Source organism: Tamandua tetradactyla, chromosome 18, assembly GCF_023851605.1.
Source record: "Tamandua tetradactyla isolate mTamTet1 chromosome 18, mTamTet1.pri, whole genome shotgun sequence".
Classification (NCBI taxonomy): domain Eukaryota; kingdom Metazoa; phylum Chordata; class Mammalia; order Pilosa; family Myrmecophagidae; genus Tamandua; species Tamandua tetradactyla.
The window spans coordinates 8,906,343-8,978,431 of record NC_135344.1 but is presented as its reverse complement, the minus strand read 5'-3'; the positions used below and the strand labels follow the sequence as shown (position 1 = coordinate 8,978,431).

General features: G+C 37.6%; 1 long non-coding RNA gene and 1 pseudogene across 1 annotated transcript; one reads left to right on the top strand and one right to left on the bottom strand.

Moving 5' to 3' along the window:
* The first annotated feature begins 21,086 nt into the window (after positions 1-21,086).
* LOC143662730 (neuropeptide Y receptor type 1 pseudogene) lies at positions 21,087-21,817 on the top strand (annotated as a pseudogene).
* A 13,850-nt stretch (positions 21,818-35,667) lies between these two features.
* Positions 35,668-61,207, bottom strand: LOC143662511 (uncharacterized). The gene is made up of 7 exons (XR_013165368.1): positions 61,047-61,207; positions 60,298-60,371; positions 59,154-59,219; positions 43,995-44,026; positions 38,441-38,887; positions 38,030-38,087; positions 35,668-35,988 (listed from the first exon to the last, which is right to left on the bottom strand). It is a non-coding gene; the product is annotated as an uncharacterized LOC143662511 (long non-coding RNA).
* Positions 61,208-72,089: the final 10,882 nt, after the last annotated feature.

Here is a 72,089-nt window from a genome sequence, read left to right as displayed (position 1 = left end):
TTGTTGATATTAAGTGCTTATTTGCAACCTTCCCAACTCCCCTCCCTGAAATTTGTTCCCTCCTTTTTCATTCTGCCCCCCCCCAGACACCCCCTCTCCTCTACACACTTGTAAACTGAGCTTTTGCCTTGGCAGTCTCTTTACCTCGTCGCTTGTGCACCTGTCCCCTCTGGTAGGTGTCTTTCTCTAACCAATCCCTAAAATCACTGAGTTGTCTCCGTTGTGTTCTGGACATCCTAGATTCCCTTTTTTATGTGTTTGATTTCTCAATCTACCTCTTAAATTCTGACTTAATGCTGAGTGTCAACCAGATCCTTCCATATGGACCTTAAACTCACCTGGTAACTGTGATGTGTCATTTTGAGAGAAACGTGAGCGTTATCCTTTTCCTCATTTTTCCAATAGCCTAATGGCCCTGCCTCCACTGGTTCATTGATGTTAATGAATTCAGTAGCAGAATTCATATACCATAACACAAAGAATTGGGCTCCTGAGTGAGTCCTTTTTAACTCCAGGGGAGCTCAGTGTAGATAGAACTCATGCCGAGAACACGAGCTGCTTTTGCACCTGTCAGGGTGCTGAGGTGGCGAGGGCACTTAGATAAGGGCAGAGACCCAGTGGGTGGCCCAGGGAATAGCCCTGGGGAATCCCTGCTCCACAGCGTGGCCTAGAGAAAGTTGGTGAAAAGTCCTGGCTCCTTGCACCAGAGAAAGGAAGGAAGCTCTGAGATGGGGCCAGCAGGATCAGACACCTGCAGCGGGAGGAAGGAGTGTGGGTGGGTCTGGCAGCTGGAGGCTCGGGCAGGATCCCCAGACATGGGCTGCAGACGCCTGTACCTGATGACAAGGCCAAATAAAACGAGGGACCTCAGTATGGGGTCACGGTGGCCCAACCACCCCATTTCTTCTGACACTGGGTGATAGGAAGCATCTCACTCACCCTGCCCCCAACCCTTAGACTGTGTCCTGGGAACATAAAGGGAGAGGAAAAAAAAAAAGCTGGGAAAAATCCTGAATTACCCAATTGTTGTGCTACAGAAGCTCAGTTTTCAGCAATAAATAGTTAATTTACACTGAATTAGCAACATTATGTTTTCCACTGACAAATAACTAAGATCCAAAGGCTAATTACTGCTTCTTTATGAAAAAATTAAGTTACATATTTGACACATTTAAGTTTATGATTCACAAAATCTGTATTTTCACACAGTAAACTGATCCCCTCATCTTCACCCCAAAGCCGACATCCCTTTTGGTTGTTGCTCATTCGCTCCACATTGTTCCTAACCCTTCAGTCTGTACCGGACACTGCAATGAAGTTCAAAGGCACAGAACAATCGACGTCCCACACAGAACTGGCATTCCACATAGAACCACCGGCACTCCACGGCAGGATGGTCGGATCTGTCTTACTGCCAGCAGACAGAGGAGGAGAGAAAGACTCTTCTAATTCTCACAGGAGAAGGTCTGGGGTTGCTCGGTGGGGGTTGCACCCTGAGGGGGAGTCAGTTTTCCAAGAAGCCACCCACCCCTCCTTGCTCTAAACCACAGTCCTTTCGGGTGTTGGCTGGAATCCATTTACGTGAAGCTGGTTGACCATCCTTCTAAGCACACTGAAAGTTCTTCCTGGGTTAAGTGAAGCTAGCCCCAGCCTTAATGCTTTGGGAGGTTTCCTGTTTACACATCTCCATCTACACAGAGGCCCATAACTCTTTGGGAAGAATTAGAAACTCTTTTAACCCAAGAATAACATTTCTTTTCTTAATTATAAGCTGGTCATTAAAATTGCTAAAACATTTTACCTCGGAACTATGAAGTGTTAAGAGGGTTTATCACCACATTAATAACACCTTCCTTTTCTCTATATATATTTTAAAATTTACAATTATTATTTTCATAAAATAAGAAGGTCACATTTCTGGAACTAGCAATGCTCAGCTCTTTTATTGCTTCCTCCCATTTGACATTTCCAAAGACTATTGCCAATATAGCAGCAAAGCAAAAAGCTGGAAGACTGGTGGAAAATCCTGGCTTTAGCAGCCAATTATCAAGGTTCTCCAAACTTCCTTCACTTCAGAGAGATGACTGGCGTGGGGGGTGCAGGGTAAGAGGACAGTGGAGAGGGAAGGGGTGAAGAAAGTGGACAGATGATTTTCCTGTCAACTCCTCTTCCATGTCTCCCAGAATCTTTACCATGTTCACGGATGCAACCACTGCATTTGACTTAGGGGCAAGAAGAATGGAAAGAAAAAGGAGAAGAGAAAGAGGCAAGAACAGAGAAGAATAAGGGGGATGAAATAAAATGAACAGTGAAGACTAACCTGAAGGAGGCTACGTGAGCTTAGACGTGGGGGAGGAATTTGTCCAACCGACACTGTTAGTGCTGGTTCTGGGCTCACGATGCAGGACCCCTGTTCTGTGCAGGGCAACTCACGGTGCCCAAATATCAAAGTCAGCAAAGGTGCACACTGGTACATTGGTGGGAAAGGGGGCCAGGTGCCAGGAGAGGATGAAGGAGGAGAGTGATTCTACCGCTCAAGAAAGGGGGGGTTTCTCTGATGACATAGTAGTTGAACAATGTTCTGAAAAAATACTGATAATAATCTCTAAACCCCCTTTATCAATCTATAATCAGTAGTTTGTACAGTATAATTTATACACATCCCCTAACAACATGATGGGGTAGATACTTTCACATTTATAATTAGGGGTTTTTCAATAGAAGAAAAGAGAAGTGGTGATTCCATGTGGAGGGAAGATAAGAAACAAAGATGTGATTTATTAGCCCATTTGGATTTTTCAGGAAGGAAGTTTACCAAGGAAGTGATGTTGGAACCAGATTGTGGTTATAACCATGTAGGCTCAAGGTGAGAGGCAGAATCATGCCACAGAAGATTCATAACAAGAGAAAACAAAGATGAGATACGTCACTGAGGAGGACAGCTGGCAGCGATGGGTAGCCATACGTGGAAACCCTTGGAGCAGGGGGACACTTCCAGCAGGCAGACAAGGGGTGGTGTCACATTTCCATGGGGAGGAGCTTCCTGGGGTCACTGTGCCTTATCTCTGTGACCTCATCAGTGTGTTTGGGGACAGTGTTTCCCATTGTTCGCTCACTGTCTGCAGTGTTACATGGCTGGCTTAGGGATCAGCTCTGTCCTGCGGGAGAGGATGTTCGGAGCTGCTGCCTATGGCTGATCGGGTCCTCATTGTGAATCAGGGGAAAAGACTATCAATTCACTTGGAATCAAACTAAAAGCCACATTTTCTGATCCGCCTTATTGGTAATAAAACAGACATTTTGATATACTGATGTATTTCAAATGTATAACTTCTGTCTTTATAACTCAATAGGTTCTGACTTTTGAAGACAAAGTTGGGGTTATTTACTGGCCCCTGATGTGGTTGTATACATCATAGAAGAAAACTATGTATGTGTGTGTCTGTGCCTGTGTCTGTGTGTGCCCAGAGTCAGAGAGAGATTATTTTTTAAATGCAGTATGAACACATGCTTCATATCGAAGATGACATGGAAGGCTCAAGTGTGACCTTTCTTCATTTAGCCTCATGAAATGTGAGTGTTTACTTATCCTGGATGTGAGTATAATGTTCAAAGACACAACATGCTTTTTTGACAACCTGCTTTCCCAACACGACAAATAGTTTGAGCTCAAGTTGAACAATAGTGATCTGTTAAAATGATTTGGGAAAAAATGCTCTGCCTTGGACTTATTGAGATGGTACTCTACTGTACTTTTATGACAAGTTAAGGGATTTTGAAAAGTAATGTTAATATTCTCTGATTTTACTTCTCAACATTTGGTTTAGAATGTAATCTTGATGTCAGCTGAAACTAAACTGTTTTTCAATAGTTTGGCAAAAAACACGCATTCAACACTGAGGACCTCGATGGAGGCTGGTGATCACAGAAACAAAGAGGCAGTGACACAATTATTTTAAAAAATTGAAGTAGTATGTACTACACGTGGATGCTGGGAGGACAGGCAGAGGGTGGAGTCAATGAGTGCTGTGTGGGTGATTCCATGAGTGGTGACCCATTAACAAAGATAGGGAATGATAAAAGAAGGGGTTCCAGAGACATGTGTTTAGTTTGCGACACCCAGGAAGCTTGAGGTACATCAGCGATATCCTATGGCAGATACCCAATAAACAGCTGTAAGTACAGGGTGTCTGTGACTTTGGGAGGGAATTAAGGCTTTAAAATAATTTGAGGTCAGCCTTATCATTCACACATTCTTCCTTTCCTTTTCTCCATTATGGAATTTCTTCTCCAAGTCAGGAATAAGAATTAAGTTGGAGATACATCTTTAAAAAATACATTTCCCCTAAAAATAATTGTTGATCTAAATATTTAATGATCTGTTCTTACCAAGAGAAATCTTCATCAAACAAACAGACAGGGCCAACAGTGGACTTTATTTTGCTGGTTCAAAAGAACTTCGATAAAAGGCACTTTGGTCTCCCAAACCTCTTAGTCACCAATCTGTCTGTGTTTGAAGTATTTCATAAGATATTCATTCTTTTTGAGGAAAGCAATTATCCCTTCTTTAAATGTAAATGTACCTGGAGGGAATAAAACGAGCATCTTATGATTCATTTCTACCCTAAGCCTTAGGTGAGGAAACAGAGTTTCTGAAAAAGGAAGGAAGGGAGGGAAGGAGGGAGCAAGGGAGGGAGGCCGGAAGGAAGATTATATTCAAAACTGGGTCTGTGTTTCTTATAAGACAAGGCTGCTGGGGGTGGAGGAATGGATCAAGGAAGACTTCAAAATCACAAATACATCATCAAAAATTTTCTGCATGAACTCCCAGCAAAGATGACACAGACAGTTTCCCTTGCTTGACCCCTTGAAATAAGACTAAATATATGGGAAATAATTCAACAGACAACCAAATAAGGATTCTTTTAAGGTGGGAAGAAGAAGACAGACCAGACAGGCATGTCAGGACTTGAGGAATGGACTAAGGGGAGCTCTTTGGTGTGCTGGTTTGAAACTGTTTTGTCCCCCAGAAAAGCCATGTTCTTTTTTTTAGTGCAATTTTATTGACATTTATTCACATCCTCTATAATTATAGAAAGTGTACCATCAATAGTTCACAATATTATCATATGGTTGTACATTAATCATCCAGGTCAATTTTGAACATTTTCATTACTAAAAAAAAAAAATGAAAATAAAAAATTAAAGTAAAAAAGAATACCCAAAACATCCCATGCCCCTTATTCCCTCCTAAGATCATTAATTTATTTTTGTCCTTAGTTTTACTCATCTATCCATACACTGGATAAAATTAGTGTCAGCCACAAGGTTTTCACAATCGCACGGTCACACTGTAGAAGCTACATAGTTATACAATCATCTTTAAACATCAAGGCTACTGAATTACAATTCAACAATTGTGGGTATGTTTGAATAGGGTGAATACCTGCCGAAATAGATGCCAATATGATGAAGAGTCCCTAACATACTATCCAAAATATCCAGAAAATAATAGAAATGCAATCATCATACCGAAAACCAGGAAAAGCACAACACAAATGAAAAAGGATAATCAACTCACAATGCCACCACCAAGAAAAAAAATATGTTGAAATTACCTGGCAAAGATTTTAAACTAGCCATCAAAAAATTGTTTCAATTCAAATAATTGCAAATTACCTTTAAATGAATGAAAAAAATAGAAAATCCAAGTAAGAGATGAAAGCTACAAAAAAGGACTGAAATAAAAATACAATAACAAAAATAAAATGTTTGCTGGATAGACTCAACAGTGGAGTGGAAATGACAGACATTGAACCAGTGAACCTGAGGACAGATTAATTGAGGTTACACAGTCTGACATACAGGGGAAAAGAGACTGAAAACAAAAAAGAACAGAACCTCAGAGACCTGTGAGACAATAAGAAAAGACGCCACATCATTAGCGTCCCAGAAGGAAAGGAAAAAGAATGTGGGGCTGAAAAGTACATTAAGAAATAATGCTGCAAACTTCCAAAATTTGGTAAGATACAATCATATATATTCAAGAAGGTGGGCAGAGTCCAATAGGATGAACTCAGAGAAATGTACACATGGTAGGCACATCGCAGAATGCTGAAACGTAAAGACAAAAAAAACCCTTAAAACTGGCGGAGAGAAATGATGTCTTACCTAGAATGGAACAGTGACAATAATTTCTCATCTGAAACTATGGAACCCAAAAGGAAGTGACAAGATACTTTTCAAGAGCTTAAAGGAAAGAGCTTCCATCCACAAATTCTATATTCAATGAAACTATCCTAAAGAAAATCGGGAATGAAGACACCCCCAAATAAAGAAAAGCACAGAGAATTTTAATGAGCAGAACTACCCTTCAAGAACAGCTAAGGAAAGCTCTCTAAATAGAAACAGAATGATGAAGAGGAAGGCTGGGGATTTCATAAAGGAAAGAAGTACAAGGTTATTGGTAAACATAGGGAAGAATAATAGGCTACACTTGATCTCAAGAATTTCATAAATTATACTTGATAACTGAAGCAAAACCTTCTGATGTGATTCTCAATGTAAGAAGAGGAATATTTTTAAATTGGGGAAGGCAAAAAACCTAAATGAAAATAAGGTTTCAAAACTTCACTCAAAGTAGTAAAACTTAAATAATAGTAAGTTATGATAACTCATACATTGATTTTGTAATATTTAGAGCAACCACTAAAAGTATATAAAGATATATACTCAGAAATATTATAAAAGTCAAAACGAAATTCTAAAAAATGTTTAAGTAACACACTGAAAGGCAAGAAAACAGAATGGAAGAAATGAGAACAAGAGGACATGAACAGAAACTAATAAGGAAAATGACAGACTTGAGCTCTAACATATCAACAACTGCTCAAACTGTAAATGATCTAAAGGACAATTAAAGGACAAAGATTGGTATTACAAGGGTAAAAAGAAAACAACATGAACAACCTGACACTGTCTGCAGGAAACTTGCCTTAAGCTTAAAGGCATTAAAAGTAAAGCTAAGGAAAGCATATATCATTCAGACATTAAATGAAGAAAGTCAGGAGTGGCTATATTAATATCAGGTAAAATATACTTCAGCAGAAAGATTACTGCAGACAAAGAGAGACATTACATAATGATAAAAGAACCAATCCCTCAAGAAGATATACCCATTCCTAAGTGTGTATGTATGCCCCCAAAAAGGAAGTTCAAAATGCATGGGGCAAAAACTGATAGAAATGAAAGGAGAAATAAAGAACCCCCCAACATACTTAGGTACTTCAATGTCCTACCCTAAGCTGTGTGTAGAACAAGCAAACAGAAAATCAGCAAATATATGATGACTCCAACATCATCAGCATATCAATTGCACCAAATTAACATTTCAGAAGTGAGTCCTCACAAATATGCCCAACTGATTTTTGACAAAGGTGCAAATTCAATGGAAGAAATAGAGCCTTTCAACAAATGGGCATCATAGGCATTAAAAAAAAAAACACACAAAATTAACTCAAATGGGTCATGGACTTTAGTCCATGTAAAACTGAAACTTTAAAGATTTTAGGGAAAAAACTGAAGGAAAAATAAAACAAGAGAAAAAACCTTGGATGAAATGTTTTGGACCCAGGATTAAGCAGATAGTCCTTAGACTTGATCATAAAATATGAGACATAAAATGAAAATTTGATATATTACCTCATCATGAAAGATCTTGTTAAGAAAATGAAATGATACATTAAAATGTAGGAGAAAATAGTTCCAAATCACATCAATGGAAGACTTGCATCTAGGTTATATAAAAAGCTCTCAAAACAGAACAATAAAAAAAGAAAAAGAATGCAAATAGAAAATGGGCAAAAGACATGAACAAACATTTCACCAAAGAGGATATGTTTAGGGCAAAAGGCCAACATCCTTAGCCATTATTGAAATGCAAATTAAAATAAAATGAGGTTTCACTGCACAACAATCAGAATGGCTAAAAAAAAAAAAAAAATGCTGACTACACCAAATGTTTCCAATATTGTGGAGAAAGTGAATCACCCATACAATGCTGGTGGGAATATAAAAATGGTACTGACACTCTGAAAAATATTCTGGCTTTGTTTTTCCAGAACAAAATATATATTTACCATATGACTCATCTATTGCATTATTGGGCATGTATCCCAGAGGAATGAAACTTATTAACATGCAGAAATTTGTATGTGGATGTTTGTAGCAGCTTTAGTCATAGCAGTAGCAAGCTGGAAACAACCCTGATGTCATTCAATGGATAATTGGTTAAATAAACTGTGGTACACCCATATGATGGACTGCTACTCCACAATAAAAAGAAATGAACTGGGCGGGCAATGGTGGCTCAGTGGCAGAGTTCTCACCTGCCATGCTGGAGACCTGGGTTCAGTTTCCAGTACCTGCCCACGTTAAAAAAAAAAAAAAAAAAAAAACAGAAAAAGAAAAAAGAAACGAGCTACTGTTCTCTACAAAAACTTGGATGAAACTCATAGCATCATTCTTTTGAGTTTGAATGAAGAAAAAGTCAATCTCAAAAAGTTACATATTGTATGATTCCATTTCTATAAGAGTCTTGCAATAAAACACATATGGAGTAGGAGAACAGATCAGTGGCTGGTAAATCAGGTGGCTGGCTATACGGCAGAGGGGCTACATTCACTATTACTATGATGTTCCTCATGGTTCAATCACCCCACATAAAGGTACTGTCAGATTTGCCTTTCTAGAGTAAATGGCCATGTGGTATCATCCAAGGGGATACAGATTTGGATCCATACATCTATGCTTGACCTGAGCAACCAGAAATGCCCATCCACCTCCCAGGGAGAATGTGCACACAGTGACGACACGGGGATTAGGTTCAATGTCTTTGAGTTCCATGTCATCTGTATCTTTCCATCTCATCCTCCTCCATGCTTGCTAAAATGATGGGCCCTTCCAAAGCATCACTATTAAATCAGTACTTGACTTAGGAAAGCAACCATGCAGCTGTCATGTTCCTTGAGCCAGTTATCCCAGACTCTGCTGTACCTGCTGCCTGCAGGTGGAAAAGAGCATGCAATAGCCAGTGAAATTTGTGGCCTGTGATCATTGCTGGCAAGCTCTGACTACCAATTCAAGGATCCCTTCACATGAAAGAAGTGATCAAACAGAGCTTTACCAGGCCATGTTATCTCTACTCAGGAAAGGGAAAGCTGTGCCCTCCTCTGAGAACATGTCTAATTCAGCATAGCTTACTGAGATCCTCTGTGTGGAGATAAAGGGCCTACACACACAGTGCCTACCTGTTCCAGTCTGTTCCCAATGTCCACTATATTGCCCCAACCCACCTGGAAACACACACCACGAGCTGCAAGCTGCGTGTGTATTCTATTCCTCATCTATCCACCATTGTACGCTGGCTATTCTTTTATGGTGTTTTGTGGTGGGTGCAAGCATGGATAAGGCAGGCTACTGTAGATGTGATGGCTACAGAAGCATCATCTCACACCAAACACTTCCCTCAAGTGGTTTCTTCTTGTGGGTATTTACGTAGGTGGCATAGAGTTGAATTTATAGCTAAATTGTTTTATCTGTTCTGCAGGGCACTGCTCCCTAGCAACCCAAAGACATGACCCAATAGCCTCTGGGTGCAAAGGTACATTCTAGTCAATTATAGGGATGATATGTCTATGCCAGAGAGGCCAAAGCCATGGCCATTCAGCACACCATCCCTGGGACAAAGGGTTGTAGGAGTCAATTGGATGTGCCTGTCTCAGGGGTCAGCCAGCTGTCATATCATGAACTAGGCTTGCTTGCCAAAGGCATGTCTTATAAGCAATAACCTCCACCCCACCCCCAACCCCCCAGATAAGAAGTTTGACCATCTCTGTCCTTCTCGCATGGGGTGAATTCTTTATGAAGGTAGGAAGGTGACTGAGACCTGGGGGAAAGGCAAGTGGGTATGTTGTTCACATTTCCACAATGGAAATTTCCTGCACTTTTCCTACTTTATGACCCATTGCAAGATGAATGCGTCAGGTGTGAGTCTTAATTTACCCCATGGTGAGACAAAGTGTTTCCACCTGGGCCGCTAACAGACAATAACTGTAGTCAAGAGGGATAAAACAGTGAGGAGTGGGAGCAGTCCAGAAATCCAAATCCCTAAGGGCTAGTGAAATACCAAAGAAGTGTCATTGCCAAAGATGCTAATCAGATTTCAGATTGATCACAGCCACTCACAACTCCACATGAAGCCTGAAGAAGTTGTTTTGAAGTTATCGGTGGCTTTATTTGGATAGCTATCCTTTGCAACACATTTTTCTAAGTCTTTAAATCCTGTGTTTAAAACACAAATGAGAAGATGCCTTCTTTATAACTTCAAAAGGAGATTTTAAATCTCAAAATTTAAATTCCCAAAGCCCTGCTATCTTAATAATTATATATTGTGCAACAATATATAATGATTTCTTAGTAAATATATAAATATTTTCTTAGTAATTTACGAACACAACTATGAGGCGATGATGAAATTATTCCTTGTTATTAAAGGTAGTCAATCAATGCATTTAATTTAAAATCAATTTTTCTTAAGAGCCCCAAATTGTTTTCATCACAGTGTTCTTATTTATTAAAGGTGAAATTATTTCAGTTAAAATAAGAGACAGCAGTAAGTATAAGCATCATATTGGCTTTTTTTAAAAATATATTTCCTTTTGATTGCCATCAGCGTGGCCTTTTTGTGGAGAAAATGCCCTTTTTGTTTTCAGCATTTCCCAGTTCAAACCAAGATAAAGACTTTGGAAAAAAAATAATCTCTTTGTTTTTAATTGTATCCCATTTTGTTTGATGCACAAGCAAAGCTAGGAAATGTGAAAGAGTCTAACAAAACTGAATCACAATTCCAAAATGTCCATTGATGAAAAGTTGTATTTTTCATTTTTTCATTAGAGGAATTGTAGGTTTACAGAAAATCATGCATAAAATATGCATTGCCCATATATTTCAAGGTGTTATATTGATAACACCTTGCTTTACCAAGGTACATTTGCTACAATTAATGAAAGAAGATTTTTATAATTGTACTATTAACTATAGTCCATGTTTTACTTAAGAGTGACTTAATTCAATGAACATGAGGTCTTCAAGGTTAATCCATGTTGTCTCATGTATCAGAACTTCATTTCTTTTTATGGCTGAATATTTTTCTATTAATGTATATAACAAATTTTTATGTCCATTCATCAGTTGATAGACACTAGGGTTTCTTCCATGTTTTGACAATTGAATAATGCTGCCGTGAACATTAGTATGCAAATATCCATTCAAGTCCCTTTTTCCAACATTTTTTGGTACATACCTAGAAGTAGGATTTCTGGATCATATGGTAATTTAATTTTTTACTTTCTCAGGAGCCACCAAATTGCATTCCACAGTGGTTGCCCCATGGTACATTCCCTCCAACAATGAATCAGGTAGTTCTTATTTCTCCATGCCCTCTCTTATACTTGTTATTTTCCATTTTTTTTAAGTAAAAACCATTCTATTAGTTATGAAGTGTTATCTTTTTGGTTTTGGCTTGCATTTCACTAATGGCTAATGTTGTCGAGTATCTTTTCTTGTGCTTTTTGGTCATTTGTTTATCTTCTTTGGAGAAATGTTTATTCAAAGATTTTGCCCATTTGTATAATTGCATGGCTTTTTGTTGTTGTAATATAAGATTTCTTTATATATTCTTGATATTAAACCTTTATCAGTTATGTGGATTCCAAATATTTTCTCCTATTGTAATGGTTATCTTTTTCATTTTCATGATAAAATCTTTTGAGGTACAAAAGTTTTAAATTTTGCTGACATCCCATTTACCTTCTTTTTCTTTGTTGCTTGTGCATTGGGTGTTGCCAAGAAACCAATGCCTAATGCAGTATCCTGAATATGCTTCCTCCAGTTTTCTTCTAGGAGCTTTATAGTTCTGGTTCTTATTTCTGTATATGATATGAGGTAGGGGCCCACTGTCATTCTTTTGCATCTAGACATCCAGTTTTCCCAGCACCAACTGGTGCAGAGCCTATTCTGTCCCAATTGAGTAGATTTGACACCTTGGTCAAAAATCATTTGGCCATAAGTATATAGATTGATTTTCCAACTCTCAATTCCATTCCATTGATCTGTATGTCTGTCCTGTGCCAGTACCATGTTTGTTTGGTTTTTTCTTTTATTGTTACTGAGACTTTGTAATAAGTTTTAAGATTGGGAAATGTGAGTCCTCTACCATCATTCATCTTTTTAAAATGACTCTGGAGAATGATCCACGTGCATTAAGGAAGAATGTGTATTCTGTTGCTTTTGCATGAAGTGCTCTATTTGTATTCTATTTATTTAAATTGGTTTGGTTTGCAGTATCATTCAAGTCTTGTATTTCCATAGTGATTAACTGCTAGATAGTCAATCCATTATTGAAAGTTGTGTATTGAAATCCCCTAATATTGATATAGAAGTGTCTATTTTTTCCCTTCAAATATGTCAATATTTGCTTCATGTATTTTAGGACTCTCACGTTAGGTTCATATATATTTATAATTGTTAAGTCTTCTTGTTCAATTTACCTTATGTAACAGTTTTTTACTTAAAGTCTATTTAATATAGCTACCCCAGCTCTCTTTTGGTTATTATTTGTATTATATATTTTTTCTATCCTTTAACTTTCAACCTGCTTTTGTTTTGTATTTGAATTTAAAAAGAATCTCTCATAAACAGCATATAAGTTGCCATGCTTTTTTTTTATTTATTCTTCTGGTCTCTATCTTTTGATGGGAGCATTTAATCCACTTACATTTATATAACTATTGATAATGCAGGACTTTTTTCTTTCACTTTTCTATTTAATTTTTGTAAGGCTTACACATTTTTTGACTTTCAATTCTTCCACTGATGCCTACTTTCATATTTATTTGATTTTTTTTGTATTGTAGCATATTGTGTCCCTTATCATTTCTTTCTGTATATGTTTTTCATATATTTTGTTTGTGGTTGACATAGATTAAAATTTAACATCTTAAATATATAATCCTCATTCTTATTTGATACTAGTTTAACTTCAATAGTATTCATATTTACTGTTCCTGTACATCACCTGTTTTGTATGATTTTTTTTACAAATTATATCTTTGCACGTTTTTGGTCCCAAACCATAAAGTTATTGCAGCTTTTTTTGCATTTTTATGCGTTTGCTTTTAGCATCTGTTAGAAGTAAGAAGTGGAGTTACATACCAAAAAATACAATGCAATGGTGCTGACATTTAAAATTACTGAATGGTTACCCCTTTACCAGGGGTCTTTCTTTATTTCTTTATTTTATTTCTTTATGCCACTTTGATCCACTGTCTAGTGTCTTTCCTTCTAGTCTGAAAAACTCCCTTTGCTCTTATTGTAGGGCAGGTCTAATGATAATGAACTGTCTCAGCTTTTATTCATCTGAGAGTGTCTTAATCTCTCCCTCACATTTAAAAGACAGTCTTGCAGGATCTAAAATTCTTAGCTGGCAAATGTTTTCACTCAGCACTTTAAGTATTTCAACCTACTGTGCTCTTGCTCCAAGGTTTCTGTTGAGAAATTGGCATTTGAACTAATTAGGACTCTCTGTGCACAACGTGTTGCTTTTTTCTTGCAGCCTTCAGAATTCTCTCCTTGTCCTTTGCATTTGACATTTTGACCACCAGGTGTCTGGGCATATTTCTCTTCAGGTTTATCCTGTTTTATGGTTTCTTGGCTTCTTGGAAATGCATATTCACATCTTACAATCAGGATTTACTATCTTCTTTCTCTAAAAATTTCCTCCTTTCATCCCATGTTGCTTTAAAACCACTTTTCCATTTCTCTACACTGTTAATAGCAGAGAATTTTCCTTTAATTCTGGCTTCACTTTCTAAAATTTTCTTCTCAAACCACTGCAATTAGACTTTGAGACCCCAATCCATGGAAAACACTCTTTTCAAGGTTGTCAATGGTTTCCTATTTGCTTAATCCAAGAGCTAGCATTCGGTTCTCATCTCCTTCGCCTGCAGCATTTGGCACAGCTGATCACTTCCTCCTGGAAACCCATTCACCTTTGGCTTCTGCAGCATTGTCCTCACCTGCATTTACGTCTCTGGCTACCTCTCAGTCTCTGCTTCTTATTCTATTTCCAACCTCCAAACACTGGTGTGCCCTGGAGTCCCAACTTTGTCCCACTTCCTGTCCCCAGTTTTACTCACCTTCAGGTGATTCATCTTATCACATGGCGTTACTTGTCCCCTAGGTGCTTATGTGCCTATGTTCAGTGTACCTATCCTAACCTCTATGGTGAGCCTCATATCCTACGACCCATGCAAACACTCTTCCAGAATATCTATGTAAACCCTAATCCAAATGAGGTCAAGACGCTCTCCTCCACTGTGCACCCCTTACACTTTCCCATCTCAAACACATTCCTCAGTTGCTCAGCCAAATCCACAGACTCAGGCTTGCTTTCTCCCTTTCTCTCACCCTGTCAGTATAATCAACCAGCGAGTGTCCACCTTTGGAATATATACTTTAGCGTCTTCACAGCTACCTCTTTAATCCAAGTCATCCTAAACTCTTCTGGGTCACCACACGTGATCTCTTTCCTTAACTCACCACCATCAGTTTGCTCTTTTACCCAAGTGTAAATGAGATGGTAGGTCTCTCTTAAAGCATAAGTGAGATGGTAGAGTATGCTATTCCTTGACTTAAAGACATCTAATGGCTTCCCTGCATATGTAATATAAAATCTAAACTTGAGTCTCTGACTGAATCTTCTTCACTCTGCCCTCCGCTTTCTTCCCCCAGCCAAGCTTGTTCTTCCTTAAAAACACCAAGTTAGCTCTTATCTGTTGGTCCTTCTGCATGAAATATTGTCCCCTCACTACTTTCAAGTTTCTTTGCAAATAAAACTCCCTAGAGTACTTTCCCATCAACAAATAAAAAACCAAAATATTTCCTGGATGCACACTTTATCAGTTCTTTTTTACAGGCTCTCTCAACCTGACATATATTTATTTATCTACTGTATTAAAGTACTTATCACTAGAATGCAACCTGTATTTAGAAAGGACTTTTGTCTTACTTGTTCACTGCCTTATTCCCAGGGCCTCAGACTGTAATATGTTCATAATACGACTCAGGACCTAATTACTGCATGCTGACTAATGATATCACATGCATACACAGAACAGGTACTCAATGAACGGATGCTGAAAGGAATTAACTTTCTAACAGCTAGAGACATCTCAAAGCCATCTAACCTAAGGGCACAACACCACAAAGGAATTGAGAACTCTTCCCCAGATGTTGGATCCATAGTGCTTATGGCTTATGGAATTACTCCTGCTGACACCAAGGCTAGCATTGAGTGGGTCAGTCCATAAGACTGACTTTAATTCCCGTTCTCATTGTCTGAAAGGTCATTTTAGACTTTGTATCTGACAAGCCACACAATGACGGGTAATGTTTTTATTTTGGTTGAGGCAGGAAATGTCTTCAAGTCACAGACCTGGTGAGTTTCCATCTGTCACACGGGATAAGCAATGCGAAGAGCAGGATAATTACAATAAATGAGATGGTCAGTATTTACCAAACAATGCCTAAATGAAAATAAAAAGACAAGTATCCAGCATACTCAGAAGTAACAGTCTTGAACAGTTAGCATTTTAATTTTGTTACCCTAAAACATGGAGAACTGACAGACACAGTATTGAAAATCAACCAACATTTATTCACTCAGTAAATGCTTCACAGAAAACTGTTTCTCATCGAGTTTTATTAAGCGTTAAAATGTATCATCATTAATATAAAATAAATTCCTTTTATTGAAAGTGTAGTTCTGAAATCTTCTACCAGCCATTTGTAAGACAAAACCATCTGCTTCATTCAGTTGAAGCCAGAATTTGGAGTGGTATCTGAAGTCAATTTGAGTTGCCAATGTTAAGTTTTTATTTTATTTCTAAAAATGTTCTTTCAGTGCAGACTACCTATGAAATAGCAAATTAGCACTGCTTTTCTTTGCTCAGGTATTTTATCTTGATGGAGGAAGGTCCTCTATTAGGGAAGTTACAATCCCTTATTGAGATGATTGCTCAAAGAAGCAATCAAACTGCAAACTTCAGGTGTACTTTGAGTGATCAGTAATAAAAAATGACACAAAAACTTATGCCAGAATTAAAGCATGGAAAATGTGTGAAATGAGAATTGCTGAAAGTCTTCTTTAGGCTTTTAATGAGATGTCCTAGAATGGCTCAACTCAAAAATTCAGGCAAGATTATTAGAAAAATCTCAATTACCGAGAACTGTGTTTGAACTTGGTTCCAAAAACCAAACTTCAAACTAAATCTTGAAAGAAGCAATGACGAAATTGCAAACACTACGGAATGGTGATAATGTGGATGAGGAGAGGGAAGGCCCATGTCCAGGCGCTTCTGAGCATCTGCGAGTGGCTCCACCACCACGTCACCTGACACTCATTAGGGTGGTCATGATGAGACGACTGGCACTCCTGGGAGAGGAGAGGTGCAGGGTCGTTTCCCCCTTGTATAGAACAAAACAGATGACTCTGACTCAGTGATTTTCCAGCATTGACAATGGTAATCATTTGCCAGAGAGAGGACTAGTGTTTTTCCCACTAGAAAATAGGACTAGTCTGTTGATTACCTCCGCAAACTTTCCAACCAATCAGTGTTATAAGGTGTAACACTGAATGCAAATAAGGGGCTCAAAACTGTGCTGTCACACAGGCTCACTTATGTGTGTTCATTCTAAATTGAGTGCCTGTGTGCCAGGCTTTTCACAAGAACCCAGTGATGTCAAGATAATGTTCTCGAGAGGTCTTTCATTGGGATTATATTCCACTAAGGCAACAAGAATAAAAAAGTAATTGCTTAATTATTCCAATATATGTTTAATCTATTTGTTATGTATACATATTATAAATAATTTATGTATAATTATCTCTCTTTATTTTACTATCGGTGCGACCTCGGGCTATTCTGAATACCTCTTTGTTCCTTGGGTTGCTCTCCTCCACAATGGAATTAATAATAGTAACCACAGTTGTTGCAAAAATTAAATGAAGAAATAAATATGTAGTGCCATCCATTATTTTAGTCACATGGCAATTTTCCACTCAATATCATTATCACTCAATAATAAAAATAATAACTAGAGTTATTATTTAATAACTAATGACTATAGTTATTAAATCAATAAAATGAATTATAAAATTATTAAAATAAAAATAAATAGCTAATATTAATGAGTAATAAGTGTTATTCTCATAGAAATAGATATATTTAAAGTGATATATGTATAATTGCTAAAATTGAAAATATGTATTTATTCAACTTCTCATAATTGAAATTTTAATATAAATTTATCATTTGAACATATTTAGTAAAATCCTGAAGTCTTTAAGAATCACTACCAAACCATTAGATTATATTTAGAGTAACTTCAGATATAAGAAATAAATCTATTTAATATGTATGCTGTTGTTTTCTCAAAGTGAAGCCTGCAGAAGAGTGGAAAGGGTTTGGATAACAACAAATTACACTAAGGGGCTGGAAGATTCTTATAACCATTTTTTACAGGTATAGATACCCTATAAATTTGCAATGCTAACAAACAAATGAAAATAGTGTGTACATACAATCTAGTTTCCTCTATTTGGACTACACTGACTTAAACTGTTTGGTGACCATAATCATTTGGTTAGCTTTTTAAAAATACAATGTATCAATTCCCACCCATCTGCTGAAGCACAGTCTTTAAGGACAACGGGAAAGGAGAAACAAAAGCAGATTGGGGAACTCTTCTTTTGGTTAATAGTTACAAAAGCATGTCAATTTTTCTTTGAAAAAATTTTGATCACTGATATGTATATCAATTATCATAATATATGACCAAAACAAATCTCCTCCATCACTTTAATATCAAAGCCCTGAACGAATTGTTCAATATTTACTAAGACAACAACAGATAGATTATTTTATATTACTGTTTAATATAAAATTCATTCATCTTTAGCAAGATAACAAACATTTTTAAAACACAGAACATAAACAGTAGTACCGTCTCTTGAGATACAATTTCCATCCTTGCTTTAGGTTAATATCTATCACTGGGCACATCTACATATAAGAATATACCTCTCACAGGTGTCTATTCTCATTGATTGGCTTACATGATAAAATTTTCTTTGAAATTTTATAATGCTAAAGTCTGAAAAATCATTCTCCCTTTCTCAAATTCTTTTCTCCTTGTACTTTTTAAATAGTTTTCTTTCTTCTCTCTTTCTTCCCTCTCTCTTTCCCTTCCTTCTCTCCACCTGACCCCTTTCATTTTTCTTCCGTGCTGGTTAATAGATAAATTCCTTAGAAACAAATAAGTCTTTCTGGCATAATACAAAAACTTTTCAACTGTGTATGTATGTATGTGCTCCTGCTCGGAACACAGGCAAATAAACACTCCCATTTTAAACTCAAAGTCTACTCTGTACTACCCAGCACTGATATGGCAACTAAATTTGTTTTTCAAATATTTGATTATGTTTTCACCTTGTAGGTTCAACGTGAAAAACCTGGAGCTGCTAGGTCAGGTTAGTTTCACAGAATTTCTGATTTATAATCAAACTAAGATATCTCTTCTAGTGATTACATTCTTTCTTTATACCAGCATTTGATAAGAGCATAGTCCCTAAAACTTGCTTCAAAATACAGTCTGGCTAATCTGGTCTCTGGGAGTCTCTTAAAGCAAAATCGGTTGTGTCCATGGGCTGAGTCCGAGGAGAGGAGAGACAGCTGATGATGACAAGGCATCACAGGAAGGCGCTCAGGCTGGTGTAAATGCCCCCAGAGCTGACAAGCACAAGCAGACCTCAAGATAACATTTCCAGTGTAGGGGTTCGCTCAGGGCTGATTTTCACATTCATTTTGGTCAGTGAGATCTGTCCTCTGGTGATGTGAAAGGATGCCTAGCTTTGAAACTCAGCTTGCATTTAAATGAGGCTGTAAAAACAGTTAAGCACTGGCCTCTTATTCTGCCACCAGGCTTCTCCTGCAGGGCTGAAGTATTGAAATCTCCAACCACGGAGCAATTGGAGATGAGCCACCCTGCTTGGACAGTCCGCGAACCCTGGGACCTGCCGACTATTATGTCCTCCGAATCTCAGCCCGGGAAGTCTGATTTCTCCTGGGGAGTGGCATTCTTTATTAGGACACAATAATCCACAAACTATAACTTGAAGAGTTGAGATTTGCTCTGTCACTCATGGTCGGGTCACAAAGGCTTCTGAATGATATGTGGGGCCTGTTATCCAAGGGCAAAACCCACGAATCGAAAGCAGGTTTTCAATAACAAAAATTGAACATGTTATTCTAATAGTGGCAGCAGGAAAGCAGCACTGGCAGCAGGAACTCAAAGCTGCTGAGAACTGCCTCCGTGCGAGGCCCAGCCATAAGAGCGTCACATTTTCCCCGCTTAATCATTACAGCAATTCACGTGATACATACTGTTATTATACCCATTTTTCATGAAACAAATGCAACACTAGATGTCTGAACAAAGAGCACTGAGAATGATGAATGCAGAAGAAAGAGTGACTACAAGGAAGGGTCATTTAACTCCCAGAGCATATTTGTAAAGCTTTACATGTATTGGGAATTTACCACTTACACAGTGTATCTGTGTATATCATCTTGAAATGATTCTTATGCAGATTATTAATCCGGTTTTACAGATTATAAAACTGAAGTGCATATAGGTTAGCGACGCTCAAAATCACATAAATCTCAGAGCCAGGATTCAAACCCTGGTTCCAGACGCCCCCTCTCCATTACCTCTGAAAATTCCCTGCCTGTTTCAACACACAAAGATAGCTCACTCACAAACTTTCCTCTGTTCAGGAGTGTAGTTTCCATGAATACAGAGAAAGGGTTTAATCTTCAATATCAGTGTCCATAGCATCAAATTGTAAGAATAAATCAAGTGAATACATAGTTTATAAAGGTTAGGCTTGAAACATAATTAAACACGGGAGGGAGAGAGGGTGGGATGGAGGAAGGGAGGAACAAATGAAGGAAGGAAGGGTTATTGGGCTGAACTGATTTACTTCAAAATAGGAAATGAGTTTTCGCTAGAAAGTCCTAAGGAAGAATTATCTTTAGGGAGGAAAATACTTTAAAATCTTTATAATTTTCTGAATGGAAATCTCATCCTTCAAATTCCAAATGAGATCAAAATATGTATGCTTTAAGTGAAGAGGCTATCATTTGACTTACTCTCTTTCTAAAGTATTTCACACTTCATAGGTGTGTTCGCAGAATTATTACGAGCAACAGGTTCCCAGTAAGATGCCTGGTTCCAGGAGCCTCATTTTCTGCCTTCTCTATTCATTAGCTCCTTGCTGCTGTAATTGAAAGTGCTTCTTCCAGCCATCTGTCAACATGTTCACACCCTAACCTCTCTGGCAAGCTTTAAACTACTTCTGCACAGGATTTGTATGTAGTCCAGATGCTCTCAGAGTTTCAGATGTAAACCAGCATCCGAATAATTACAGGAGCTTCAGCCACAGCCATTACATAAAATAAAGAATGTAGAGAGTATATTTGCAAAGAGCTCATAAAGAATGTAGAGAGTACATTTGCAAAGAGCTCATTCATCATGTAAAATCACCCCTAGAGCGGATTCTGCAGAACTAGCATTGAGAATAGGAAGTAAGAGGTGAGTCTTGATAACCGCAAGACTAATAAAATTTGCTAGCTATCAAAATTTTGTTAAAAGACAAGTGGTAATCTTTAGGATTTAAGCAGGAGAAGTGCCAGCTAATCTCTTCTCCCCGCCCCTCTCTTCCCATTACCACTTTTCCCTTTTTGATAAACTGGGGTGAAAAAGACGAATCCAAGAGAGGATTGTCCAGTTAAAATGAATTAGGAATTCAGAATAACTCTGGTAAATGGATTCCAATATGGGGAGTAAGAATATGCTGAACACTTGACCTGCTTTGAAGGTCCGTTTGTCTAAAGTAATTTATAACAACCAAACCAATCAAAATGAACTCAACATTACTTTCTCAGGTTGGAAATCATTCGGTCCACTATAATTTTTCAGAGAATAATTCCCAGTTTTTGGCTTTTGAAAATGATGTTTGCCATCTGCCCTGGGCCATGAGATTTACATTAGCTTTTGCTTATGAAGCTGTGATAATTCTTGGGGTCTCTGGAAACCTGACCTTGCTCATAATCATCTTGAAACAAAAGGAAATGAGAAATGTTACCCACATCCTGATGGTGAACTTTTCCTTCTCAGACTTGCTTTTTTGCGATCATGTTTCTCCCCTTCACTTTTATCTACACATTAATGGGCCATTGAATTTCTGGTGAGGCGATGCGCAGGTCGAATCCTTTTGTGCAATGTATTTCAATCACTTGTCCATTTTCTCTCTGGTTCTCATTGCGGTGTAATGAAATCAGTTGATAATCAACCCCAGAGGATAGAGACTAAATAATAGGCATGCTTACGTAGGTATTGCTGTCATTTGGGTCCTTGTTGTGGCTACTTCTCTGCCCTTCCTGATCTGTCAAGTATTGATCGATGAGCCATTCCAAAATGTAACACTTGACGCATTCAAGAACAAGTATGTATGCTTTGATAAATTTCTATCAGACTCTCATAAGCTGTCTTAACCACACTCCTCTTGGTGCTGCAGTATTTTGGCCCACTCTTTTTTCTATTTATTTGCTACTTCAAAATATATATATATATATAGGTAGATAGATAGATAGATAGATAGATGAGCTGACCTCATGCTCTCTGTACACTAATGTCTGGGTGTCTGGGTAGGCCTCCTTCCCTGATTTTCGGAAGACACTACTCCAGGCACCACCCCGTCCTTGAAATCTAGTGCTCAGGTTCCAGGCTCCCTTTTCTCCCGTGTAAAAGGTATAAGTTGTCACAATAAAAATTTTATTTAATTTATTCATAGTTCTAGAAGAATGAGAAGAGGCAAAAATCAATCAATTCCCTAGCAAGTTCTAATCACGGGGCTACAAATGGCTATTTGTATCAACAAAATGACTTTAAAGTAGCACATCCTAAATATGAGATACACTGTCTACACACTAATGTCCCAAGAGAGGAAAAATAATCCTACTTACTTTACCTGAAAATATCATCTGCCTGTGGTTCTGACATTTGTAATTTCATTCATTCATTCAACCATTATTCAGCTGGCACTCCCAGGAACTGTGATAGTTACGGCAGCAAAAATTATGTTGCACCAACCATCAAGAGGCAATATACTATTTTTTGGAGAAGCAGCATGCCCCAAGTTTTTGTACCATGTTTAAAACTAAATGCCAATGCACTCAATGATCTCCATGAAACCTTCTTTTGAAACAGCATCATCTGCCATATATTGCCACACAGCACAAGAAGGGTACATGGGAACAAGAGAGCTTAATTGTCTCTCTCCTGGAAACCTTTGTGGGTATCTCTACATAATTTTGGGCAGGGAAACATCTCATCACAGCTTGGAAGACAGTGACAGCAAATGGTTTCATTTTCATTTTGTGAAACTCTATCCTTTCCATGAAGTTAGAGGCACTTTCCTCCTGGCCCTCTCTTTTATCACCTTATCCCTAAAAACTGTATAATGACTGCTTTATTCAGTAAATTTGGTTAGTCCCTGTATTAGTTTGTTAAGCTGCCAGAATGCAATATACCATAAATGGGATTTCTTTTTAAAAAGATAATTTATTAAGTTACAAGTTTACAGTTAGAAAGTTGGGAAAATGTCCCAACTAAGGCACCAACAACAGTTTACCTTCACTAAAGAAAAGCTGATGATCCAGGGGAGAAAGTCTCCCTGTAGACATGGGAGATGACTCCCAGGGATGAATCTGGACCTGGGATCAACAATTTCATCCTGACCAAAGGAGGGAAAAGAAGTGTAACTAATAAAGTACATGTGACAGACAGGATTCCAATAGAGTCGAGGGGCTACTCTGGAGGTCACTCTATAGCAAGTTCAGTTAGACATTGATACCTATAATAACTTGCCAAACCCCAACGAGGACCATTCCAGCCAATCCTAAAGAACACCTAGGGCAATATATAAGATTCCACAAGGGTTCCAGGCACTAGAGTAACTTTCCAGAAACGCACAACCTCCAGAGGGGTCCCTGTGTCCAGATAAGTCATGAAACCTAGAGGGCCCAGCCTCTCCAGAACATCAGATAGTTCCATCTCCCTACCCCATATTAGTGACAAACCCTTCCAATATGAAAAATTTAGAATGGCCACAGCCCAAACACCCCTCAAGAGAGGGATGGAAAGATCAAAGGTGATGGTAGAGTTATACAGAGAAGATAGGATTTCACAAGTGAATATGAATGCTGAATCATTAGATTGATACCTTTTTTAGTGTTCAGTAACTTAGAGCAGCTAGAAGTAAAAACCCAAAATTGTGGAATTATATAACCCATGTCAAACTCCAAAATAAGTTCTACAACTAATTGTGGCGCTGTGCTGTGAAATTTATTGCTTTTTTGCATATATGTTATTTTTCACCAAAAAAAGAAAAAAAGTTGATTGTGACGATTAAAAAAAAAATATTTAAGCCCTCTAGCCTCCTATATTCTGGAGCAGCTAGAAGGAAAAATCTGAGAGGATTGTATGGTAACCCATGACAAACTCTGGGATCTGTCCTGTAACTGCTTGTTAAAGAGTTCTTTGAAAACTATTGCTCTTTTCTTTCGTTGCTTTGTATATATGTTATACTATACAATAAAAAAGTTAAAAAAAGAAAAAAGAAAAAATAGAAAGGCTGCTGCTGTCCGGAACACCTCTGTCAGTTCGAAAGGCCCACGGCGCCATCTACTAGGTCTCTCTCCTGACTTCTCCAGTGGGTTTTCCTTCTGCCTCTCCAGAAGCCTCTGGCTGTGAGGGCTCTGTCAGTTCTGTTCTTCAAGCATGTGCATCAGCTCTGCTCTCTTGGCTGTCTCCAAATTGTTTCCTCTATTAAATGACTGGGTAGAGTTACATCTCCATCTAATCAAAAGGTCACATCCACAGTTGGGTGTGTCACATCTCCATGGAGATGGTCTAATCAAAAGTTTCCACCCTGCAATACTGAATCAGGAGTAAAAGAAGTGGCTGCTCCCCCAAGATTGGATCAGGATTCAAATATGGCTTTTCTGGGATGCATGATACATTCAAACTGGCAAGTCCCTCTCCTTTCTTACCCAGTTTACCTGTGATTCTTCTCCATTCTCTTTTCTCAAACTGAATTTTAAACCCTGAACCTTGAAAGCAGGATTGAAAAAAGCATTGGTAAAATCATCAAATCCAAATTTCCTCTAAGTGCTAATGGCAATCCTACATTTAAAATGCAGGCGGTTATACACTGGTTGGAATTTCTCGAGTGGGAAACTCACCACATAAAAATAAAATGTAGTCATCGATCAAAACTACCAATACACGAGAAAACCCTTCCTTATGCTGAAGTGCCTCCTATATTTAATTTTCATCTTTCCCAGGCATGCACTTTTGAAGCTGTACCACAGAACTTGAATTTGTCCTCTTAGAGCATTTTAAAAATTTAGACAAAGAAATTATGTTTCTCCCGTATCTAATTCTCTTGGAGTAAAATGTTCCCAATTATTTCCATGATCTTCTGAAATGCATCGTTATCATTCTCCACAGCCCACTGCAGTGTCCGCGCCTGAGCCTCAGGGTGAGGGAAAAGGCTCACTCCTTCTTACCTCAGACAGTGGAGAGGCGCTATAAAGATGGGTCCGGAAATGGGGAAGGGAGACACCTCCAACCAAACAGCCACACATTAGGGCCATGGAGAAAACAATGGGGGACAGAACATGAGGAGGCAAGAACCCCAGCACACTAAGACCTACCGGCCACACTGCTTCACAATCTGGGGGTGGAACGACTAGTCTACACTGATTCTTTTTTAGCCTCTTTTTTCTTTTCTCTTTAGTGCTGCCTTCCACCCTTCAGGGCTTCTGTCGTTCACCAACAGCCCTCAGATTCTGCTCTTGCAACGCAACCCTTCCAACTTCAAACGGCCTCAGAGAGAATGTCAATCAATAAAATGTGCCACTTTGGACACATATTGATAGTAACTCGTTAAACTTTTCAATTTCTCCAAAATAAAGGGGAGACAAGTGCGTAGTTCCAGATATTTTCTCTTCTTGACAGTTATGGCCTGGAGGGGGGAGGGGGGCACACCTTTCACATGGTGATTTCCCAGAAGAGGCCTGAACACCCCACACCACATCTAAAGAAACCAGAAAGATTTATAGCAGATCTAACACCATCTGTCAACAGAAGAAAATAACAGCAAACAAGGCCAAGAGACAATAAGAGAAATGATCCTCAGCATGTTGTTTTTTCCTGTTCTCTTTTCTTACTCAAGTGGCCCCTTTGAGAAGAGGCTTCACTCCCTCTGTGGACTGTCACCCAGTTCACTCTAACTCTCATTTAGGAAAACACGAGCACCCATCAGAACCAGAGACATATGCTATATCCCAGAGAACTAACGGACACATGATAATTGCATTTTTGTCCTTTTCTGAAACTCCTCACTACCTCATATTGTGCCCATAACATCTTTGACAACATGGCCTTGCTCTGAGGGAAGAATTCACAAACATTCCTTTCTTCAACCAATGCCTACAAAATGGTACGTTAATTTGGCTCCAGGGTGACACCTCAACAGTCACGATTTTCACCCATTTTGTTAAGAACAATGTATTACTTATGAAAATGTTGATAATGATTCCAAATGCACCTCACTTTTTAGAAATGTAGCAACAGCAAGAGTTTTATACCATTTTCTTCTCAAGAAGTTGATGTGATAAGATGTACTTAATGTACTGTATTTCCAAAGTTTTGACATCTATTCCTTCAAGTCAATGAAATGATTTTTAAGAATAACATCTTCAGGTAGACCTCAAGCTCATGTATCCCCGAAACAAGAAAAGCCAACTCTACCCAAAGAAAGTAGAAAAAGATTTAGAGCAAAAGATTTACAGAAAATTCACTATAAAATTATTTTAAGTAGAAAGTTCTCAGTGTAATTAACATGAGATTAATTTGCAAACCTTTCAAGGCCATTCCCTTAGACTTAGTGACTAACACCTAAGCCATACTTTAGCATCTTGAACTGTTTTAAAATTCCTTACTATGTATTCTATTAAATATGTGAGTGAGAGGAGGCCCCCTCATGCTTACCTCTTTCTACTGGTAACATGGTAACTGGAGTCCTTGACTCAGAATCACAAAATTCAGACCAGATCCAAATGAAGACCATTTTCCCCTTATTTCTGTAGGCCAGACATGGGCACTCAGGAAGTCTGTCTGTGTGTTGGCATTTCCAAGATCTGCCTCCAGCCCAGGGCATGCTACTCTGGCATCCTAAAGGAGCAAAGTTCCATTCCATTCCAGTAATTTATATTTGTTGGGCAGGAGGGAACAAGACATCTTTCATAGAACTACTTGACATAACTTAAATATCCAAATTATTTCCTGACCCATAGGAAGATCTGTTTCAGAAAAATCACTCCATTTGCTCCTCTCCCCTACTTTTTCAACCATAGGGAAATACCTGAATTGAACACCCTAATTCCTTGGGCAGTGGTTTTCCACTGGGGATGATATTGCCCTCCAAAGGACATATGGCAATGTCTGGAGACATTTTTGGTTGTTATAACTGTGGGGTGCTACTGGCACCTAGTAAGTAAAGTCCACAGATATGCTAAACATCCTAAACCACACAGGATGGCCCCCAAAACACAAAATTTACCTAGCCCAGAATATTAATAGAGCTGAAGTTGAGAAACTGAAACTGTGATGTAAAGTGATCAACTAAGCCTGGTTTTCCTAAGACTTTCCTGGTTTTAGCTCTGAAAACCCTATATCCTGGGGACCCCTCAGTCCTAGAAAAACCAGGACAAAGAGTCACCCTAAAACACATCTGAGTCCTTTTCAGACTAAACTCTGGTAGCCCAAAGAGGGCTAATATTGATAACATTCTTTAGTAATATTTCCACTCCATCAAGGGCTACCATCACTGAAAAGTCAGTACCAACTCATTGCTTTTTTGTGACATTAGGAGGAAAGCCAAAGAAAACATCAAAGGGAAAGGCCACAAGGTGAAGGAAAGAACAGTGCTCTCTAATGAACCGATGTTGTCCCTGATGATTGTCTGTCTTCTTGCAGATCCCCGTATATCTGAGGTTCATGGTGTCTGGTTATTATATGCTCTATCCTTCCTCATATCTGTAATGTATGGGTCCCTCATTTGTTGAAATCAGAATTTCTAGTTTATGCCTTTATCTCCTTCCCACCAATTCTTCCCTTTACCTTAATAATTTTAATTGTGTAACACCCTGCTTCTCATCTCCAAAGACTTAAATAATCTACTGTAGTCATTTGGCTTTATTTCCAGTCTAGACTTTGTTGAGATAAGAAATTCTGAAACCATTGTTTAGATATCCCAATATTGACCAAAACTGTCGTATCTTTTCTGGTTGTTTGGTAGACCAATGTCTCCCAAATATCCCCTATGATAAGTATCATCTCAGTTACTCATGAATAATAAAAATATGCAATTATCATTCCAGTCCTGCTCAATCAAAGTTTCTAATGAAGAGACCTGAGAAGTTATACATTAAACAATCGTCTCAAGTGAACTTTATCATTCGGCAAGTTCGGTATATTCATTCTACATCTGTTATGTTTTCTTCATCTGGACCTCTTTCTTAGCATGCTGATTCTCAATCTTAACTATACATTAGAATCACCTAGTCCATCCCATATAAATTGAATTAAAATTTCTTCTGCTGGTGGGTCTCAAACATTGGAAGGTTTTTAGAACCACAGCTGATTATAATGTGCAGCCAAGTCAGAGAGACAAGATTAAACTACTCATCTCTTTTCTTTCCCCCTATCTATCAGCTCCATCTCCTCTCTCTTACTTATTTAGCTTAGATTCCATGGACCATCATTTCAATAAGTTTCTTGGCAATATTTTGAAACCATTATCCCTTTGTGTTTTTATCTACTAATGTGCCCAAACTTTGAACCTGGACTATAGAACAGTGATTTAGGAATTTTAGAAAACCAATTCATCAACCACCCTAAGCCTGAATTTCCCTAAACAAGAGATTTTTTAAAATGTGATCTCCAGACCAGAAGTATAAGCATTGCCATTATACGTATGTATAAGCAATACATAGTTGTATAAGCAAATTATTGTATAATATTGCATAAGCAAATACAATAGTTGTATAAGCAAACTATTAACCTGAGTTCTTATTAGCCACTACAACATGTCTGGCTTTCTGGAAAAACCTAAAAGACATACCGAAAGGCAAGAAAAAAAGAAAGCAGTCTAAAGGAACAAAGAAAATAAGAACCAGTTTAGATATGAAAGAAATGTTTGACAAAAAAATTTAAACAACTATGATTAATAGGTAAGGGATCTAGTGGAATAAGCAAACAATATGCCAAGATCTGATGGGCAGTGTTATAGAGATGAGAACTGTAACAGAAATGATGACTATCTTTCATGGGCTTCTCAGTAGACCGAACATGGCCAAGGAAAGAATCAGTGAGTTAAACACAGACCAATAGAAACTTCCAAAACTGAAAGGCAAAAATAGAAGATAATTTAAGGAAAAAAAAACAGAAGAGAACATCTAAAGCGATGGGGCAACTTCAAAAGGCTTTACATGTGCCTAATTGGAATACCAGAAAGAAAAGAGAGACGTGAGAAGAAAACTATTTGAATATCAGCTGAAAAATTTCCAAAATTCATGCAGACCCCAAACCACAGATCCAGGAATCACAGAGAACACCAAGCAAGAAAAAGAAGAAAATCTATGCCTAGGCAAAGCATATTCAAACTGCAGAAAACCAAAAACAATAAGGAAGTCTTGAAAGAACCCAAGGGAAAAAACACATTATCCAGAGAGGAACAAAGATAAGAATCTCATCAAACTGCCCTTCAGCAACCATGCAAACAAGAAAAGAATGGAGAGTGATATGAAAAATTTTGAAAAAAAAAAAAAAAAATCCAGTCCAGCAACCTAGAACTCTCCATCCAGTGAAATTACTCTTTGAAGGTTAAAGAAACAGGAAGTCTTTCTCAGACATGGAAACAATGAAGGAACTCACTGTCAGCCTACCTGCCCTGCAATAAATGTTCAAGTAAGTTTTTCAAGAAAGAAAAGAATTAATAATGCAAGTTAAGGACTCAAATCTACATAAGGAAGGGAAGAGCCTCAGAGAAGGAATGCATAAGGGCAAAATGAAGTCTCTTCACGTTCTTAAACCTAATTGATTTAAGAGATAAGCATCTGTTTACATTGTTAGCAGGAGTGATGGAGCAGGTGATTAGAGCACATGGAGAAATCACATCAACAACACTTTGTCATGAGGCACAAGAGGGAGAACTGGGAAACACCCTGCCATAAACAGTAAACAGCTGTGCTGCACCTGAAGTTGTCCAGTGTTATATGAAGGTGGACATAGATGAGCTAAACCTCAATAACACCGACTAAAAATGTGAGAACTTTAAGTCACTGAAAGAAAAAAGAGATGGAGTCATACAATGCAGGAGCTTTCCCTAGCTCCCGCCTGGGGTCTTCCTCACAGCGAGAGGGGGAACTCGGTAGCCGACTGGTCCCGGGGGCTCGAAGGTCCGGAGGGCGCATGAGACGAAGAAGGACACACGGGAACTGATGGGGCTGGCAAGGCGTCACGCACCAGAACGTTTATTAGCGGAAGTACAGAGCTTTATATAGTGGCGAGGTGGAAATAGGGAGGGGCCAGGGGAGGCGCGCTGCGTGATTGGTGAGGAGGCTAAGGGGTGGCAGCGAGGGCTTGGGTCAGCTGAGAGCAGAAAGATCCAATGGGATAGCTTGAATATGTTGCTAGGCAGAGAGCTAGAGGAACGGGCCGAAATTACATCCGGCAATACAATGTTCAATAGGAAACAGAAAATATAGAAAAAGAGGGGGTGGGAAGATACAAAAAAACATGTAAAAAAATAAAAAACAGTTACAGATATATGAATATCATCCAACTCTATCAATAATAGCTTTAATTGTGAAAGATCTGAATATACCAATTAAAAGTCAGAGATTGTCTCAGCGGATGAGTACAACAACCACATGTCGACTATAAGAATCCTACCTTAACTATAAAGACCCAGATAGGCTAAAATAAAGTGACATGGAGACACATCCCATGATAAAACTAATTTTAAAAAAGCAGGAACACCTAAGTAATTTTGACAAAAGCAGGCTTCAAAACAAAAACAATGTTCAGGGATAAAGAAGACCATTACACAATGATAAAGGAAGGGGATGTTACTGGAGAAGACGTAACAATCCTAAATGTGTATGCACCCAACAACAAAATGTCAAGACACATAAGGCAGAAACTGACAGAATGCAAAGGATAAAGAGACAAATACACTGTTGTTGGAGCTGTCAGTACCCCCGTTACGTGATTGACAGGGCACACAGGCAGAAAATCAGTAAGCATATAGCTAACCTGAAGAGCGCTGTAAATCAACTCGATCTAGTTGATATTTATAGAATATTCCATTTAAACATGACCAACTAGACATTCATTTCAAGCTCACATTAAACATTCACCAATATAGGCCACATTATGGGATAATAAAACACTCCTTAAGAATATAGATTGTAAAAAGTGTTTTCTCAGACCACATAAGAATTGAACTAGAAATCAATAACAAAAAGATAGCTGAAAAATCTTCAAATATTAGGAAACTGAACAATACACTTCTAAGTAACATACATATGGGTCAAAAAAAAGTCTCAAGAGAAGTTAAAAATATTTTTAACTAAATTTAAATAAATGTCCAAAATATTAAAAGTTGTGGGATGAGAAAAATCAGAGCTTTGAGGAAAAATTATTGCAATAAAGCCATAAATTAGAAAAGAAGAAATATCTAAAATCAATAACCTAAACCTTAAGAATCTAGATAAAAATATCAATTTAATCCTAAAACATGCATAAATAAAATAAAATTAAAAATACAGCATGCTTCAAATACACTGAAAACTGTCAAACCATGGAGAAAAATCAATAAAACTAAAATCTTGTTCTGTGAAAAGTAAAATGAAATTTATAAATCTCTAGGCAGACTAACCAAGAAATAAAATGAAAAGATGCAAATTACCAATACCAGAAATAAAAGAAAGTTCACCACAACTAAGCCTATGAACATCAGAAGATAATAAAGGAATATAATAAAGAACTATGTCCAAATTTTCATAACAGATGAAATGGACCAATTCTTTGAATGATCAAAATTATCAAAACTCATACCTGGAAAAATAGATTATTTGAGTAGTAGGTCTATATCTATTAAAGAAATTGAATCAATAATAACTTTTTAAAAAGAGAAAGCATGAAGTCAGGATGTTTCCACTGATAAAATCCATCGAACACTGAAATTATCTACAATCTACTCCAGAAAATAGAATTGAGGGATAACTTCCTATTTTCTGAGGCAAGAATTATCCTAATATCACAGCTAGTCAAAGACTTCACAAGAAAGGGAAAAATACAGACCTATGTTTCTTGTGAATAAAGATGCAAAATCTTCAAGAAAATAATAGCAAATTGAATCCAACAATGTTTAAAAAAATTAAACACCATGACCAAATTGTGATTTATTCCAGCTGTGCAAGTTTGGCTCAACATCCAAAATCGATCAGTGTAATATATCGTATCAAAGTTGAAAGAAGAAAAATCATATAATCATAATAAATGATGCAGTAAAAGCATTTGACAAAATCCAACAAGTATTCATGTTTTAAAAAAAACTCAACAAATTAAAAACAGAAAGTTGCCCAAATCAGAATTATACTGGAATTTCTAGTTAGTGCAATAAGACAAGAAAAGGAAATAAAACATATAGATTGGGGACTGTGAAATAAGTTTGTCTTTATTTACAGGTGATATGGCTGGCTTTATAGAACAATAATAGGATCTATCAAGAAAAAAATCCTTCTAGAACCAATAAGGGGATACAGTAACATTGCAGAACATAAGGTTAACATTAAAAAATCAATTTGCTTTCTTATATGCTAGAAATTTACAATTAGAATTTGATATTAAAATTACTATCAGCATAGCATGACTAAAAGGAAATACTGTAGTATAAATCTAATAAAATATGTACAAGATCTATATATGGAAAACTATATAACTCCTATAAAGAAATCAAAGATGGCATAGATAAAAGGAGTGATATTCTGTTTTTATGAATTGGAAAACTCAAAATGTTAAAATGTTAATTTTTCCCACATGCGTTTATATATTAGAAATCTATAAGCAAAAGAGCCTTCAAAATTCTATGTTTGGGACATTGTAAACTGCAATCCTTAAGTAATTTTGCTCCATTACTGTGTAGCAATTTGCAACTAATTGCACTAACTGAACACAAGAATAAAGCATAAGAAACGGTAGGTTCTTGTTCACTCTACAGAGAGAAACTCAAAAGTCAGCATCTTTCTACAATCCAGAAAATGTTCTTATGCTGACAAGTTTAACAGTGCAGGACGCTTTTCTCATAAATAATATCTTTATCTTCTTGGCAATGTCTCCCTTTTCCAGATGAATATCACCAGAGTATTTGAACAAATCTGGGAGGGCATATGATTCTTGCCCCTTAGAATAGTAAAATCAATTCAACTGTATGTGGAGTAAGACCCACTTAATTCACTAGGTTATTATGAGTTAAACAAACCATAGTTGAAAATACATTATAAGTTCCATGGTAACAAATGAGTGTACAGTATAATGTCAGTTTCTTGAGTTTATCTCTTACTTCTGGAGTTGATAAATGAAATTATTCACGCCAAAGGAAAGATTTAAAACATATTCTTTAGTTTTGTTTTATATGGATTTTCAATATAAATTAGACTTTTAGGGATATTAGCCAATTGTTGAAAGTTTCCCATAGCATATCCATTTGCCCTTAACTTCAATATAAATTCAGGGAAAAAACATTACAAGATTTATGAAAAACAGGTATGATCAAATGCCCTTTTTATTAAATATTCAATCAAGTGTGTTAAAACTGTCAAAAGTAATGGATGGCAAACATACCAATTCACCACAGGCTATAAAAGGAATTTGACAGCATTGTAGCTATAGCAAGTTGAAAATATAAAATGCTGAAAGAAAACAAGCACATTACTGTTAACAGTCTTTGTGCAGAAACTTATATTTTGCTCTATGCTTCACAAATCCCATTTTTTTCTTCTTGCTGAAAGACTGAGAGAAGATCTAGCTTCAATTTAGGAAGTTCAATGACAGAAAAATATAACATTCCAAGGTACTTAAAGCAGTCACCTCATTGCTATCTAACATTTGCAACTAATCTCATATGGCCAGCACGAGTGCAGATGTAAAGATAAGGAACGGAGAATTTACATCTTATGACCCTGTAATCTTGTGAACCCTAGCTAGGGCTGCAAGGTTTTAAAAACAAAGATCTATAACAACGAGTAAATCTGAATTTCAGATAAACAAGCAGTTTTACATAAATATGTCCCAAGTGTTGCAAGTATGCCCCATGCAATTTTGAGACATGGTTACACTAAAAAAGGCATCATTTTTCTGAAATTCAAATTTAACAGGGTCTTCTGTATTTTTTTTTAAACTCAACATAGCCCACGTATTAATGGAGCAGCTCCAAGAATAAATATATTGTTCACCAAATGAGGAGAATTGGGAACATCTGATGATAAGGCAATCGAGGCAGAGCGTCACAGAAATCTGCCCGCACTCACGCATAAAGCACAGGAGATGCTCTGCTGCGGGGAGGACACCTGGCAGTTCAACCTTTAAGGCTTGAATTCTGTGGCCACCACTCTCCGTTTCTGAGCTTTGGCTGGTTCTGTCATCTTCCTTAGCCTCCGTTTATCATCTTTAAAGTGGGAATGACAACAACAACAGTAATAAATGCTTTGCTATTACCATGAAATTGCGCAAGGAAAATGCTATGATAAAAATATTTGTGCTGCTTCTTTTCTTTGCCATTCACGTTGGGAAGGGCTGGAAGGTGCCAGAGAGTCCAAAATGTATTCCCTTCTTAGTAAAATGTGTTTAAATGTTTGTCATTAGAACATTTCTTGGCTACAAAAGTTTTAATCCTTTTGAAAATGTAAATAATATCTTAGAGCAGCTAAAAGTAAAAACCTAGGATTGTGGAATTATAACCCATACCAAACTCTGAAGATCTGTTCTACAACTAATTGCTGTGCTGCACTTTGAAATGTATTGCTTTTTTGTATATGTTATTTTTCACAAAAAAAGAAAAAAAAGTTGATTGTGATGATAAGAAAAAAATATTTATTCCTTCTAGACTCCTACGTTCTGGAGCAGTTAGAAGGAAAAATCTGAGAGGATCGAATGGTAGCCCATGGCAAACTCTGGGATCTGTTCTCTAACTACTTGTTGAAGACTGCTTTGAAAACTATTGCTTTTTTCTCTCTTTTTGCTTTGTATATAACTTATATTATACAATAAAAAATATTTTTAAAAATGTGAATAGTACCCAAACTGATAACTCTTGATATAATCTTTGTGGAGGGAGGAGCCCAGATGATATTTGGGTCTGTACTGGGAGAAGTCATGATTTTATCGAAAACTGAAGCAAAAGGAGGAACTCAGGATGGAGAGGTGAGATGCTGGAAGAGAGACAAGCTTTGATTATCTTTTAATTTCCTCCTGCTCCTGTCCTTCTGCAACTATCAGAAGTGTGTTCAGAGGGTTTCATGGCTATTTTCATGCAGTTTTATTCTGTGAAAGATCTCAAAGAACCCAGGGGGAGCAGAGATCTGCCAACAGATCCATTCCTTCCTGGCCAGGGCTGCAGTCATGAGTTTCAAAACCATTTTAGAGGAGTGGCTCACTGCCTCTAGGTCAATTCAAGGTTAGTCTAGGATTCCATTCAATTACATCAGGACTTTATGCTGACCCTGGGGCTGTGTCTGGCAAAATTTTCAGGGTTTGGGATACATGAGCCAGCTGAGCACAGCAAGAGAAGTGAAGAGACATGGCCGAATTGTCAGAACTGAAACTAAGCTGCTGGAATTCCTTTTCTACCACTTCTGGTCTCTGGAGTGTGTGAATGTGTGTGCGTGTGTGAGTTCATGAGTGCATGTTTGTGCATCTGTGTACAGAATGTGTGTGTGTGTGCAGGGGTTGTATGCTAGTGAGATTCTTAAAGATTTGGGGCCACTGGTCCCCAAGAATATATAACAGTTCCATCAGCAGAGGTTCATTCCTGCAACATCAAACGCTTTTCCTCAGGCAGCATAAAGTGGCCAGAACTAGAGAAGAAAATAAAAGCCAGAAAATTTCAGTTCTAGGTTTTCATAAAACCTGAGGAACCTAGCACACGAACCTAAAGTATTCTGTAGTTAAGAAAATGACATAGATGTTATTTCTTAATCTTTAATACGGGTGAGTTTTAAAAGTTGTTTTCTAACCAATATTTCTATATGAAGGCAGTGAAAATATACTGAAATATCTCTTTTATACCTGGTTTTTATTGGTTTGAGTGTTTGAATGAGTAGGGCCTTAGTGTTAAAGAATATAGAAATTAATTGTTATAAATTGCATTGAAGGTAGAAAAAAGCTTCAGCAGGGGAATGTGTTTGTCACAAAGATGTCCTTAGTCTCTTGCTGTGTGGCTGCCAGGCCAAACATCTTCTGAAGGATATGAAGTCCAAACTGTTGGAGCCATTTTTGAAGTGCAAATAAATCCTCTAGGACTCTGATGAAAAGTAAACGTAGGGCGATGCGATGGTGGCTCAGTGGCAGAGCTCTCACCTGCCCTGCCGGAGACCCAGGTTCAATTTCTGGTGCCTGTCCATGCAAAAAAAAAAAAAAAAAAGAAAGTAAATGTACTGAATGCATTTGATGTAATATGAATTCAACTAAATTCAATAACAAAATGTTTGTGTGACTGTAGTTTATCAGATGTGTACTACTTAGGTGTGAAACCAGATCAGACTTTATTACTTCAAATATAAAATAAAGAGAAAAATACACTTGTCGTCATCTGGTCTACTTTAATTAGGTGGTACTCACTCAGGACAAGGCATGAGTACTCCTGTGCTTACAGTGAATAATTTATATAGAAGTTATTATTGGATACTTGTTTCTTTCCTTTTTAATGTAGTTTTATTGAAATATGTGCACACACCATACAAACCATCCAAAGAGCACAATTGCTGGCTCACAGTATCATCACATAAAGTTCTGCATACAACCCTGTGATCAATTTTAGAACATTTTTATTACTCCAGTCTTTCATTCTCTGAAGTAACTAATTGGGTGAATTTTTTAGTAATGCATGGCTTTTCACTTTATGAGTAAGCAATTAGGGATGCCAACTTGGAATACCCCTTTAAAATAAATTGTGTCTGCAAGAGAGCTTGAATGCGTATTGCGTGAGTTAGAAAATGTTTAGCAAAGTGTTTACTGGAAAATGCCTGAGGCATACATCCAGTTAGTTATCCTTTTACCAAAAAAATACTTTATATTAAAAAACAGCTAATTGGAGTTGAATATTTCTTTACTGCAAAATGCATAAATAAATAAAAGCGCTTATAGTATGTCTAGTGGGGGAGTCAGCATAACAAGTTGCAGCATTTCGTTCCTTTGCATAGGAAATAGGACACCTAGTAAATTTCCTCTAGAAATCACACCTCTTATTCAGAGCACCAAATTCAGAGATATTCGAGCTTTCTGCAAATGGAAATCTACAGTAAAGTTGAAAAGTACCTTTTGATTAGAGATAATTTATGCTGAATTATTAGTTTCTTCTTGTCTTGAAGGTACAGTGGTATTGCCTTGTTTCCCCTTTTCCAGTCTGTTCTGACCAATTTATTACTAGATCTTTTTGAAAAATTAAGTTTTCTTTTTGTTTTTTTTTTCTCTCAGATGATTATAACATTGGTCAATAGATTAAATACAAACTGCATTTTTAATTTTTCTTTCCTTGAAAACGGCCTCTGCTTTAACAGATTATATGGCAACTGAAAACTCATGTCATTGGGAAGGATTTAATTATATCATACTTGTATTTTTGGTAAACTTTACTGAAAAAAATGCATTTCCAAGTATAGTACAGTAATCCTATAACTGCTTATTTCTTGGACTTTTCTTCTAAGAATTTTTCCTTTTGATTTGGGGGAGCTATATATGTCTATATTATTTTAAAAGTCATCCGATGATAGAGATGGTTTTGGAAATCTTATTAAAATACCCCAACTATATTCTGTGCTTGGTAGAAAAGTTTTAATGATATTTTAAGACACATTTTAATAGTCCTTTAGAGTACTTGCTCAAAGCTAATATCCCAAATTGAAAATCAAACATCATTATTACATCTCCAACCCTGCATTACATGTCCTGTTTTTAAGACCTCTCAAATATCGTATGCAAGCTTTCAGTGGACTCAACCCTCAGTTTTCCATTTATTTTAGATGTCTCTTTGTCCAGTTTCACTCCCTTCATAGCATCGCTCCTCCTTACAGAATGGGGTGTAATAAAGAGAGCCAACCTTATACCCAATGGTAGTGTTGGCTGAGATATAATCCAGAAGCAGAGTCTCATCCAATGATGCACCAAAACTCAGAGGCATGTGTTCAATTAAGATGCCAGCTACTCGATCTGAAGGAGCAGTCATATTAAGGCCAAATAGGCACCAAATTAAAGAGAGTTTCAAGCAGCCAATTTCAATGAAAAAACCAGGCCAGGAGAAGGTCAGGAATAATTCTCAAGCTGGTGAATGACCACCTCTCATTAAGTCTTGCTCTTGAGAAGAGGTGTTCCCAGGCCAGTTAAAGAAATGTACTCAAATGCTGGAGACCTTCCATTTCTCCCTTCAGATTATACTCACCTCCTCCATCTGCTCTAAGCCAGAGGGAGCCAATTCCTTCAAAGAGCTCTCTTGCCCTCTGGTTCTCAGGGGGTCAGCCAATCAGAATACCAGCAGAGGTACAAAAGAAATGGAAGGAATGACAAAACACATGCACCAATTTAAAACAATATATTCATTAAATATTTATTGAATACTTATTAAGAAATAACTATACAAATGCCCAAATGATATGTGTGTCTAATAATACAGATAATGTAGTATATATATATCATTTTAATTTTCAGGTTGGTCAGTGTGTTGGTTTATAAGCTCCTGCAATGAGATATACCAAAACTGGAATGGCTTTTAAAAAGGGAAATTTAATAAGTTACAAATTTAGAGTTCTAAGGAAGTGAAAGTTTTCAAATTAAAGCACCAACAAGAGGTTACCTTCATTCAAGAAAGGCCTACTGGTCAGGAACCCCTCTGTCAGCTGGGCAGTCACATGGCTGACATCTGTTTTTCCCTTGCTCCTGGGCTCTGTTGCTTACAGCCTCTGTTCCTGTAGGGGTTCCTCACTTTGCTTCTCTGGGGCTGGCCTTCATCGCTTGGCTTCCCTTGGCTCTCTCCAGGTTCTGACTTATTCAACATCTCATGAAAGACATATGACAACATCTATTGGGCTCTAAGCATCTTCAAACATCTGTGTCTCTGTTGTCTCTGTTGGTTCCGCCATTTCTGACTCTCCAAAATGTTTCCTTTTAAAGGATTCCGTAAACTAACCATCCAATGGATGATGTCACATCTGTGACATGGATGCAATGGATGGAGTCACATCTCCATGTAATCAGAAGGTCACACCCACAATTGGGCATGTAACATCTCTGTGGAGAAAACCTAATCAAAAGTTACTGCCCTGTAGTACTGAATTAGGATTAAAAGAACAGCTGCCTCCACAAGATTGAGTCAGGATTAAAACATAGCTTTTCTGGGGTACATAATATTTTCAAACTAGCACATCAGTTTTCTCTCATTTGCATAAGATTTAATTCAAGGAGTAGCTTGAGCTTTTTCAGCAGAATCTCAGAAAATAACTTTAACAGATTCTGTTACTGTTTTTAAATAACAAGGGGACTCTACAGCTGAAAAAAATATATTGAACATTTTATAGCCATCATTAAATACTATATCTGTACAGCACGGATATTTGCATTCATGTAGGTCATGTATTCAGATACAAAATGATTAATTAATATAATTTGCAACTTCTACTCCTTCTTCTTAAAGATGTCTTAAGCAGTAAGTAAATCATTGCATGTGTTCCTCTTTCCTCTATAGAGGGCATTTTTACAGGTATACAATGTCTTACCGTTAGATTTCAGTCTTGGTTTCATTATTTTAGACTAGTGCCAGACAATCAAATACATATAAGAAAATTAGCAGAACATAAAATCAATTCATTTGAGTGAGTGTTTGAAGGCTTTCATTATTTCCTTCCCTAGTTTAACAGAAAACTGCCTTGTTTACTTCAGTTTAATTGCCATACAGAAAGCAAACGTTTGACATTCAAGCATAACATTAATTGTGAAGGCATAGGCTCCAGAATCACGCTAGTGGTTTTAACAACATCTGCTCAAAAAAGAGATTGACCCCTTTTCTCTCCAACCAATCTTAGTTTGCCAGAGCTGCCATAACTAATGCCAAAACTGGTTGGCTTAAACAACAGGAAATTATCATCTCATGATCTGTGAGGCTAGAATTCCAACACTGACGTGGTGATAGGGCTTGCTTCCTCCTGGAACTTATAGCATTCTGGAATCCCCTGTCACATGGCCACTGCTCTCTCTTGGTGTGTCTGCTCCACTGGTTTCTGCTGACTTCTGGCTTCTACTGCCATGCTCAATTTTCTTTGCTTGTAGGACTCCAGACACATATCTATCCTGATTCAATTTGGCCTCATCTAAATAGTCTATTCAAAGATCCTGTCCACAAATGAGCCCAGACCTTAGTAGCAAATACATCTCTGAAGGTCCTGTTCACATATGGCTTCACAGCTCCAGGGGTCAGCACTTGAACACATCTTTTGTGGGGGACATGACTGAATCTCCAACACAGCCCTTGAGCAACAGCGTTTAGATTATTGGGCTATTATGAGAGTAAAATGAACTCTCAAAATTCCAGGGTACTTGTGGAATGAACAATTCCAAGAACATTCTATAGAATATATTCATATGCTAAAAATATCATGTGTTCCCTTAAATGCTGGATTTACTTAGTACAAATAACTTTCAGTGACATAAGTTATTTGTCCATAAGAAAAAAAAAGTAAAATGGACTCTTTTCCCTTGATAGTTCAAACCCTACCTTCTGGAAACTTAGGGTGTACTAAATTTTTTTGGATCACCAGAGTACAATCTAATGCAATGAATAACACCCAAAGTATGGTTAGACTCTGATGGAGTCCAGATTGTCATCTTTGCTTTTACTAGTGGTTGCCTTGATGGTTTAATCATCATTGTTTAGAAAATTAGAAAATGGAGATTCTTTACCAATCACCACTTATTTATAATTGTCTCATACAGATAATTATATTATATCAAAAGACCATTGATAACAGGCACGCAAAGAAAATACAATTGAACAAATGATGAGAATACATTCTGATGGCTGTCCTCTATTGAAAGTAGTTGTTATATGGTGTAACATAAATTAGTATCAAATGACAACATGGTATCAATTTGAATTTTAAAATGGACCCCCCCTCCAGCCATTTCACAGAAAATCAATAACCTACCAAGGTAATTTTCTTTCAAAATATCACCCTGTAGACTAAACCTACTTAAACTTAGGCCTAAAAGTTACCCCCAGAGAATCTCTTTTGTTGCTCAGACATGGTCTCTCTCTCTAAGCCAACTCTGCAGGTGAACTCACTGCTCTCCCCCCACATGTGTCATGACTCCCACGGGTGTAAATCTCCCTGGCAACATGCGACAGAAATCCCAGGATAAGCCGGGACCCAGTATCAAAGGATTGAGAAAGCCTCTTGACCAAAATGGGGAAGAAAAAAATGAGACAAAATAAATTTTCAATGGCTGAGAGATTTCAAAAAAAGTTGAGAGGTCATCCTAGAGGTTATTCTTATGCATTATATAGATATCCCTTTTTAGTTTATAGAATACTGAAGTGGCTGGAAGGAAGTACCTGAAACTGTAGAGCTGTGTTCCAGTAGCCTTGATTCTTGAAGATGATTGTATAACAATATGACGTTTACAATGTGACTGTTATTGTGAAAACCTTGTGTCTGATGTTCCACCCCTGGAGCTGTGGGTGTGAACCCATGTGTAAATAAGACCTTCAGAGATGTTCTTATTAGTTAAGGTCCGGGCTCATTTGTGAACAGGATCTTTAAAATGTTCCTTTTATCCAGGGTATTGACAGATGAGTAAAAAAATATGGCTAAACAATAAATAAATAATAAGGGGAATAAGTGATAAAAAAAAACTTGGGTAGTGGTCAGTGAGAAGGAAGGGTAAGGGGTATGGTATATATGAGTTTTTTTTTCTTTTTACTTTTTCTTGTTTCTTTTTCTTGAGTGACACAAATGTTCTAAAGCATGATCATGGTGATGAACACACAACTATGTGATGATATTGTGAGCCATTGATTATACACCATGTATGGAATGTGTGTGTATGAAGTTTTGTCAATAAAAATATTTAAAAAGAAATATCATCCTGGGCTACTGGAAGAGTAAGCCTCCATATATTTGAAACAAGAATAAAATAGTGCAGTTGCCTGCACTAAATACTTCATTCCACATGGGGAGTCTAAGCGTAGGTGTCCTACCAGAAGGATAAATAACAGGGTGAGTGATGCAGGTTATCTTTGGTTTTTACCCAGTGGGATTGCGATGAAGTTAAGTTAGAATGAGCCAAGAAAGCAGAGATCATCCACAGATTATAAATGAGAGAAGACAAGAATGAATAGAGAACCACAATTAACTGCAAGGAGAAGTTAAAGCTCCTGTGGAATGAATGTATCTGTTAAAAGAGGTTTAAATGGCCATGGTTTGATTTTGGAAAATGGCTCAATATTGAATGAATGAATTGTTAGTTACAAAATGATAGTTTTAGTTTTCTCATTTTATTCCCTGCTATTGGTTGATTCCTGAAAACCAAATCTGATAGTCTTCCTTTTGTAATTACTTAAAAGTGCCTTCTAAGTTCCTCTAGCTAGACTTGATTTATAACAGTTTGACAGTATTCCAAAGAAAATGTAAATATTTCAAGAAAGGTAGCAAATGGTATCTCTGTTAGAAGCAAAAGACAATACGTTATTGTTAATTTCCAATGATTATGGTTTACCTGAGATGAGGGTTGCAGATTTATCAGGATGCCCAGTTAAATAATTTTTAGGATTTTTGAGACATATGTATATTGAAAACTATTTATTTACCTGAAATTCAAATTTTACTGAATATTTTGCATTTTATTTGGTAGCCAATCAGGGATATTTATTAGCCCTTGATAGTGGCACTTTAATTCTCAAATAAAATATCTTGTGTTTATGACAGTCAACTCACAAATGAGTTTTAAAACATGATATTGAAGAATAAGATGCACACAGAATAATTTGCCTACGTGCACAACTCAATGCATTTTAACCAAGTGAGACACCCAGGTAGTCAGCGTACCAATCAGGCCAGCCCCTAAGCCCATGATGCTGTTCCAAAGGTAATCCTGTCCCAACAATTTCATTTTATGCCAGGAATGTTAAATGAAGTTTATCAAGAATTAATCAGGCTTTTTTCAGCACCTAAATATACCTGTTCCACAATACATAGTATCTATAAGTGAACGAATGAGTCAATGAATAATTTAATAAAAATAAAATATTAGTGCTTGCAAATATTTTGCATGAAAAATTCAGGGTATCATATTGTCCATCAACTCCTTGAATGAATTTGGATTGAATTCTGACTTTCTCTAGATTCTGTGCTGGGTGTGAGATAAGTCGCTGACCCTGGCACTAAGGAGTTTATAACATCGTGGGTAAAATATATTGGTCAGAAACATATGTTGCCTGGGAGCTGTGGTTCATTGATTCACTTGTTTGCTCACTGCTTCCAGTGTAGCCTTTATTTAGTGGAGACTGATGCCAGTGTTGATATAAATGAGATTATATAATTTTAAAATGAGTGACTCACTTGCCGCATTTTTCTTGTATTTTCTATTCGAGATCTTGCAAATTGATCACTACTAATATAAAAATTATAGAATGTATTTGACTCAATTATAATGAAATTAGAGGTCTTGGGTGAGAACAGTCATTCTTTCTTGCAATAGGCCCTCTAACTAGTTTCATGGAGGGGCAAAAGAAATAATGGCTTAGCCACTAGGTTACTGAGAGCTGAAAAATTACGGTATGTGTCTTGCATTCTCCGTACAAGTTCTTCATTAGTGCCAGATAGCATCATAATTTACGTAGACTTTCTGTTATCCCCTAAAATATACTTTAGTGTACATTTATTATAAGATTAAGATGGAGTCATTATCATTTTCTAATAAAATTGAGTTTAAACATGAAGAGGATTGTTTTGTAAAATATGAAATATATTTATAATTTCACTTGATAAAAATTAGAATTAGTAGCTATGCTTATTTATGTAACTACTTAGGTTAAGTGTTTTAATAATTGATAATTATGCCATGATTATGCCTCAGTAGTTTTATTCACAATAAAGTCATCTTAAATCAGAACCTCACATCTCCTAATGTATAGTTTAATGAAGCATAAAATGCATTTTTAAACTTTTGGACAGTTCTGGAATGGAAGAAATGGCTATATAAAAACAGATAAAGTTATTTAGCAGGTCAAAGATAAGAAGAACTCAAATTTAATAGAGCTTATCTATCTGCCTCAGCCAACTAGGTCTAAATTTATTTCCACTCTGAGATACAAATCTTATGAGTAAACATGCAAAAGTTTTACTTGGATTACTTACTGTTACATTGTTCAGTTCTTTCTTAGGTGAGTCTGTGTGAGTAAAGTGAAACAGAGAGCAAAAGATTAGTTAATGTATTCAGTTAAGAGTTTTGGTCATATGGATAATCAAAGTTTTAAAAGTGCGCTTTATTTTCAAGAAGTATTTAGTCTCTATTTACACTGCTATTTACCTTCCTGTTTTCATTTATTCTATCTACAGAACACAAACTATTCATTCAAACGCTTGTGCACTCAAGTGTGGAGGGTGATAGGGCTCAACAATTTTTAACTGGGTGTTGACTCCTGAAAAGACAGAGCCCTGTGCCTCCGCTTCCCTCAAAGATGTGCAAAGATAGAAACAGCATCGCCCTTCCCCTCTCAGGGAGAGATCAGAACTCTTCTCAGTCCCGTCAGACAGCCGAGGGTACAGAGCAGCCACGTGACTCAAAACTCATGGGAAGGCCGGCCCTGGGAAGAGGCCAGGTGCATGCCCAGGACCCTTTGTGGTGGTGCCTGAGAGGAAGAGGGGCCAACGCACAAGCCTGAAAGAAGAACTCTCCTAACATTTGAATCGATTGCTGTAGATAGAAAATCCTTGGGTGCCCCAGTCAAAGAAGGGGGTTCTCTCTGACCCTCAGGCTCTTCCACAGACCCCCATCGAGCCCTCAGGAGAGTGAGTATGGGTGGAGTGGGAAGCTGGAAAAGCCTCCTACATGGTGCAGGAATGGAGGGGGTGCCCGCTATGGGAAAGGCCAATGGCCCACCCTCTTCCTTCCCCCTTCTCTCTTAGGGAGCAACGTCCTCGGGGCTCTGGAGGGCAGCGGCAGCAAGCCCTGTCACTCCTAGCATGCACGGGATGAGCAGTGCAGGGAGTGCTGGAGGGCACAAAGCCCTGCCGACTTCGCTGGGCTTCTCCATCAAGGAGGGCGGCAGCCAGGAGAGCTGGGGCAGTATTGATAGGTCTGTGTTGGTTCCTCACCTTGGCCAGGCTATGGTGCCACATCTGGCCTAGAAGTTGCTGTGGAGGTGGGTTGTAGATGGGATGAGCACCCACACTCGGTTGACTTTAAGTAAAATAGAATAACCTAGATAGTGGGGGTGGGGTGGGGGGGCCTCCTCCAGCCAGTTCCAGAAGGCAGAACATTTCTGCCTCCAGAGTTCAACATCAATTCTTTCTGGAATTTTCCACCTGCCAGCTTTCTCTAAGAAATCTGGACTCAATATTTCAACATCACTTTTACCAGAATTGGTAGCCTGGGCCTGTCCTATGAATTCAGACTTTCCAGCCCCACAATCATGTGAGCCAATTCTTATAACAAATGAATAACCATCTTTACACACACACACTATATATCCTGTTGGCTTTGTTTCTCTGGAGATCACTGACTCATACAAGGTCTTACATGTATGTAAGTTTAACACTGAAAATGAGAAAAGAGAGAGAATGGGAAAAAAATATTGTAATTTTCAAATATAGTGAAAAATAGTAAACCACAGATCCAAAATAGCTCAGAAGCCCACCCAAGAAGGATGAACATCAAATAAATAATAGAAAGAATAAAAGCCAAAGATAAAAACAAATATAAAAATCTTAAGGCAGTGCGAGAAAAAAAAAAGAAACATAAAATCAGAGGAACAAAGATAAAACCTGTAGTAGGACAGTTTCCAGGAGCACACGACAGGGTGACAGGGCAGTCCCATACATATGGTCACTCAGGTGTCCTGGTGCTCATAGCAGACTTGGGAACATGCCAGTTGGGTGGCAGAGGGACCTTGCAGATGGGCTCAGGTTGAGATGGGCGCATGGCCTGGATTTCCAGTTGGGCCCAATAAAAGCCCATGTTCTTTCTTACAAAGGGGGAAGAAGAGGAGTGGGGAGTGAGCAACGTGGGGAGGCCTTGACCGCCATTGCTAAGGTGGAAGACAGTGGGTCGCAACGCAAGGAACAAAGGTCTCCTCTAGAAGCTGCAAGAGGCAAGGAGAGGGACACTGCCCAGAACTGACAGAAAGGAAACAGCCCTACTGACACCTTCGTTTTAGCCCAGGGAGACCTGTGCCAGACCGTAAGATGAGACATTTGTGTTGTTTAAGCCACTAGTCTGGTAACTTGTTATGGCAACAGTAGACAAATAATATACCTGGGAGGCCTCTTTGTCCCTGGTTACCAGAGATTCCCCTTCCCTTCCCAGAAGGCCAGGGCAGCTGGGGGCACTGCCCAAAGGGACCCCAACACAATAGCTGGCCCAACCCAGGAAGCCCCTTTGTCCCAGCAGGCCTGAGCCCAGATTCCCATCCCAGAGACGGAAGGTGGCTGGTAAGACCCAGTAGAGGAGATCCCAACACATTCCTGGGAAATGCTCTCCATCCCTCAAAGGCTGGGGGATCTCATCACAAGCTGCTGTCCAGGGAAGTCTGAGGCACCCCCTCTATGGGAGGCAGCCGGGGCCCACCCCGGGCAGCACCTACTGCCCACTCAGGCAGTGCCAGGAGGGACCAGTGGGAGGTAAAGTGGCACCAAATGAACCAAGCAGACCAAAACAATAACACAAAAGTCTCTGAAAATGAAACTACCACTGAAATTACAGCCACAAAAGTAGGGTAAGACCAGGTGACTGCCTGCTAAGGGATTCAGAGTCTGTTACAACGATAGACAAAATGTCCACGGTACAACTGAAATCACCTCTCATACCAAAACCCAAGAAATTACCACGTGATGAGAAAAGAAGTAGTGGAATTACATGACAAAGATTTTAAGACAACCATCACTGAAATATTTCAACGATCAATTATAAATTTTCTTGAAACAACTGAAAATATACAAAATCTCAGCAAATAAATAGAAATTATAAAAATGCAAATGGAAATTATAGAATTGGTTAAAACAATAAGAGAAATAAAAATCTCTCTTGATAGGCTCAATAGTAGAGGGGAAAAGACAGATGATAGAATCGTAAACTTAGAGCAGGTCAATAACAGTAAGAGAATGGAAAGAGATGCTCCATGCAAATACCAAAAAAAAAAAAAAAAGAGTGGCTAGATTAATATCCAATAAGACAGTCTTCTGAGCAAAGAAACTTACTAGAGGACAAGAAGATGCAGCACAATGATACATGGATCAATCCACCAAAAAGACATAATGAGCCTGAAGTACGCACACCAAACAGAAAAGCCTTGATGAAATTGAAGCACAAAGTGACAGAGCTGAAAGGAGAAATAGACAAATACAGAATTAGTTCAACAGCCCTGTCTCAGCAACTTAAACTAGGAGACAGAAAATACACAAGGCTGTGGAATAGCTGAACACCACAATGGGATCTGATTAACATACACACACTAATCAAGAGCAGAAAGCAATTTTTTGAGTCTCATAGAATATTCACCAAGTTAGACCATATTCTAGGCCATAAAAGAAATTTCAACACATATAAAAATTAAATCACACAGAGAATGCTATATGACCATAATGGAATCAAATTAGAAATCAATAGTAGTCACAAAGAGACTATAATGAGAGTAGTGATGGCATTGGTACAGGAATAGATGAATGTGCCAAATTAGATATTTGGCAAGAGACCCATATATGGAATTCAACAGATGGATACTGAAAAATTTCAATTTAGTGGCAAAGATATTTTATTAAATAATAAATAGTTAATAAATATGTATTAAATATTAAATATGGAGGGGGAAAAAAGAAGCGCACGCTATCCCTGTGCTATACCTCCATAAACCATATTCCAGGTGGGTCAAGGATCTAAACAAAAAGTTTTAACTTTAAAATCATTATAAAACACTTTAGAAAATTAATATAACTTTATGGTGGGGGAGATAGCACCTAACTAGTAAGCAAATCCAGAGTACAAAAAGGAATATATAGACATATTTGACTTTCTAACCTCTTAAGAATTTAGCAAGAGAAATGATATAGTACAATGCAAAAGGCAAATAAATGATAGGCCAGTTAGTATTTTTTTTTTGAGGGGGATGCATGGTCTGGGAATCAAACCCAGGTCTCCCGCATGGAAGGCAGGCATTCTAACCATGCTAGTTAATATTTTTAACACCATAAGATAAAGGTTACTATCCTATATATAAAAAATCCCCACATACAAATGATTCAATAGAAATGTGAACACAGGAGATGACAAGAAATTCACAAAAGAGGAAATCTAAGGACAAGTAATCTTAGTAAAACAGACAACCTTCCTTTCAGTCAAGGGAAATGCAAACTAAAGCAAGAATGACATACCTTGTTTCACCAACCACTTTGGTAGAAATGTTTAAACATTAATGAAAACTTAAAAATATCTCTGGTTTATGGATATATGCAAAAAAAGATATTCTAAAACTGAGAAAATAAATAGAGAATTCCCAATTACATTTGGAGACTCAACACCCCTTTCTACATGATTGTTGTATCCATAAGGATATAAAGGAACTTAGAATACCTGAACACTGATGTCCTAGTTTTCCAGCTGCTAAAAGAAACCACACAAAGAATTGGTTAAAACAATGGACATTTCTAGGCTCATGGTTTTGGGGCTAGAAGAGGTTCAAAATTGAGGCATCAGCAAAGCAACATTTTCCCTGCAAAGTCTGTAATATTCTGGGGCTGGTTGCTCGTGACCTTATGGTTCCTGGACTTGAATCCCTGCCTCACATCACACAGCAATGTCTTCTCCCTTCTCTTCTGGTTCCGCTGACTTTAATTTCCAGTACATCCCCATGGCTTTCTCTTATAAGGCCTCTGTTGGTTTGAAAGTGTTATGTACCCCAGAAAAGCCATGTTTTTTCATTCTGATTCAATATTGTAGGATGAGACCTATTGATTAGGTTGTTTCCATGGAAATTGACCCACTTAATGGCTGGTATGGCCTTTTGATTAGATTACTTCCATGAACATGTGGCACACCCAATTGTGGGTGTGACATTTTGATTAGACAAAGATGTGACTCTGCCTAGTCATTGTGGGTTTTGATTAGTTTACTGGAGTCCTGTGAACGAGGAAACATTTCAGAATTGTTTCAGAGTCAACACAGACTCAGACAATTAGAGATACTTGGAGTGACAACAGAGGGAGCTAATGCCTAGACATGGACATTTGGAGATGCAGTGCCCAGCAGGCACTGCCATGTGCCTTCCCATGAGATGCTAAGCAAGCCATGAATTGGATGGGAAAAAAAGTGTTATTCTACTTAAATGAACTGATTGTTGGTTAGAAGTGTCTAATTACCCTGAGAGAAAGTGATATCATTTAGCTGTTTGCAACCTTTTCTGTTAATAGAGCAGCAGATTAAAAGTAGCATGTGTGAGTGTGTGTGTGTGTGTGCATTTGACCTATATGAAATGTCATGCCCTGTGGGGCAATATACAAACGTATCTTTTTGAGGCAGCATTGCTAGCTTTGGTTATAGCCTTTTACAAATCCTTCCTGGGACCAGGAATATCACTGTGGCCCACTGGTGGCTGGTAAATGCCAACACATACTTTGCATATATCAGAAGTTTTTCTTGAGGAATGGAAATTACTTCATACATCTATATCTATTAATTTATATCTATATCGATATGTACATATATTCATTCCATTTATAAAGGGCTCCAGTAATTGGAGTAAGACCCCTCTTGGACAAGGTGCATCATACACCTCCACACACCTCACACACCTCTGGAGGAGAAGTAACCTCCTCCAAAGGTCCTACTTACAATGGGTCTACACTCACAGGAATGGATTCAATGCAAGAAAATACCTTTCTGGCATACATACAACTTTGAAATTATCACAAATACCAATTTCATACTGCTTTACTAAGTGCTAAAAAGTGTACTTCAATTAGAAACTACTGCATTCTTTAAAGTATGTGCTAAAAGCACACCCTTTATATATTTTATATGTATACTATTACATATTTATATAATTATAAAATTATAAATAAACAATGCAAATCAAATATTCAAAGAATAATTCTGCAGTAATTATGAGTTATTGAATAAAGAACTAAATAAAGCAAAAGGCTACCTTCAGAACCTGAGCTCTAGACCTGAGCTTATATACCTATTGTGATCCATAAAGCACCATACTAACATTTGTAGTTTCTTCCTTACTATAGTGAAGTGAGCCAAGGCATTTAAACCATGATTCAAGGATGTCTTATTTTAAATTACGTACAAAATAATAATTTGTTTCTAATATGAGTTAAGCATCTGTGTTAACAGAAAATCTCAGAATGTAAAACCCTTTCTAAACATATTACTGCGTGTTAGTTTTAAAGCTTCTCAAACTTCAACTTTTAGACACTATTTTATTAAAGCAGAATTTCTAGGAATACCATTCCTGAAGCTCTTATTTTGTCTTCATAAAGAACATGGAAGGATTTAGCCCAATAGTAATATGGAAAGTTCTAAATTCACGTTTGTTTGTTTGACCAGAAAGTGTTAATTTCATTTAGGAATGTTTCAGAAGCAGTTTACATTCGTCAGTCTTGTTGCAGGGTACCTTCTATGATTTAGATTCCCCTGCCCTCATTTATTCTGTGGTGTATAATGGATAGGGAGGGAGACTGATTACAAAGTTGTAATTCAATCTTGAGATCGTGATGATGTTTACGATATCATCAGTACCTTGAGATTAAATTACAACTTGCAATCTGTCTTTTCTCTTTGATCATGTTTTCCTAATATGAGAAAAACCCAAAGTTTTGTAAGCATATGCTAAAATTAAAATACAGAAAGAGATCCTAAAGTTTCTATATGATCTAGAGTTGTTATTGGAATTAAACCAATTTTTCCTTAAAGAAACAAGTGGGGAAATTAGAAGGAAAAAAAAGTATAAAAATACAAGGCTTTTCATTTGTTTCCTTAAAATTTTAAGCTCTGGTGGACCAGTAATAAATTTTAAGAACTCTGGGTGGCTGTCTCTCTTTTACTCAGCACCGAAGTTGAGTTGATGGTAACCAATACTTCCAAGTTTCTGCAGATATGTGGCAGTCTGCTTGCATTTGTCTAAGCATCTAGAATCTTCTTGTGCTCATTTGCACATGAGGAAGTGAGACCTAGAACCATTGAGGGACATGTCCAAGACTATCTTAAACTTCTCTCCATTTGATTACCATATTTGGGTCCAAGCTGGGTGATTTCTATTCAATAGCCTTTGGTATGACAGCATTCCTCAAAATTTAACGTACATAAGAAATCTCAAAGAACATTTTCCAAAACATATCCTATCTTCAGAGACGGGCCCAAAATCTGCGTGTTTAGCAACCTTAATATGTGATCCCAAGGCACAACATTTTGAGAAATATGACTCTAGGGTTACAGAATTTAATCAAAATACTATAGAGGAATGGTTGTGTTTGTTCCCAAATCTATACCCCATAGTAACTGAACAAATAGGATAGAGGAAGATTAAAAAATATTTGCCTTCTGAATCTAGATATTGATTTTTAAAAACCCAGTATTTTTCCTAGTGATAAAAAATCATTTCTCTTTTGCTGCCTAAAATATACTTCAGAAATATTTTGCATATTCATTTCAGATATTTAACATTAATATCTGTCTTCATTTGAATTTCTCCTGCCCTTTTTAAATAAAATAAGTGGACTATCTTTATATCCTTCTATTTCCATCATATCCTTCTATTGACTACTAATAGAGTCTAAGCTTATTTTAAGGTGTTTGTTAATTGGTAGTTTTCTCTAAGAAAAATTTATTGAGTTGATTTTGCATGGCTTCTCTTAAAAGCATGCATTGAATACATTTATGTTCAGATCACTGAGTTATACAAAAAGAAATGTAACTGAGATCACCTCAACTTGCTCCATTACTTAGGAATGACAGTGTAAGCTGTAGGAGGAACTGGAAAGGCCAAGTGGGAAAATGAGGGCAAGAGACAAACAGTGGAACAGTCCTCAGACTGGTGAGCAGCACAGACAGAACATCAAAGAAATTTCAGTCTTCCTGCTGGGGAAACAAGGAGGATAAAGTGGGGGTGTGGTTAGATCTAATTATGAAGTGTGTGTAGAAGTGTCTTGTTCCAGAGGATAGATTGTGGGGAAAGGGGTTAAGCTACCTTCTGTTTCCAGTGTGGTGATGGAGATAAATAGAACCTCAAACTGCAGGGTGAAGAAAAAGCTATCATCAGAATGCTGTTAGCAGTCAGAACCAAGAAACCAATTCCTTCACTTAAGGATAAAGAATGGTGATTTTATAGTAGTGGATGGAGGGTGCAAGAGAAGAGAATTGGGGCAAAGGTGCTGGACAATTCCAAGAGGCTCTAGTCTCCATGACAAACAAAGAAGTGAATTCCAAAAATAAGAGAATCTATGACTAAGGAATGGAGATACTTAGACTTAGGAATAGACTCATTTCCACTTTATCACTAAACTGTCTCTCAAATAAAACCTGATATTCCTCCAAAAGAGGGGCTGCCAACATTTCTCACTAAACAAAATATGGAATGTAAGTGAAACTAAACATTAAGGAAATATATGGAAGTTTTCTTTCCTAATCGGTTAATAAGACAGGATCACCACCAATAAACAGCTAATCTTTTAAGAAGCTTGACCTCATTTAGTTAGGGTGACTTTAGTTACATGCAATGGAAAATAATTGAAGCTAGTAAACAACATTTGAAGAGGGTTTTATAAAAACAGAGATATATTTCATTGAACTCAAGGGTAAGAAAACCGAGGGACTTTGGGAAAAAATTGAAAACACAGATTCTCACCACCCCCACCTTGGCTCCTCCATGCCATCCATCTCTGCCTGTTAGTTTCTTTTATTTTCTCTAGTTTACCTGATGAAAAGATGGCTCCTTACCCCACCTGAGTTTATTACTACAAGTCTAAGGTCCAGAAGAGTGTTCTGAATACCTAGGGAAGTGTCTCTAATTGGCCAAGCTTGGCTCAGGGACCCTCAGTAGAACCAATCAATAAGACAGAAGATATGGATTGTCTAGTAATATAGCTCTGAGATCAGGTAAATGCACGTTGGGAAACTTCCATGAAAAAGATGCATTGGAGAAAGGATTAGTTATCAGATAACGTGATAATTTTTCTTTATAGTCTCAAAGAGAGACAATCCAAAGACATATTAAATTACTTTGTCCAAAGGGAATATATTTGGAGCACTGTTCTCTAATTGCAAAATATCCAAATACAGTCAATTGAGGTGAGATTCTTTATGTTCTTGCAATCTATAAAATAAATGTTAGCTTTAATCACTTAAAGCACACATGGGGAATAATGGTAAAAGTAAAGTAAATAATTATAAAAAGAAAATTTCAATTTTTATAAGAAAAGAGAAAATGTTTTCCAATTCATCATGTTCTGTGATAACAAGGAAAGCTAAGTTCATAGATGTCAGTTTATTGACCAATTGCCTGGATGACTTGGTCACCGACCTGGCTGCTCCAGGCTCTGAACTTCGGGAATATTTTCCGTGTTCGGTTATGTTCTGGAAGCCCCTGGAAGGGGAGTGGTATAATCACCCTTCTGTTGGTGGCGATCGTGTCAAATCAGTCTACTTGGGGGCAAGGGGAGCACCTAGCGGACCTGGAGTTTGCATTAGTACCCAAGCTATGAGGGGACCCTGTGTGAGGACTTGAAGATTTTTTGGAGAAATAACCCCCTCATTGGGCTGCCAGCTGATTACATTCAGGAGAATTCTATTAACACAAATGATAGAAATCTTATTAAAACACTCTTCTTCGAGAACAGACACAGCTATGGGACTCATTTCTTAGTTAATGTCTCCTTCCTTCTTGTTTTCCACTTAAATACTTTTGTCTCCAGAAATGGTTCCAAATGACATCAGGCATCATCAGATTTTCTGGGCAAAAGGAGATAGTGACAACTGTGGTGTAGATGAGCCGTACCTACAAGACTCCTCTAGCTCCTCCTGAAAGAGTCATTCCCTTTTTTAGACTCGTATATTTCTCAATTAGTAAAGTCTCATTAGTTTTAGGAATGCAGGACTCCAGAAAATTCAGACCTCGCATTTTAAAAAGAGGCATGGTTATCTCCCCTGCGTGGGACATGACATCCAGGGATGAAAGTCTCCCTGGCAGAGTGGTAGATGATTCCCAGGGATGAGTTTGGCCCTGGCACCGTGGGGTCAACAATTCCATCCTGACCAAAAAGGGGAAAAGATGTGTAACTAATAAAGTATCAGTGGCTGAGAGAGTTCAAATAGAATTGAGAGGCTGTCTGGAGGTCACTCTTATGCAAGCCTCAGTTAAACATTATTACCTAGCATAACTCACCAAACCCCAACCAAAACCATTCCAGACAACCCTAAAGAACACTGAGGGAAATATAAAAGATTCTACAATGGTTCCATGCACTAGGGTAACTTTCCAGAAACCTACAACCTCCAGCTGGGTCCCTGGAACAAATAAGTCCTGAAACCTTGAAGGTCCAACCTCTCCAGAACATCAGCTTGCTCCATCTCCCTACCCCATGTTATTGACAGCCCTGATCATAGCCCAAATACCCCTAATGAGTTGGAGAAAGATCAAAGTTGATGGTGGAGTTATATAGAGAAGGTAGGATTTAACAAATAGATATGATTGCTGAATCAATAAATCGATATTTCTTTTAATCTCCAGTATCTTAGAGCAGCTAGAAGTAAAAACCTAAAATTGTGGAATTGTAACCCATACCAAATTTTGAAATCTGTTCTACAATTAATTGCTGTGTTGTGCTTTGAAATTTATTGTTTTTATGTAAATATATTTTTTATGAAAAAGAAAAAAAAGTAGATTGTGATGATAAAATATTTATTCCCTCTAGCCCCCAATGTTCTGGAGCAGCTAAAAGGAAAAATCTGAGATGATGGTATGGTAGCCTATGACAAACTCTAGGATCTGACCTGAAACAACTTGTTGAACAGCACTTTAAAAACTACTGTTGTTTTCTTTCTTTGCTTTGCATATACCTTATATCATATGATTAAAAAGCAAAAAATAAATAAATAAATAATAAAAATACAGCAAAAAGGGGCATGGTTATTGTGCTGGTTTGAAAGGATGAATGTATCCTAGAAAAGCCATGTTTTAATCCTAATCCCATTTTGTAAAGGCAGCTGTTTCTTCTAATCCCTATTCAGTATTGTATGTTTAAAACTGTAATCAGATCATCTTCCTGGAGATGTGATTTAATCAAGAGTGGTTGTTAAACTGGATTAGCTGGAGGCGTGTCTCCACCCATTTGGGTGGGTCTTGATTAGTTTCTGGAGTCCTATAATTTGAAAAATGAGAGAGATTCAGAGAGCGCAGAGAATGCTGCAGCACCACAAAGCAGAGAGTCCACGAGCCAGCATCCTTTGGAGATGAAGGAAAAGGCCTCCCAGGGAGCTTCATGAAACAGGAAGCCAGGAGAGAAAGCTAGCAGATGATGCTGTGTTTGCCATGTGCCCTTCCAGCTGAGAGAGAAGCCCTGACTACGTTTGCCATGTGCCTTCTCACTTGGGAGAGAGAGACCCTGAACTTCAACGACCTTCTTAAACCAAGGTATCTTTCCCTGGATGCCTTAGATTGGACATTTCTATAGACTTGCTTTAATTGGGACATTTTCTTGGCCTTAGAACTGTAAACTATCAACTTATTAAGTTCCCATTTCAAAAGCCATTCTCTTTCTGGTTATTGCATTCTGGCAGCTAGCAAACAGAAACAGTTATCTAGCCCTCAGAATTCCTTAACTGACTGATAATATACTGGACATCTTGGATTGGATCTTGTCTCTCACTGATAGCACCTTATTAAGTGATGAAACATGGGGACAACACACTATTCTTCCAATTTACTACTCAGTCCACTAAAGCTTCAATTTGGGTAGATATATGCTCTGTTTCCAAAGAAACAGTAGTCAACTGCTTCATCCCATTATAATGTCTTCCCCCTCTCATCTTGGGATAGTGGAATTTTTATTACGTTTTAGGCCATCTTGAACGAACCAGTTCCACATTACATCTGAGGAGCTACCTTTTCAACTGGAGGCACTGTGTTTTGAGCATGGACTTAAAGCCAGACAGTATGGTAAAAATTCTGACTGTACCACTTAATCTTGGACAAATAATCTCTCTGTGCCTCAGTTGACTCATTGGTAAATTCAGATCATAATAATAGCATCTACCGACGATATTGTCGAGAGGTTTAATTTAGTTAATACACTTACAGTATCTAATGCACTGTGTTAATTATAAGGTTTTAGCCTTGGCCCACCTACTCTGCTTCTACACTGTGGGGCCATTAAGAAAGCATCTGATATCTTTTATGTGACCTCCCGTCCCAACTGGAGACTGATCTCATGTTCCTCTAGTCTTTCCTTCTCTGTGCGCAATGCTCAACAGCCCCCAAACTGACCCTCCCTGGCGTGATTTTGAGGACTGTAAATCCAAGTACTCCCTCACTTGCTCACTTCTAAAGGCCTTGTACAACACTTGAAGTATCAGTTTTGATACAGTGTGAATACCACAGACCCAGATGGAATATTAGCTTCCTTATTTCATCTTAATGGATAATTGCAGGGCCACATGTTCCATAACCCGAAAGAAGAGCTATTTCAGCAAATATGGAATAGTGGGAAGGGCAGAGAGCCTCCTGTGTTCACATTCAGGGTCTACCACTTACCAGATTTGTGCCCTTGTGCAGTTTGCTTAACCATAAAGTGAAGGAATAATGAGCAGCATATTTACTTTGAAAATGCAAAGAGTGAGAGATAGTAAATTTTCACAATTGCTAAGAAGTCTTAAGATAATATATTTATCTTCTCTAAAGTAAACTCAACCATTAACAAGTCACTTTGTACAATCCTCTTTTATTTCCTTGATAACATTTAATCATTATCTGGATGTTTCTCATTCATTTATTTATCAATTTAAATGATTATAGTTCCACGCCATAAGAGATGATCTTTTCCCCAAGAGAACAAGGATGTCAGTTGTCTTGACCCCCATTAAATTTTCAATATCTGGCAAAAAGCAGGTACCCACCATTATGTGTGACTGAATGAGTATCTGGTGCATGATAAATGGTAATTATTTGGGGCATGAATCTACAGAGGCACAGAGAACATCTGCTTAAAAATTGTACTTTAAGAGTTAGTCAAAAGTTCTGCAGAAAATTTTGTAGGCACTGCATAGGTGAAAGATAGGCATATTTAAGCAATTGTGAGTTAAGATATTGTAGTGGGTCATAGAATGCTAATCATTCCACATAATTTATTCTTTATTTCCCTGAAAATTGGGAAAGAATCCTTTTTTAGCTGAACACATGAATGCACAAAACGTGCCCTCTCTTTCCCAGCTCCCTTCGCAGCTCTGTGGAGCCGGGTAACCAAGTTCTGGCCAATGGGATGTTGTCACCAGATTCCTGATAACTTCATAGAGCTGAGCCACCTGTCCCTGTCCGGCTTGAGAAACAAACATCTTTTCTTCTTTTTAGATCATTATGTGGGGTCTCGTCATATGCAAGTGCAGTTATAGATTGACTATCAATGTACACTATTAAGGCCCTTGATAAAGGTCTTTGCCAGCCTTCTATGACTAATTTCTATGTTTTTATTTCGCATATTCTGATTATCTTCTAAGTTAATGATTCGATGATTTTCCTTAAGAGTGGAGATAAATTCGATTTTTAGCCCTAGACTTCTGGTTTCTTTGTCAGTAGGTCCCAACAGTAATAAACGGCACTCACAAATGGGTTCACCTGAAGGAAGTTAGGATGAAGAGACTCAACAAGGGGCAGTGAAGCACCAGCAACAAGAGACACCACTGCCCTCCTGGGCTGAAGAAGTCTGAGGAAAATGGCCCCCTGACCGGAACTGCGGCCTTCGAGGAATGCCGTTAAGGCCAGAACCACGATGAACAACGACTCTTTATTCATTCTGTTATATGAAAAGGGGGATCCATAGAACAGAATTCTCTCCCACCTTCTGATACAGGCTGATGCCTCCCATTGTTCAAACGAACAAAGGGCCGGACAAACCATGTGATAGAGTCTGTGGCAGCCAGCCCCTGATGCAAACAGCAGAATTGGAAAGGGGCAGAGAAAAGATCTACAAGTGGTCGATAATCAGCACAGTTCTGACGACCTGAGGTGGCAGAACTGGCAGCGATTCAAAAAGGATGCTCCTCCACAGGTAATACATTGAGTCATTTAGGCATACCCAGGGTCTAAGATAAAGCTTGGCAAGCAGGCGATATTATAAATCTACTTAAGTAGACGGCCAATCACTGGTAGGAAACACTAATTAAATGAATTATAATTATTTGAAGTTAGGATATATGCTTTCTGAAACTCTGTATACTCAGTGGTAGGATATTAGGTACATAGTATGTAAAGTGTGACTTTCAAGTAAATAGATTTATTATATGATGTGAGGGACACTCAACTGTTATTTATATACTCCATAAATAGTGTTTAAACACATGGCTGAATGAATAAAGATTTCTAGGGTTGTGCAGTAAAGAACTAAATGTATTGAGAAAATACCAGGCCAAGTTGTTCCTGGGCCAATCTGCTTAAAGGATGCTCTATATTTTCTGATAAGAACTATCTTCAAAACACAGAGACATTGTCCATGGACAATTCTTAGAGATGCAGACTTTTCTTTTTCAACGAAATAAAGCAAAATGGGCATGTGCCCTGCTATGGGTAAATTCCCTTACATGTCATGCCTTTTAACTCAGAAATAATTTAGTCCTATTTCCAAGCAGCATCTCCTTCCAGATGATCAGTGAAATGATATATGTCCTATAGGTTTAAACTGAGAAAATAATAATAGGATGCACCACACATTGAATTACAGTGAAAAATAGCAGGTGAAGAGAAACTTAGGAGAAAATGATGAGAAAAATTGGCCAATAATTGAAAGGAGAAAGGGAAACACATTCACTCATTTGAAAAATCATTACCCGGATTCAGCCTTGAATCCTTAGGCCATGTCTTCTAGAGAATGTGGAAATGATGGAAACATTGAAGTAGCTACTCCTGCCCCTCCTTCTGGGAGTTTTTATCATGATAACTTGAGGACAAACAGATCAGAAAGTGTTGGGAAAACCCCTAAAGCTCAATCATTTACTGGAGGAAGTTCTGTGGTTTATGACAAGAGCCCTGAAAGCCTGTCATTGATTATCTAAGCTCAGGCAATTCAGCAAGTTAACATTTATTGAGTACCTACTGGATGCTAAGCACCATGAGAAGCGGGGACAGCGAAGTTGAGAGCACGCCTCCTACTCTGCGGAATCTGTGAATGAAAAAGATAAAGACAGCATTCACTAAACTGTAGTTTACAAGGTAGAAAATCATCTTCAGGCCACGCTAGCTTCTGCTGCCTAAATATGCTTCCAAGAGGAGGTAGCACAGGAGGTAAACACGGGAGTATTTCTAGTGCATATTTCCAGTGGAGAAATTAGCGTGATCAAAGGCAAGGGGGGTGTGAGAAGGCAGCTCAAGTATGTGTGCAGGGGAGGGAGTGTGGCAACAGGGAGGCGTAGCCACAGATGTGGCTGTGCTGAGGGGTGTGGCTGAAAGGGGCGGCCTGGTGGGGGCGTGGCACCAGGGAGAGGGCGTGGCCCTGACAGGGCGTGGCTTCAGTGGGGCGTGGCTATAGTGAGAAAACAGCATGAAAGAACATGGCTAGATACAAAAGAATAGGTGAAATATGTAATAAAAATATGAAATCAATGCATTTCTGGCGAAAGAGGGCAAACCACCCTGGAAGCAATGAAGTGAAACTGGAAAGTTTACACGTTGGAGAAATCTCTGTGTGACGATACAACAGGTAAATTGAAACAGGAGGATTGAAAGAAAAGAAAGAAATTAGGCTCTCTTGATTAACCTGGAGGAGGACTATAACAGCAGAAACTAAAACAGAGACGGGTGGGAATGGAGAGGCGATGAGGCTCATCCTGAAAGCCCACCCCAGAGAACCGCAGCCTCTAAGCCGGGGGGAGCCTGGCCTCGGGGTTCTGGAAGGAGTTTGGGGCAGGAAGGGGAGCGGCCCCCAGGCCCCCAGGTGAGCTCCTGGCCAGGTAGGGGGCGTGGCGAGTAACACCGATGTTAACAGAAGAGTATGATTCTCAACCAAAGGAAATAACACTTCCTGGGACTACTTCCTGAGAACAAACAGTTAATCTTTTGAATCACAAGGTAAAGCAGAGACCAGCTATTATTTCTGACTGTTTATCTGGGCTATGGGTACGCCTTGCTATTAAGACACATGGCTGGTCAAAGGAACAAATAATAGACTTGTGCCCTTTCTGCCTTAAAAATAGATACAGCCTGGGCTAAGCCTTTGGATGACAGGAAGAAAATGAACTTACATTTTTCACACCTTCTGATTAACTTCCGATGCTGCGCAAGCAATGATGCTGGAAACTAAGAACATTATATTGGGCTAAAAATTTAAGGATACAAAAAATAAATCAAATAATTGGCAGAGGAAACAAACCCAAACTACACCAAGGATCTCTATATTCCTTTCTCAACCTAATTCAGTACATAAATTAGAAGCAGAAAATGACCAAAGAATATTTTTTTTCAAATACCCCTATAACCAAGATGATTTCTCACCTCAGCGTTTATGTGCATACAGGCACACACGTGTGTATGCGTGTGCAACCTCAGTGTCACAAAATTTCGTGTCGGGTTGTTTGAATTTAACCCTACCATTTATAGCTATGGGTAATTCACCTGCTCTGAGCTCAGTTTACTTTTATGTAGAATTGAGCTAACAACGCTGCCCTCTCACAACTTTTGTACAGTGCCTGAAACATATTAAGCACTAAAAATAGTTGGGGTTTTTTGGAATTTGCACATGTATAACTTTAATAAAGATACTTTTAGCTCTTATTAATTCTTAAATCATAAACGTCCAAAATAAGAACAAATAACAGGAAAAGAAAATAAACAGCACAAGCTATTATCATAATATAATATAATCACATAGATTTGAATTATGCTCCACCCAAAAGAAGATATCTAAAAGTCCTAATCCCCTGAACCTCAGAATGTGACCTTATTTGGAAACAGGGCCATTACAGATGGAAATAGGCCAGTTAAAATGAGTCACCCTGGAGCAGGGTAGTCCTTCATCCAATGCGACCGGGGTCTTTCTAATTAGAGAAAACTGAGCACAGACAGGGAGGAAGGGGGCGAAGGCGTCGGGAGAGCCGAGGTGGAGAAGGCCGTGGGCTGTGGCAAGCCTCCACCAGAAGCCGTGAGGGGCGCATGTCACAATCGTCCCCGTAGCCTTCAGAGGGACAGCATCCCTGCTGCACCTTGATTTCCGAATCCTAACCTCCAGAATACACAAAATGATGAAAAGCAGAGGCTCAGGCATTGAAAAGCACATTGTTTTACAAAATAAAAATGAGGTTGTTTCTAATGAAAAATTCTCGAATTGTTTTTCTTTTTTCCTTTTTATGTGACATAGAATGCTGAACTGCTAATCATGAAGAAAATGACAAATGACTTAATCTGGAAAGGAAAAGTAAATTATTTTGAACTCCATGATCACGTTAATCTAACATCAAAAATAATTTGAGTTCTATGAGCTCACTCCATTTGATTACAGAAACAAAAGAGTTGGATAAAATGTTCATAATTTTTTAACTCCTCTTTTCTAGGGAAAATGATATTCCTTTGTTTTAAACTTGTTAATTCATAGGAACCAATATATGACTGGACAACTAGTTTTAAATAGGAAGAATGTCCATTAATTTCTAAAGAGATTCTGTCTAGTTCTGCTTTGATTGTTAACTCGTTTCCTTAATCCATAACTAGGTGCCGTTCAAGTTATTGATGTATAGGACCCGGGCCCTGCCTTCCAGGATTAAGCATGGTAGGGGAAAGTAAAAAGTCACAAAAATAATGACAATACTCTTATTTAAGAAAACAAACAGCACATATAGAAACACCAAAAATGTATATCTTAGTTAACTTAACCATAGGCATATTTAAATAAATTATCTAAATAATCATTGTAAAGTCTGTTTCCACAATATGTTTCATAATAGAAAAAATCTACAGACACGGGGTGGCGCAGTGGTAGAATACTCGCCTTCCATGCAGGAGACCCGTGTTCAATTCCCTGATCAGGTACCTAAAAAAAAAAAAAAACTACAGATAGAGATATCAGAGTGTCTTCAACTCTAAATATTAAACACCATCTTAAATACCATTTGATTAACTACCAAAATGTGAACCTTCTCAGGCAGGCCACAACGGCTCAGCAGGCAGAATTCTTGCCTGCCATTCCAGAGACCTGGGTTCGATTCCAGGTGCCTGCCCATGCCAAAAAGAAAAGACAAATAAACAAAAAATTGTGTACATTCAAAGTATCAGGGAGAAAGTTATTACTAATATCAGTTTTGTTATAGCAGTGACATATGTTACTAAACAGTCTCAAATTTTTTATTTCAGGAATTTATTTTATCTAATATTACTATAACTGCCTATAGTTTTTTCTTTTTTATCGTTTTGTTGTAAAATATAACATGTAAATATATATATATATGTGTGTCTACATATATATATATATATAAATATATGTGCAATACAAAGTAAGAAAAAAGCAATAATTTTCAAAACACACTTTAACAAGCAGCTACAGATCCCAGAGTGTGTCATGGGCTACCATGGCCTCATCTCAGATTTTTCCTTCAAGCTGCTCCAAAACACTGGAGGTCTTAACCAGAATCATAATAATGGAATCGTATAATATCTGTCCTTTTGTTTCTGATTTTTTTCACTCAGCAATATGTCCTCAAGTTTTATCCACATTGTCACATATTTCAGGAGATCAGTTTGTCTAAGTGTTGCATAATATTCCATCGTTATGTATATACCACATTTTGTTTATTCATTGATGGGCACCTGGATTGTTTCTGTCTCCCGGTAATTTTGAATAGTGGTGCTGTGAGCATTGGTGTGCAAATGTCTGTCCATGTCACTGCCCTCAACTCTTCTGGGTGTATACCAAGTGTTGGTATTGCCAGGTGATAGGGCAACTCAACTTAGGAATTGCCAAATTGACCTCCACAGCAAGAAAAAAAAAGTACATCACACAGCAGTGTGAAGCCCTGAGAAGAAATAAAGAGCACTGGTAAAGGAAACTACAAAGATAAATATAAAATCATATATTATTGTTCTTTGGGTTTGTAACTGCTTCCCCCCACGTCCACCATCTGACTCAACAGACAGATGTGTATAATAGCATTTTAAGTCTATGTTAATGGTCATACAACATATAAAGATGTAGTCTGAGACAATAACAATACAAAGGGGGGAAGGATGGATATAAATAGTAGAATATTTGTATACCACTGAGACTAGGTTTGTATTTGTCAAACTAGGTTGGTATTAGTTTAAGATATTTAATGTACCTACAAAGATAACCACTAGCACAATAAACTAAAAAGTACAGAGAAAAGAATGGAAGTAAAATGTCACAATAAAAAAAGTAACTAAATGAAAAAAAGAGGCAGTAATGGAGGAATTGAGAAATAAAAACATACAAGTTATACATAAAACAAATAGCTAAATGGCAGAAGTAAATTCTTCCTTCTGGAGTGAAAAGACAACCTACAAAACAGGAAAACAATTTCAATATATATCTGATAAGGGCTTAATATCTATACTACATAAAGAACTCCTACAACTCAATGACAAAAAGACAAGCAACCCAATTAAAAAATGGTCCAAGGATTTGAATATACACTTCTTAAAAAAAGATATCCAAATGGCCAATACGTATATGAAAAGATGCTTAACATCATTATCTATTAGATAAATGCAAATTAAAATACAATGAGATACCACTTCACCCACCTTTAATGGCTGTTGCTAAGAAGACTGAAAATAACAAGTGTTGGCAAGGATATGGAGGAATGCTCATATATTGTTGGGGGAAATGTAAAATGATACAGCAACTATGGAAAACAGTTTGGTAGTTCTCAAAAAGGTAAACATAGAATTACCATCTGATCTTGTGACTTCACTCCTAAAAGAATTATAAGCAAGAACTTGGGCAGATCAATGTTCATCACAGTATTATTCACAATAGTCAAAAGGTGGAAATAACCCAAGCATCTATCAACAGATGAATGGATAAGCAAAATGTGGTCTATTCACATAATAGAGCATCATTTGGGTGTAAAAAGACGTGAAGTGCTGGTACATGATAAACAACATGGATGAACCTTGAAGATATCATGCTGAATGAAATAAGCCAGACACAAAAAGATAAATATTCCATGATTTATCTTATATAAAATACGTAGAATAAGCAAATTCTTAGAGACAAAAAGTAAAATAATGGTTACCAGGCGTGAGGAGAATGGGGAGTTATAACTAAATGAGTATGAGTTTTTTTTTCAGGAGGATGAAAACAGTAGAGAAATGATAGTGGCAAAAGTCACACAGTATTGTAATGTACTTAATATCAGATAATTGTCCACTTAAAATGGTTAAAATGGCTTTCATGTTATATTTTACTGCAATTAAAAATAAATAAATATACAATTTAAAAAAATAAATAAATAATGACCACACAGAACTACATTCTTCTGTTTCTTGGTTTATCCCCCCAAGATAGAAAATGGTTTAATAAAAAAGATAAAAAGTTTAGTTAAAATTATTTTAATGTACTGTTATGGAGTGTTTTTAAAAATAAATTTTTTTATTTTGCTTTGCATATTTTCACAGAAATTTCCATGCTGTCCATTTTATTCTCTCCGGATAGTATAAATTACCACACAATAAAGAAAGCCGGTATAAAGTGTGGGTTTGCTGTTAATTTTATTTCATCATTAACTATTTCCTGTGCCTTGTTATCCCTGAATATAGCAGTGGAAACTAGCTCACGCATTTAAAGAAACATCAGAATAATTTTTTTTTTGTAAAAGATTAAATATCAAACTTAAAATAAATTCAGTAGTCTCTTACGGGTTAATTATACCAGAAAATGATTTTTTTTTAATTATCGTTGTGGTAGTTAGATTCAGTTGTCAACTTGGCCAGGTGAAGGCACCTAGTTCCGTTGCTGTGAACATGAGCCAATGGTACGTGAACCTCATCTGTTGCTAATTACATCTGCAGTCAGCTAGGAGGCGTGCCTGCTGCAATGAATGATGTTTGAGTTTATTGGCTGGTGCTTAAATGAGAGAGCTCAATGTAGCACAGCCCAAGCAGCTCAGCATTCCTCATCTCAGCCCTCGCAGCTCAGCCCAGGCCTTTGGAGATGCAGAAAGAAATCACCCCAGGGAAAGTTGTTGGAACCCAGAAGGCTGAGGAGAAGGCCAACAGAGACCATCCTGTGCTTTCCCACATAAGAAAGAACCTCAGTGGAAAGTTCGCTGCCATTCCTCTGAAGAACTAACAAAATAAATCCCCTTTTATTAAAAGCCAATCTGTCTCTGGTGTGTTGCATTCTGGCAGCTAGCAAACTATAACAATCATTAATAAGATGAAGGAGGTATGGAGAAAGAACTAGAGTAACTAAACTGAAAAATTCCCTAGAGGGTTTCAACAGCAGAATGGAGCTGGCAAAAGAATCAGCAAACTTGAAGGCTAGACCATTGAAATGATTCAGATTGAGGAGCTGAAAGAAAAAAAGCATGAAAAAAGTGAACAGAGCCTAAGATACCTGTGGGACACCATCAAGCATACCAATGTGTGCATTAGGGGAGTCCCAGGAGGGGAAGAAAGAGAGAATCAGTAGGAATAGACAAATAAATAATGGCAGAAAACTTTCCAAGGGACATCACAATATACATGTAAAGGGGCCAATTCATGAGAAGGCATAACAATTACATTTATATATTTAAAGGCAGAGCCCAAACTTATAGAGCAAATATTGACAGATTTGAAGGGAGAAACATATGGTTCTACATTAATAGTAGAGGACTTCAACATACCACTTTAACTAATGAATAAAAAACCTAGAGAGAAGATAAAAAAATGAAACAGAACACTTGAATGATACTGTAAATCAACTAGACCTAACAGACATAAATACAGTACTTCACCCAACAGGAGGAGAATACTTATTCTTCTCTAGTGCACACAGGTCATTCTCCAGGATAGGTCATATGTTAGGACATAAAAAAGTCTTCATAAATATAAAAATATTCACATCATACAATACATCTTCTCAGACCACAATCAAACAAAGCTAAAAATGAAATAACAGAGGGAAAACAGGAAGTTTCACAAATATGTGGATAGTAAACAAAATACTCTAAAAACCACCACTATCATCATTCTCAGTGGGGAAAGACTAAAATGTATCCCTTTAAGAGTGGGAACGAGACAAAGATGCCCACTGAGACTTGTGTTATTCAACATTGTACTGGAAGTTCTTGCCAGATGAATTAGGAAAAAAATATACAAATTAAACTGGAAAGGAAGAAGTAAAACTTTAGCTATTTGCAGATGACATGATCCTATATAGAGCCAGAACTAAAAGATATCAGGAAAACAATGAAAGAACAGTATGAGAGTCTAAGTAAAGAGAGAGAAATTTTAAAAAAGAACCAAATAGAACTACTGGAGTTAAAAGCCACAATAACTGAAATGAAAAATGCTCAGGAGAGTTTCAAGAGCAAATTAAAGCTGGCAGAAGAAAGAATCAGTGACCTTGAAGACAAGACACTTGAAAAGAGTCAGGCTGAGGATCACAAATTAAGACAGAAATATTAAAAGTGAAAATAGCTTAAGAGAGCTATGGGACACCATCAAGTGCATCAATATATGTATTATGGGAGTCCCGGGAGAAGACAAAGAGAAAAGAGCAGAAGAAACAGTCTAAGAAATATGACAGTGAACTTCCTAAACTAACAAAAGATATGGCTGTACACATCGAAGTAGTTCAGAGAACACCAAACAGGATCAACATGAAGAAAAATATACTCCATCATATATTAATTGCACTATCAAATACAAAGGTCAAGAAGAGAGTTCTGAAAGCTGTAAGAGAAAAAGCAATGGGAATTCCAATAAGATTGAGTGGCAATTTCTCATCAGAAACCATGGAGGCAAGAAGGCAGTAGGTTGAAATACTTACAGTGCTGAAGGAAAACAACCTCCAGTTAAGAATTTTATATTCACTGAGACTTTTGAGGGAGAGATTAAGACATTCTAAGATAAACAAGAGCTGAGAGAGTTCATCACCACTAGCTCTGCCCTGAAAGGAAGTTCTTCAGACTGAAAGGAAAGGACGCTAGACAGTGGTTCAAAGTCGGATAAAGAAATAAAGACCTACAGTAAAGGGAACCGTTTGAGTAACTATAAATGCCAGTATCATTGAATTGTTTTGTTTGGTATGTAACTCCATTTCTTACTTCCTAAAGGTGCTAAAACGCAAATGTATAAAAAGCAATGATAAACCTAAGTTTTGGGACATACAATGTACAAAGATCATAAGTGGTAGCAAGTATAAAAAGTGGTGGGATGACAGAGGGGTATAAGAAAAATATATGTGCATGCTATTGATCTTACATTGGTATCAAACCAAATATGATTGTCATATATTTAGAGTGTTAAATTTTAACTCAAGGAAAACAGCTGAAAAATATATCCAGATAGAAATGAGAAGGCACTCAATATGGTACAAAACAAAAAAGCAAATAAATATAAAAGTAGGCTTTAATGGAATTGAGTTACAAAATAGGTGTAAGATTTAAAAGCTAAATAATAAAATGACAGAAGAAAGTCCTATATTATCAGAGGAAACTTCAAATAAAAATGGATTAAACTCTCCAGTCAAAAGGCAAAGATTGGCAGAATGGCAACTGTATGCTATCTGTGACAGACTCAACTTAAAGTCAAAGAGACAAGTAAGCTGAAGGTGAAAGGATGGAGAGTTATGCTAGTAAAGAAAAGAGAGCCATGATGACTGTACTAATATCAGATAAAATAGACTTCAAGGCAAAAGCAGTGACAAGGGACAAAGATGGTCATTATACACTGATAAAGGGACAATTCAACAGTAAGATGTAACAGTTATAAATATATATGCACTTAATAGCAGAATCCCAAAATAACTAAAGTAAATACTGACAGATTTTAAGGGAAAAATTGGCAGCTCTACATAAATAGTAAGGAGATTTCAAATGACAACTTTTAATAATGAATAGAACATCCAGGCAGAATATCAGTAAGGAAGTACAGGCTTTGAATGATACACTAAACCAAGTAGACCTAAAAGAAAAATATAGTACACTGCACTCAACAAAAACAGAATAGACATTCTTCTCAAGTACACATGGATCATATTCCAGATTAGGCCACAATCTGTGTCACAAAACTTTCTCAATAAATTAAGAAAAGATTTAATTCATACAATGTGTATTCTCCAACCGTAAGAGAATGAAGCTAGAAATCGAAAACAGAGGGAGAAATGGAAAAATCACAAATATGTGGAAATTAAACAACATATTCTTTTTAAAGAAATGATAGTTTAAGAGGAAATCAGAAACAAAATTGGGAAATATGTTGAAGTGAATGAAAATGAAAATACAGCACATCAAAATTTGGGGGACCTGGTGCAAATTTATACCTCTAAATGCTTACATTAAAAAATAAGAAAGAGTTCAAATCCAGAAACCTAACCTTAAAACAGGAAGAACTAGGGAAAAAAAGACCAAAATAAACACAAAGTGAGCAGAAAGAAGGAAATAAATATTAGAGTGGAGATAAATGGAATAGAAAACATAAAAATAATAGAGAGAATCAACAAATCCAAAAGTTGATTCTCTATAAAGATCAATAAAATTGACAAATGTTTGCTATAGTGTCAAAGAAAAAAGGAGAGAGGATACAAATAACAAAAATCAGAAATGAAAAGAGGTACATTACTACTGGCAGCACCAAATTAAAAAGGACTATGTGGGGGTACTATGAACAACTGTAGGTCAATAAATGAGTTAAAATGGAAACAAGATGAAATTAGAAACATGCAAATACCTACATTGACTCAGGAAGCAATAGAAGATCTCAACAAACCAACTACCAGTAAAGAACTCGAAGCAGTAATGAAACACTACACAACAAAGCAAAGCCCATGGCCAGATGACTACTTTGCCAGTTAGAAACTGTTGTGTACCTCAGAAAAGCAATGTTCTTTAATCCTTATACAATATTGTTGAGTGGGATCTTTTTGATTAAGTTGTTTCTATAGAGATGTGACCCACCCAATTGTGGGTGGGACCTTTTGATTAGGTGGTTTCCAAGGAGAAGTGTCTCCACCCATTCAAAATGGGGTTGCTTACTATAATTCTTTAAAAGGGAAGGATTTTGGAAAGATGCAAAAGAGCCCAAAGAGCCAACATGAGACCCAGACGTTTGGAAATGCAGAGCCCAGCAGACATTGCCATGTGACTTCTAATGAGAGACTAAGCAAACCAAAACCTGGTGAGAGCCAAGGGAAGCCAAGAGATGAAACCCTGCCCTGGAGAAGCCAAGTGAGGAAACCCCAAAGCAAACAGAGGCGAAAAGCATTGGAGCCCAGGAGCAAGGAACCAGCAGATGCCAACCACATGCCTTTCCAGCTAACAGAGGTGATCCAGACAACATCAGTGTTCCTTGAGTAAAGATAGCCTCTTGTTAGTGCCTTAATTTGGACCTCTTCATGGCCTTACAACTGTCAACTGTAACTTAATAAATTCTCCTTTTTAAAAGCCAGTCCATTTGTAGTATATTATATTCCAGCAGCTTTAGCAAACTAAAGGAGCTACACAGGCGAATTCCATCAAATATTCCAAGAAGGCTTAACTCTAACTCTGCTCAAACTCTTCCAAAGAATTGAAGAGAAGTGAATATGCCCTACCTATTCTATGAGGCTAACATTAGCCTCATAGAAAAACTGGGTAAAGATACCACAAGGAAAGAAAACTATAGAAAAACATATGTTATCTATGTCTGTTTTGAATATAGATGCAAAAATCTTCAACAAAATACTAGGAAACTGAATCCAACAGCACATTAAAAGAATTATACATTATGATTCTTCAGGCCCAAACTGGGTTCATGCAGAGCATGGCCTGTGGCTGCTGTGAGGCTGAAAACCACACCTGGCACAGAAGTGGGCATAGGCTTATTAGGACTTACAAACAGAAGTTCTCCAGTGGCAGTCATCTGGACATTTAGTGCAGTGCAAGGAGTAGGGGAATACAAGGAGTAATACATGCTTTTAGAACAAAGATACTCCATATAGTATAGAATGAGGACATCAGATCTCTACTATAATCATTAAAGGGACTGAAAACCTAACGTTTTACTAAGATTGGTATGTGTGTAAGTTAGGGTTCTCTAGAGAAACAGAATCAACAGGGAACACTTGCAAATATAAAATTTATAAAAGTGTCTCACATGACCGTGGGAATGCAGATCCAAAATCTGCAGGGCAGGCTGTGAAGCCAACAACTCAGAAGGAAGGTCTGGATGAACTCCACAGGAGAGGCTCGCAAGCCGAATCAGGAATAGAGTCTGTCTCTTCTGAATCCTCCTTAAAAGGCTTCCCATGATTAGATTAAGCATCACTCATTGCAGAAGACACACCTCTTTGGTTGATTACAAATGGAATCAGCTGTGGGTGCAGCTGATGTAATCATGATCTAATTCTATGAAATGTCATCATTGCAACAGACAGGCCAGCACTTGCCCAACCAGAAAAACAGGTACTACAACTTGGCTAAGTTGGCACATGAACCTGACCATGACTGACAGTGTGTAAGACTAAGATACTATCAATGCTGTTTTACATCTGTGGTTACATTCTTTCTCCTCCACAGAGATTGTTTACATTCTTGACCTTTGCCCTTGGCTAAAGAAGATTTGCTGTGGGATATTTAAGAGGGAGCTCATGTCCTAGGTTGCCACAAAGATCAAATGAGATTAATCCCTGGTATGCAAGATTCAACATAAGAAAATCAATTAATGTATTACACCACATAAGAGAATCAAAGAATAAAAACCATATGATCATCTCAATTGATGCAGAAAAGGCATTTAACAAAATACAACACTTGCTCTTAATAAAAACACTTACAAAGCTAGGAATAGAAGTAACCTTCCTAAACATGATAAAGGGCTTATATGATAAGTCCACAGCTAACATCCTATTTAATGGTGAAAGACTGAAAGCTTTCCCTCCAAGATTAGGAACAAGACAAGTATGCCCACTGTCACCACTGTTATTAAACATTCAACATTGAACTGGAAGTTCTTGCCAGAGCAATTAGGAAAGAAAAAGAAAAGTCATTCAAATTGGAAAAAAAGATGTAAAACTTTCCTGTTTGCAGATGATGTGATCCTATATAGAAAAAATCCACAACAAAGCTACTAGAGCTAATAATAAGTTCAGCAAAGTGATGGGGTACAAAATCAATATTCCAAAGTCAGTAGTTTCTATACACAAGCAATAAATTATCAGAATAAAAGAAGTCAAGAAAATTCCCATTTGCAATAACAAATAAAGGTATCAAATACCTAGGAATAAATCTAATCAAGAATGTAAAGGACGTGGACAAGAAAACTACAAAACATTGCTAAAAGAAATCAGAGAAGAGCTAAATAATTGGAAGGACATTCCATGTTCATGGATTGGAAGGTTAAATATCATTAAGATGTCAATACTAACCAAAGCAATTTACAGATGCAATGCAATCCCAATGAAAATTCCATCAACCTTCTTTGCAGAAATGGAAAAAGCAATCATCAAATTTATATTGAAGAATAAAGGGCTAGAAATAGCTAAATTCATCTTAGAAAAGAAGAGTGAAGTTAAAGGTCTCACTCTTTCCAATATTAAAACTTATTACAAAGCCACAGTAGTAAAAACAGCATGGTATTGGCTCAAGGACAGACATACAAAGGCCAGTGAAATGGAATTGAGACTTCAGAGAGCAACTCTCACATTTATGGCCAACTGACTTTTGGTAAGATAGTAAAGGCCACTCAGTTTGGAAAAAAAATAGTTTCTTCAAGAAATGCTGCTGGGAAACCGGATTTCCATTTTCAAAAGAGGAAGGAGGACCTTACCTCACACCATATAAGAAAGTCAACTCAAAGTGGTCAAAGTCCTTAATATAAGAGCTACAACATTCAAAGCCCT